The sequence below is a fragment of the Rana temporaria genome, chromosome 10 (assembly GCF_905171775.1).
Source record: "Rana temporaria chromosome 10, aRanTem1.1, whole genome shotgun sequence".
NCBI classification, from domain to species: domain Eukaryota; kingdom Metazoa; phylum Chordata; class Amphibia; order Anura; family Ranidae; genus Rana; species Rana temporaria.
In genome coordinates this window covers 15,464,989-15,537,077 of record NC_053498.1, presented here as the reverse complement: position 1 = coordinate 15,537,077, position 72,089 = coordinate 15,464,989, and the positions used below count along the sequence as shown (strand labels likewise).

Here is a 72,089-nt window from a genome sequence, read left to right as displayed (position 1 = left end):
TGCAGCCACTGTGCCATCAATTGTCACCACTGTGCCATGCCATCAAACGCAGCCACTGTGCCATCAATTGTCACCACTGTGCCATGCCAACAAACGCAGCCACTGTTCATGCCATCAAACGCAGTCACTGTGCCATGCCATCAAACGCAGCCACTGTGCCATCAATTCGCACCACTGTGCCATGCCAACAAACGCAGCCACTGTTCATGCCATCAAACGTAGCCACTGTGCCATGCCATCAAACGCAGCCACTGTGCCATGCCATCAAACGCAGCCACTGTGCCATGCCATCAAACGCAGCCACTGTGCCATCAATTGTCACCACTGTGCCATGCCATCAAACGCAGCCACTGTGCCATCAATTGTCACCACTGTTCCAATTGTCACCACTGTGCCCTTGTCACCACTTTGCCCATTGATGTCACTGTGCCCTTTAATTGTCGCCACTGTGCCAAATTGTCGCCACTGTGCCCATTCATGTCGCTGTGCCAATTGTCCCCACTGTGCCCATTGTCGCCAATGTGCTCATTGATGTCACTGTGCCCTTCGTCGCCGCTGTGCCCTGTAAAATGCCCCTCCCCCCCCCCCGCCCGGCACTTACCTTTACTGGAGTCAGCCATCCATGTCCCTCGATGTCTTCTGCCGCCCTCGATGACGCTTCAGCCAATTAGGTTACCGATAGCCAGAACCGGTGAACCTGATTGGCTGAGACGCCTGTCAGTGTTATCCAAGGAACGCACCGCCGGTACGTCCCGAGGATAAGCATTGAGAGCTGTACTCAGAACGCCTATCAGAGCCGCTGGCTCTGATAGGCAGTTCCGTACAGCCAACCAGCTGCCATTATTCAGGTGGCCGGCGCTCTAGGTCCGGCCATCTGAATAGACCAGCAGCAGCGGCGACAATAACATCGATTCATGCAATGCAAAGAATCTATGTTATTTCAGTGGCGGTGCGGAGCCAGAGGGGGCGGCGCTCCAGCGCCCTCTATGGACGAACCCCCACTGAGTGCGACAGCGCTTAAAGCCAACAATTGGCCTGGGCAGGAAGGGGGTAAAAGTGCCCAGTATTGAAGTGGTTAAACCATTTTTAATTCTCAGTTCATGACGGTATAATGTAAAATATTTCTTTGCGTGTGTCTGAGATTAAGTTTGAGTGCATTTTATGTATCAGAATCAACAGAGTCACGGATACTTGCATTGCTATGGATTGAGATTTAGTTTCATATTATTATCAGGAAACTCAATAGTCTGAATTAGATGAAAGGGACAAGTTCATGTTTTAATTTGCCATGAACTCAAAGCACAATAGGAAACAAAGGGACCAGGAAATGCTATACTAAATAAATAAGAGTAAAATATGTGCCACGTAGGAAGGCTCTGTAACTGAAGCTGGCACGATGGGCCTCAGGGGATAAAGGAGTGATTAGCATGGCCCTGGCTACCACCTTAAAGTGGAACTTCACTCTCCCAATCAACATTGGTTATTTTTAATCCTTATGTTGCTAGCATTAGTTCATAGCTAGGAAAGTATATTATACCTACTTTTTTTTTTTTTTTTACATTTCTTCCGTTACTTCCTGGTTTCTTGCCTAGGCAGACATCCCAGAAGTCTTCAGGAGGGGAGGAGGAGGGGTTTTCTCAGCTAAGCACACTCTCTCCTGCTTGCATGCTTAAAGCGGGGTTCCAACACAATTAGCATTTTTTAAATGTATGTCCTTTCATCCTGCGTTTTTTTTAATATAAATCCGGTCACTTACTATTTTACAATCCGCCGCCGCTCCGCATAGATATTCAAAAAAGATAGTTTATAAAACTATGTCCACACCGTTGTCATTTTGCTTGTGGTTCATGGTAAAAGCTTTGTCTCATAGCCTGTTGTAGACCCTTGCCATGCCATCTGCAATTCCTGATTAATCAAAGCATTGCTTAGATGTGGATTCCATTGTCTTCAATGTAGGAGCCGGACAGTCTGCTACTATAGTCTGTTGCCTACTAGGCTGAGGAGGGGGGAGATCACTGTTTGTATTGTTTATTGTGCTAATAAATAATAAAACACCCTTTGTGTCTGCTAGCAAACCCTTGTGGTATGTGTTTATATTTGTAATAGCATGTCCTTTGTATTCACTGTTGTAGGGGCCGAATAGTCTAGACACCTAGGCTGGTTTAAATGACTAGGTCATTATGTTTCTGTTTACAGTTGTATTGTTGGGGGAATATGATAAGGGGGGTGGGTCCTCCTGTGGTTTATATTTTGTGCGAGTTTGTCAAATAAATGTTCCATGTTCATACAAGCTATTGTCGGCTAGTCTTGTATAATCCACCACATTTCAAAGGTGCTCTATTGGATTGAGATCTAGTGACTTTGGAGGCCATTAGAGTACAGTGACCTCATAGTCGATGTGACAGGAGTCACTTTGGGTGGGGGGCCGTGGAATCCAGCTTCCCTCGGAGAGGCTGGGAAACCCTTGCTTCAGCTCTTATGTGTAAGTTACCCTGTGTATATTAGGGGCACAGGGTGGCCGACAAAATGATGGACAGCTACTTAATGGACACTCAGGCCGCGTACACACGGTCGGACAAAACCGATAAGAATGGACCGAGGTTCAGTTTCATCGGTCCAAATCGACCGTGTGCAACCGATGAGAATGGACCGAGGTTCAGTGTCCTTCGGTCCAAGAATTTAAAACATGCTTCAAAATCGAACCGATGGCCCGCTGCCCGATCGGTCCAAACCGATGGTTAGTACAGAAAGCATCGGTTCAAAACCCGCACATGCTCAGAATTAAGTCGACGCATGCTTGGAAGCATTGAACTTCGTTTTATTCAGCACGTTGTGTGTTTGACGTCAACGCGTTCTGACCCGATCGGTTTTTGGAACGATGGTGTGTACGCACATCAGACCATCAGGCCACTTCAGCGGTGAACCGATGGAAATGGCCCGTCGGACCATTCTCATCGGTTTGGAACGACCGTGTGTACGGGGCATGAGAGTGTGGCTTAGCTTACTTCAAATGGAACACGGTATGAGCTTTGCCTCATAGCCTATTGTTAGATGTGGATTCCATTGTCTTCAATGTAGGAGCCGGGCAGTCTGCTACTGAGGTCTCCTGCTATAGTCTGTTGCCTACTATGTTGAGGAGGGGGCAGATCACTGTTTGTATTGTTCATTGTACTAATTGGAACACCTTTTGTGTCTGCTAGCAAACCCTTCTTGTATGTGTTTATGTAGCGCCCCCCTACTTTCAGTACGTTCGCTATACTAAAATTAGTGGGGAATGGGAGGGTTAATTTACTCCCATTCACTAATTATGGAAATTTAGGCTGCTGCCATTTCCAGAATTTGTCCTGTAGGTCAGTCTGCGCTCCAGGGGTGCGTCATCACCCCTGGGCGGCAGTTGGCGCTAGAGGGATTCTGGGGGACCCACCTTCTTCCAGCAGCCAATCAGAGGAGTTTCTCCCTCGTTGGGCATGCTGGGAGGGGGGGGGGATATATCTATGGCAGCCGCTTTTGGCGGGTTTGTTCTTGCGGGGCCCGAGTTCCAGGTGCGGTACCCACCTTCAGGGTATGCGCATCCATGGGCCCCGGCACCGCGTCCTGCCAGGCTGAGTTCAGGCATCATGCAGAGCCTCACCCTAACATTGAAAGGGGCTCCAGCGACTTGCTGGGTCCCAACCTTCTGCTGAGAGGATCCTAAGCCGGGAGCTGTACGGTGGGGAATTGTCCCTGGAGCACCTAGAACTAGAGGTTGTCCTGGAGACCTAGACGAACCATCGGGGATCCGGTCACCACACCACACCGTATGACAGGTATGCTCAAGCTGTCAGTGGGTGACATTGATTGAACTAATTGGGAGGATTTTCTCCAACTGATTTCACAAATCCTAAATTGTCTAGCCTGTGGCAGAGGCCCTGAGACAGGCCTGTGGCAGAGGTCTGTTTCCTCCCAGTGATCTACAAGTGGCGCTCTAGCTGCCAGGCCTGAGATAGTTGCCTGTCCGGGGGCACTTTACCCACCCTGATTGGGTGGCGAAGAATTGAGTTTGACTATTGCTGAGAGCAGGCTTGCTCTCTCCTGAAATCCAAGGCCTGATACTAAAGTTCATCTACGCTCGTCAACCTTTCTCTATCGTGTGTTATGTTTATGTTGGCCAGTTTGGGCCCTTGGAATAAAGCATTGAAACTAAATTTGTGTCTGGGCACTTGCTCTTTATTCACACTCACAAAAGTCACCCCTAGATCAAGTCAAGAAGGTAACTTGGAAAGCCGGTCCCAAACTAACCAGCGGCTCTTTCGGGGGTAAGCGCTACATTTATATTTGTAATAACGTGTCCTTTGTAATCACTGTTGTAGGGGCCGAATAGTCTAGTCACCTAGGCTGGTTTAAATGACTAGTTCATTATGTTTTTGTTTACAGTTGTATTGTTAGGGTAATATGATCAGGAGGGGGGGGGGGTCCCCCTGTGGTTTATATTTTGTGTGAGTTTGTAAAATAAATGTTCCATGTTCATACAAGCTATTGTCGGCTAGTCTTCTACGATCGGCTATAATATCTGATCTCTGATGTTCAGACTGGAGGAGGCTGTATTCTGACTGAAGCACTCAAGCGGAGTGTGAGAAGCGCTTTCTGTTACAGTCATGTTCAAGAAACCAGTGGTGAGATGATTGGATCTTTGTGACATGGGACATTATCCTGCTGGAAGGAGCCATCAGAAGATGGGGACACTGTAGTCATAAAGGGATGGACATGGTCAGCAACAATACTCAGGTAGGCCGTGGCGTTTAAACGATGATCAATTGGTACTAAGGGGCCCAAAGTGTGCCAAGAAAATATCCCCCCCACCATTGCACCACCACCGGCCTTTAACGGTGATACAAGGCAGGATGGATCCATGCTTTCATGTTGTTTACACCAAATTCTGACCCCACCATCTGAATGTCGCAGCTGAAGTCGAGACTCATTAAACCAGGCAACGTTTTTCCAATCTTTTAATGTCCAATTTTTGTGAGTCTGTGCCAACTGTAGCCTCAGTTTACTGTTCTCAGCTGACAGGTGTGGTCTTCTGTTGCTGTAGCCCATCTGCTTCAAGGTTCGATGTGTTAGTATTCTGCATACCTTGGTTGTAACGATTAGTTGAGTTACTGCCCATTCTCCTCTGACCTCAACAAGGCATTTTCCTGCCCACAACTGTCGCTCACTAAATATTTTCTCTTTTTCACACCATTCTCTGTAATCCAGAGAGATGGTTGTGTGTGAAAATCCTAGTAGATCAGCAGTTTTTGAAATACTCAGGCCAGCCATCTGGCACCAACAACCATGGCACGTTCAAAGTCACTTAAATCCCCTTTCTTCTCCATTCTGATGCTCGGTTTGAAATTCAGCAAGTCGCCTTCACCACGTCTAGGTGCCTAAATGCATTGAGTTGCTGCTTCCATGTGATTGGCTGATTAGCAATTTGTGCTACCAAGCCATTGAACAGGTGTACCTAATAAAGTGGGGTGAGTGTAAAGCATGGAGACATGGATGAATGGGGAAGTTTGCTTTGAACAATACAAATGAATTAAATAGTGTTTTTGGTTTGTGTTGCTCAGATGCAGTGAAGTTCCGCTTTAAAATTAGGAATAAAACATTCATTATTTCGAGAATTTGTCTTGGAATGAACGGCATACAGTGCCTCCCAACAGTTCCTCATTTGAAGGGAAGGTCCCTCTTATGGAACCAAATCCCTCTGTCCTTCATTTCTCTGTAGAGGTTCCTCTTTTTCCTCCGGTGTATAAAGAAATGTACTTTTTAACTTACTCGTTTTTTGGCCCAACGTTACACTATGCATAAATCATAGGTCAGCTTAATTAACCACTTCAGCCCCGGAGGATTTGGCTGCCCAATAACCAGGCCATTTTTTGTGATTCGGCACTGCGTCGCTTTAACTGACAATTGCGCGGTCGTGCAACGTTTCTCCCAAACAAAATTTGCGTCCTTTTTTTCCCCACAAATAGAGCTTTCTTTTGTTGGTAGTTGATCACCTCTGCGGTTTTTTTCTTTTTTGCGCTATAAACAAAAAAGAGCGACCATTTTGAAAAAAAAAAAAGCAATATTTTTTTTTACATTTTGGTATAATAAATATCCCCCAAAATATATAAAAAACTACCGTATTTTTTGGCGTATAAGACGACTTTTTGCATCTAAAATCATGCCCCAAAAGTCGGGGGTCGTCTTATACGCCGGGTACCTGTCTGTCAGACGGCGGCCATCCATTATTCAAAATCCGCGCCTCCTCCTCTGACTGTTCCGTGATAGGCGGAACACTCGTTTTCCCAGCAGAGCCTCTGTTCAGTGTTCCGCCTATCGAGGCTGCCTTCTCAGCCTCGGCCTCGGACGAGAGGACATCCGTGATAGGCGGAACACTGAACAGAGGCTCTGCTGGGAAAATTTGTGTTCCGCCTATCACGGAACAGCCTGAGGAGGAGGCGCGGCTTTTAAATAATGGAATCGCCGCCGTCTGACATACTTTGCAAACAGGAGAAGGTAGGGAGATCATCGAGGCAGGGAATGGAATGGCACAGTGAGGCATGTATAGATGGCACAGTGAGGCATGTATAGATGGCACAGTGAGGCATGTATAGATGGCACAGTGAGGCATGTATAGATGGCACAGTGAGGCACGTATAGATGGCACAGTGAGGCATGTATAGATGGCACAGTGAGGCACGTATAGATGGCACAGTGAGGCATGTATAGATGGCACAGTGAGGCATGTATAGATGGCACAGTGAGGCACGTATAGATGGCACAGTGAGGCATGTATAGATGGCACAGTGAGGCATGTATAGATGGCACAGTGAGGCATGTATAGATGGCACAGTGAGGCATGTATAGATGGCACAGTGAGGCATGTATAGATGGCACAGTGAGGCAGGCATAATGGCAGAGTGAGGCATGTATAGATGGCACAGTGAGGCATGTATAGATGGCACAGTGAGGCAGGCATAATGGCAGAGTGAGGCATGTATAGATAGCACAGTGAGGCATGTATAGATGGCACAGTGAGGGGTAGTCTTATAAGGTGAGTATATCCCAAAACCAACATTTTAACTGGAAAATTAGGGGGTCGTCTTATACGCCGGCAAATACGGTAATTTCTTCCTCAGTTTAGGCCGATACGTTTTCTTCTGCATATTTTTGGGTAAAAAAATCGCAATAAGCGTTTATTGATTGGTTTGCGCATAAGTTATAGTGCCACTGCCCGAGGGCCCCATGCCACTAGGGGGCCCCATCAGGGTTGCCAGCCTCAGTAAAACCAGGGACAGTATGTAAAAATCTGTGTTTTTTTAAAAATCCCAAGAATATAGCTGCCCCGGCTCTCCAGTACCTTTTTTTGTGTGAGTGTATTCTGTGTGTATGTATACTGTGTGTGTATCTTGTGTGTATGTGTGTGTGTATACTGTGTGGTACCATAATCTATTGCCCGGGGCCCCATAATCTTCTATTGCCCAGGGGCCCCCATAATCTCCTATTGCCCGGGGCCCCATAATCTTCTATTGCCCAGGGGCCCCATAATCTTATATTGCCCGGGGGCCCCATGCGTTGTCAGTCCGCCCCTGGATACAAGAGATGGTCAGAGACTGCAGACATGATACAAGAGATGGTCAGAGACTGTAGACATGATACAAGAGATGGTCAGAAACTGCAGACATGATACAAGAGATGGTCAGAAACTGCAGACATGATACAAGAGATGGTCAGAGACTGTAGACATGATACAAGGGATCGTTTCCGGGACAAGGTCACCCCGTGCCCAGGGCGAAGATAGCAAGGGCCACACAAAATGTGCCAAAGGGCTGCATGTAGCCTCCAAGCTACATTTTTTAAGGTTGTATCTATAATAATATAAATTGTGACATTGTACTGGAACATCCCGCTTAGAGGGGAAGCACCAAACCTCAACAATTTCAGATTATGAGAACTTTTGGTTTCTTCTCCTCCCCACCTCTTGACGTCTGTGGTTCAGTTCAGCAAGATAATTGAATGGGGGAGGAGGGCAGGTGATGTTGAGATGAGTCAACAAACTCTTTCCAGTTCACAAAAACATTAGACTGTCTCTTTTTTTCCAGTTGTTTGGTTGTCTGTACATCTGAGAGGAGTCCCTGAAAAAGGTGCCTTTTTTTTATTAATGCAAGCAGTGTAATGCCGCGTACACACGATCGGACATTCCGACAACAAAACCGTGGATACATTTCCAATTTTTCGATGGAATGTCATCTCAAACTTGTCTTGCATACACACGGTCACACAAAAGTTGTCTGAAATTGCGAACGTCAAGAACGCGGTGACGTACAACACTACGACGAGCCGAGAAAAATAAAGTTCAATGATTTCGAGCATGCGTCAAATTGATTCCGAGCACGCGTAGAATTTTTGTGCGTTGAATTGTGTACACACGGTCGGAATTTCCGACAACAACTTTTGTTGTATGAAAATTTGAGAACCAGCTCTCAAATTTTTGTTGTCGGAAATTCCGACAGCAAATGTCCGATGGAGCCTACACACGGTCGGATTTTCCGACAACAAGCTCCCATCGAACATTGTGCCAAGTTTCGGGTCCAGGTAACCTACGGCCGGCCAGTACCGGGTCCCCAAAATTACTGGAGAAATGACCGTTTAACATGGGAGTCTATGGAAGGGGTTCCCGACTTTGAAAAATCGGTGCTCCCCGGCCATAGGTCCCCCAGACAACAAACTTTGCACACTTGTAGAGGAAGAGTGGGGCTACAGGGGACCTACAACCGGCCAGTACCGGGTCCCCAAAGTCCCAGGGATCAGGTGCAAAAAGGTGACTTGAGTATAAGCCGAGGGGGGCATTTTCAGCACAAGAAATGTGCTGAAAAACTCGGCTTATACTCGAATATATATGGTATGTACATTTTATTTGTTTATTGTATATGTGTATGCACTGGCCCAGCAACTTTCAAGTTTTACTGTTGCTCATTGATGTATAACATTTGTAATAAATCTTTATATATTTACTTTCATCTGTGCTGTGTACATTGGCTATTATCCCGGGTAACTCACAATCATTGTTGTTGCCACTTCGTTACATAACACTTTGAAATGAATAAATTGATTTTGTCTCATTGTTTGCTGTGAACATTGGCTAAACCTCTCACCTCATTTAACGTCCCAGGGCTACCTCTTTTGTCTTCTTGTGTACTACTAGGAATGGAGGTGTCAGAGGCAGTGGCGGCTGGCGCTCAACATTTTTGGGGGGGCGCAGACAAACAAACAAAAAAAAAATAAAAAACATCAATTGCAGCCACACTGTGCCCATCAAACGTAGCTACTGTGCCCATTAATTGCCACCACTGTGCCCATCAAACGCAGCCACTGTGCCATCAAACGCAGCCACTGTGCCCAGCAATTGTCGCCACTGTGCCATCAATTGTCGCCACTGTGCCATCAATTGTCGCCACTGTGCCATCAAACGCAGCCACTGTGCCATCAATTGCCGCAACTGTGCCATCAATTGTCGCCACTGTGCCATCAAACGCAGCCACTGTGCCATCAATTGTCGCCACTGTGCCATCAATTGTCGCAACTGTGCCATCAAACGCAGCCACTGTGCTATCAATTGTCGCCACTGTGCACATCAATTGTCACCATGGTGCCCATCAATTGTCACCACTGTGCCCATAAATTGTCACCACTGTGCCCATCAATTACCCCCCGTTTTCCCCCTCAAAAACTGCCAGATTGCTGCCCCCATCCCCCAGCACTTACCTTTCCCGGGTCAGCCATCCTCCCTCGATGTCTTCTCCCGAGTCCCGCCCTCGATGTCGCTTCAGCCAATCAGGTTACCGATTACCAAATCTGGTGAACCTGATTGGCTGAGACGAGTGTCAGTGTTAACCAGGGAACGCACACCCCCTGCATCCCCTGGTTAACTATTTGGAAGCCGATAACAGCCAACAGGCTGTAATCGGAAAGCCTATCAGAGCTGCTGGCTCTGATAGACACTTCCAAACACCAACCAACTAATGTTATTCGGATGGCCGGCGCTCACCAGGGGGACAGCCATCTGAATAGTGGGCAGCAGCGGCAACAATACATAGAGATTCATGCAATGCACGAATCTCTATGTATTGTACACTTGAGTGACGGCGCAGGAGAGAGAGGGGGCGGCACTCCCGCGCCCACTATGGACGCACCACCGCTGGTCAGAGGGGTCACACCAGACCTTTCTTTTCTTTTTTCTTTTTCTTATTACAGTGATCAGTGCTAAAAATATGCCCTGTTATTATACTAATGACACTGGCAGGGAAAGGGTTAACATCAGGGCCGATCGACAAGGAAAAAATGGGTAGATTCAGGTAGGGGCGCGTAAAATTAGGTCGACGTAGCCTAGCGTGTTTACACTACGCCGCCTTAAGTAAGAGAGGAAAGTACATGATTCTGAAAGCACTTACCTCCTTACTTAGGGCGGCGTAGTGTAAACACGGCGGGCGTAAGGGCGCCTAATTCAAATTGGTTGGAGGGGGGCGTGTTGTATGGAAATGAGGCTTGACCTCACGTTTTTTGACGTTTTTCGCTACTGCGCATGCGCAAACGACGTAAAAAATTCGAACCTCGCGGCGGGAATGGCGGCCATACTTTAACATTGTTATTCCACCTCATAGTTGGAATAACTTTAGGCCGCCGCAGTCGAATTACGTCGTTTCCGTAAGGCCTGCCGTACGCTCGGGAATTGGCGTACAAGCTCATTTACATAATCTACGCCGGCCGCAATGGAAGCGACACCTAGCGGCCATCCGAAAAATTGCAATCTAAGATAGGACGGCGCAAGCCGGCCTATCTTAGATATGTTTAAACGTATCTCTGTTTGAGCATACGCTTAAACATACGGCGGCGTAGATTCGGAGTTAGGTCGGCTTATCTACTGATAAGCCGGCCTAACTCTTTCTGGATCTACCTAAAAATATCTATACCACGAAGAATGAAGGCAGTTCTGAAGGCAAAGCGGGGTTCAACCCGACAACCCGGGACTAGCAAGGTGTGCCTAATAAAGTGTCCGGTGAGTGTAGGTCTGTGTTGGAGACGGTTGCTCTACAGATCGCAGACGGCTAGTGATTACATAACTCATAACTTTATTGGTATGGCCTAGAATTAGATGACAGTTGAAGAAAGATTCCGGAGATATTTATGAAGAAATACAAAAAATTATTTAAGCCTTTCAGACTTGTTCTTAGAACTGAGTTATTAATAAATTCACATTTCGGATATAGAAAAAAAAGGGAACTTGTGCGCTTTATCTGATTTTATTTATCTATTGTATGTGTTGTATCTGCTTCAACCTTCTTACCAGACTTCTGCTTTCTGCACTCACTCTGAAATGTCTAAATTTGCATCTTAAAGCTCAACTCTGGGTTCCATAACCCCCCCTCCCCCAAAATAGACCCCCCCCTCCTGGTGTTCTTTTTGCTTTTTATTTTTTATAATGTCCTTTTCCAGATTCGGGCCAGACATTTTTGATTACTTACCTCCCGGACTTAGGACAGCCTTCCTCCTAGTTCTTTTATCAGAGTTGAGTATGTTCCTTGATGCAGAAGGGCTCTTTCACACAGGCGGCCCGTTCAGCTCCGCCTGCCAGTTTTTTAGGCGGACCTGAACGGGCGCTCCGTGCAGGGATGGACTGGCCATTGGGACTACAGGGAGTTTCAGTGACAGTGGACCGCCGCCCCCCCCTCAGCTCCTCTGTCTCTCCCTCTCCGCAGCGCTCACCTCCTCTCCCTCCCCGCAGTGCTCACCTGGGGGGAACAAAGAAGCAGAGGGAGGACCAGGAGAGCAGGGAGGGGACAGACAGCTGACTCAACAGCTATGGCCTGGGAGTTTCTCACTTCTGCCTAATCTTGTCCCATAACGGGGGGGCACCAAACTGATTCTTTGCCCGGGTAAAATAATAATGTCTAGATTCCCCACTGGTACTGCCTATAAGAGTATCAGTACCAGCCGTTCTACTCTAATAAAGTAGAACGGCTTGTGGCTAGTGAAGGGGGAGAGGGGGCTTGGGTGGCCGGGGGGGGGGGGGTGCGGGAGTTGTCCAGCCGCCATGGGAGAGACCTATCAAAGTGGGCCAGTCTGGATGAAGTCCAGGGCCAAATTTTTGTCCCAGTCCAGCCCTGGCTCCGTGCTCCTCTATGGAGCCGCGGATGTCAGCGGTGACATGCCCGCTGACATCCGACCCGCTCCGATCCGCCAAAGTGTGACGGAGGAAAAACCTACTTTTCCATCCATCTGGCGGATCGGGTGAACACGGATAGACGGTCCGTGTTCATCCGATCCCCCCATAGGGGAGAGCGGAGAAAAGACAGGGCGGTCCCTGCACAGTGTGCAGGGACCGCCCTGTCATCCGCCGGCTCAGCGGGGATCAACGGAGCGATCCCCGCTGAGCAATCGGAGGTTCACGGGGAGGTTTATTACTGATCCGTCCCTGTGTGAAAGGGGACTTACACTGTTAATGAAGGGTGCCCATGTCCGGCCCAAGTATAGTCAGGGCCGTTTTAAGGCAGGGCAAAAGGGACAGCTGCCCTGGGCTCTGTCATTGTTGTGGGGCCTAAAGCAGCTGTCTCATACTTTCCACCTATCCCGGTTTAAATTCCCGTGTCCCTTGAAGTCTTAGTCCTCTGATGTGTCCTGATATCTAAGTGTGAAGTGATACTACTAATGCTGCCCAACTCTGCCCTATTGTTGTGTACAGATGACTCACCTGCAGACCCTGTGTTTACATTTAAATAGCCATCATTCATATGTAAATAAAGGGATCATTCATATGTAAATAGCTGAGGCCGGCGGCATTCATATGTATATCATGCCCCTCTGCAGTGAAGAGATGATGCGCTGTAACCTCTAGCAACCAATCAGTGAGCAGTATTACTGTACAGTAATCTCTAGCAACCAATCGACAAGAAGAAATCATGTGCTGTAACCTCTAGCAACTAATCAGTGAGCCGTAATGTGAGCAAAATTGCATGGAGGGGGCCCCAAGAATTTTTTTGCCCAGGATCCAATCAATCTTAGAGACGGCCCTGGGTATAGTATGTTCTCAGTCTTCTGAGTGTTGCTGGGTTTAATGCATCCCAAAAAACCGAGGACATCTTGTGATGCACAAGAGGTATTGCGAGGCCAGCTCTCGATTGAAGGTGAGCATTACATACTGAGCTGCTTTTTTTAACACTGACTTTTTTTTTGCTAAACCCAGAGTTAGGTCTTTGAATTTTTTTTTTATTTTCAATGTCAAGTTCTAAAAAAAAGAGGTGGGCACTATCCATATAACTTTTTTTATTTGCATTATCAGTTACATTTTCAGGACAAGCTTTCAGGGTATGCACCCTTCTTCTAAGGACAGCCATAATAAAAAACTAAAAACAAGCAGAAGGAATATACAGATAAAATCCATACATAAACTGGTGCGATTTGGAATTCTGTTCCCACTCTCTTGTGATCCAGGTAGCCTTTCTAGACATTACACCCAAGACTGTGACCTCCCTGTAGGGGACACTGCATTTCGCCGGCGCTACCACTAAAGTAGGCAGCCACCTAGGGCGCACTACCACCTAGGGCGCACTACCACCTAGGGCGCAGCCACGGCCTCTGTCCCGGTGAAGCTCCAGGTGTGTGTGAGCTCGCCCCTGCTCAGTGCCGTGCCGGCTGTCCCGGGAACACATCTGCTGCATGCCTCCAGCCTCCAATCCCCCAATGTGTTCCGCTAAGGGCCCCGCTGTCACATCTCCTCAAACAGGAATATCTCACAACCCCACTCTGGGACTCCTTTGCTCCAGCCTGTCCCTCTGGACATTCGCTCACTACTCTACGCTACTCCACTTATCAACTACACCCCTAGACAACACTGAAAGGTAACTTAATCCGCCGATCCCAACAACAACCAGCAGCTCTGAAGGGAGTAGCGCTACATAAAAAAACAAAACAAAAAAAAAACATAACAGTCACTTGGAATAGCCCTGAATGGGAAACATTACGGGCCAAATCCACAAAGATCCGGCGTAACTTATTTTTTTCCATTTAAGTTACACTGCCTTAAAATTTCTACCTAAGTGCCCGATCCACAAAGCACTTACCTAGAAATTTTGGGCTGTGTAACTTAAATTCCGCCGGCGCAAGGCGTTCCTATTCAAATGGGGGCGATTCCCATTTAAATTAGGCGCGCTCCCGCGCCGGCCGTACTGCGCATGCTCGTGACGTCATTTTCCCGACGTGCATAGCGCGAAATTACGTTACTCCGAGCTTTGTGGATTGCGACGGGTCAATAAAGTTGCGTCGGGAAAAAAAAAATCGCGTCGCTGGACAGAAAGGTCTGCTTTTACATGGTGTACTAACTTTACACCTTGTAAAAGCAGCCCTAATTTTGCGTATGCAAACTAAAACTTACGGAGAAAAAACGAAGCTGAAAAGCTTTGTGGATCTCCGTAAGTGCTAATTTGCATACCCGAGGCGGCATTTCGACACGAAATGCCCCCAGCGGCAGATGCGGTACTGCATCCTAAGATCCGGCAGTGTAAGTCCCTTACAGATGTCGGATCTTCTGCCTAACTATGGAAAACTGATTCTGTGGATCAGTTCCATAGTTAGAAACAGGGATACGACGGAGTAACAGCAGTTACGCCGGCGTATCCGTTTTGTGGATTTGGCCCTACAAATTTCCCCATCAGATCCTATAATCATATTATTGCTTCATCTCTCTTTGTGTTGCAATACACATGGATTTCACCCTCTAATGTCAGCATTACATTATAGTAACACTATTGTCTGTATTAGGAAGTGAGACTTTCCTAACCTTTTGGATTAAAATAAACTCTTGTGAATAGACATGAGAGACAATGATTCCTACGAAATTGAGATTGCGGGGTACTTTTTTGTGTTTTGTAAAAATTTGAGGTGCGTTCAAGCGTCATGTATGTAGGTTTTGAAAAGAGGAACCTGAAGCTAGACCATATGGTATGCAGTATATTTCCGTGAGTTAGCAAATTACTAGTGATTAAAAAAAGCATTGTATAGAGAAGTTCTGTAGAAATTCTACTTAATTATCTGAGTGGGTGACTAAAATACATATGTATGTAAATGTCGTTGTTTAACCACTTGAGACCCACGCTGTAGACGAAGGACGTCCACAGCGCGGCTCTCAAGTTTATTTGCATTCCACGCGCGCGCCGCTGGGGGCGCGCAGCGGGGAAAAACTGTGCCCGGCGCATCGCTGAGATGCTGGTGCGCGTGCCTGGCGGCCGCGATGTCCGCCAGGTACTCGCGATAGGCAGTGACAGCAGGGGCGTGGAGCTCCGGAGCTCCACGTCCTGTCAGGGAGAGAGGAGACCGATGCTGTGTCCCTTGTACATAGGGACACAGCATCGGTCACCTCCCCCAGTCAGTCCCCTCCCCCCACAGTAAGAATCACACCCAGGGAATACATTTAACCCCTTCCTCACCCCCTAGTCTTACCCCTTCCCTGCCAGTCACATTTATACAGTCATCGGTGCATTTTTATAGCACTGATCGCTGTATAAATGTGAATGGTCCCAAAATAGTGTCAAAAGTGTCCGATATGTCCGCCGCAATATCGCAGGCCTGACAAAAAAAAATCGCAGATCGCCGCCATTACTAGTAAAAGAAAAAAAAATCATAAATCTATCTCCTATTTTGTAGACGCTATAACTTTTGCGTAAACCAATCAATATACGCTTATTGCGATTTTTTTTAACAAAAATATGTAAAAGAATACGTATCGGCCTAAACTGAGGAAAAAAATATATTAAAAAAAAAAAAAAAATTGGAATATTATTATAACAAAAAATATCGGTTTTTTTTTCATTTTTTTTTGTCTTTTTTTGTTTATAGCGCAAAAAATAAAAATCGCAGAGATGATCAAATACCACCAAAAGAAAGCTCTATTTGTGGGGAAAAAAATGATAAATATATAATTTGGGTACAGTGTTGTATGACCGCGCAATTGTCAGCGCTGAAAGCTGAAAATTGGTCTGGGCAGGAAGGGGGTTTAAGTGCCCAGTAATGAAGTGGTTAAGTTAAGATAACAATCAATAATAAAGTAATTGTTAATAGTTTGCTGGGGGGCGCATGACTCGTTGGTAATAAAATAATGACGGTATAGGAATTGACAATGTGTTCCCTAAGGACTCGTTTACATCTGTGTGGGCTGGACCCGAGCTTATATGGGAGGCCTGCCCCCTGCCAATTCCAATTGAGAATTGGTCAGGACTCCTCACATGAGCTCCCTGTCACTCCAATTCCCAGCCCTGCCCCTCTTCTAAAACATTCTCCCTGGAAGCAGGGGAGGCGCCCAGAAACTGAAGCACAGGTGGTCACACCCACTGCTACACTAACCACTCCCTGCCCCCCCCCAGATAAAAACAAGAAGGCCTAGCCTGAAGCATAGGCCTGCCTAAATTTACCTGCCTGGCAGCTACCACACAAAAATCCTTACCTCTAGCACCTACCTATGGTAGAGGGTGCTATATTTGTGTAGCGCCCTGCTCCTGATGACAGGCGCTATGTCAAATTTAGAGGGTGTCTAAGCCGATAGTTTGGCTCAGACTTTGTTAATTAAGGCTAAATCAGCCACTGTTCCGGCTATGGCTGTGCTGGAGGGATTTCCCTTTGTTTGCCTGTAGGTGGCGATACCACCACAGGCCAATGTTGGAACTAAGGCAAGCCATGGTGTATTAGGTGTCTTTCCTCAGGAACAGCCAAGTGGGAATGGTCTCCCCGCTGGGCATGCTGGGGAAGGCTACTTAAGGTGCAGACGCCATTTTACGGGGGCCTTCTTCGCCTCGTGGCCCTCCTGGCACAAGGTATGTGTCGTGTGATTTTTTAGCCTCAGGGCCATGCTGGGCTGAGGCTGCATTTCTGCCTGGTAGGCCCAGTTATCCTGACTGGGGCCTATGCTTTGGAGGTGCTTCTGTGCTGTCTGTCCTGCGGGAGGGAGCCACTCAATGGAGGAAGCCAGGGGAGGACCGAGCGGAAGTCTGGTACTTTGGGAGAGGCCTGGTAACTTATTGAAGGATGCATCGTAGCCTACAATACCTTACAGTGTGCTGGGTTGGCTTAAAGGCTCTAGAACTGTAATGCTGAATCTCCGGGTACCAAATCCTATGGCAGAGGATTCCGGAATCCCTTACTGAACTTGCAACCAGTCTGTGGCAGAAACTGAGATTATTCTTGTCCGTGCATCATCCCGGCTGCTAGGCCAGGTGAGAGGGGCCTATCCGGGTGAGCAATACCCACTCGAGAGAAAGTGGTGAGCAGGGATGGACTGGCCATTGGGACTACAGGGAGTTTCCCGGTGGGCCGATGGATCAGTGGGCCGGCTTTAGTAACAGTGGACCACCGACTCCCTTCGCTCCTCTGTCTCTCCCTTCCCGCAGCGCTCACCTCCTCTCCCTCCCTGCAGCGCTCACCTGGGGGGGACAGAGAAGCAGGGGGAGGACCAGAGGAGCAGGGGGGATGACAGAGGAGCATGGGGGAGGGGACAGACAGCTGACTCAACAGCTATGGCCTGGGAGCTTCTCACTTCTGCCTAATCTTGTCCCATAAGGGGGGGCACCAAACTGATTCTTTCCCCCCTGGTACTGCCAATACCAGTACCAGTCGTTCTACTCTAATAAATTAGAATGGCTAGTGGCTAGTGAAGGGGGAGAGGGGGCTTGGGTGGCCGGGGGGGGGGGGTGTGGGAGTTGTCCAGGCCGCCATGGGAGAGACCTGTCCAAGTGGGCCAGTCTGGATGAAGTCCAGGGCCAAATTTTTGTCCCAGTCCAGCCCTGGTGGTGAGTGTGACTTTGAAGTTTAGCAATTCCCCAGTGATTTGCCTTGTGCGCCTGAACCTTCCCCTGAACCTTCATCCCTCTACTTCAACAAGTTGGTTGAAAATAAAGTGAAAGAATAGGAGCTATAACTTGTAGACATTGAACTTTTTACAGACTCTCAACCCCTAGACAACGAGGAGCAAGGTAATGTGCAAGGCCCAAATTTAAACCAGCAGCTCCTACGGGGGCAGTGCTACATCTGCATTCCTCTCCCCTCTTTTACCCCCCCTTCTCTTCCCTCCTCCCACCCTTCCTTTTCCTTTTTCCCCTCCTCCTCTTTTCCTTCTTGGTCGTTTTCTTTTTTTTTTGTTACTACCTTTTGGTTTTAGATGATTTATTTTATTATTTATATATTTTGAAATTGTATAACCCAACGTCCTTTGGTGTCTCCCGTGTCCGCCGTGGGGGGATTACCTTCGGGTGCCTCTGTTGCGCTGTCCTATTATCCACTGGTCTCTCCGTGTAAGCAATGTATGGATTTAAAGATCCCCAAACTATATGCTAACTACATGCTATTTACTAAATATTACTTTTGATTTCTGTATTCCTTGTTATTCTGTACATTCTATGTTAAAGCTGTTTGATTATGAGATCATGTTTATTTTTGTAGATGACAATAATTGACTCCTCCTGAGGAAGCGGCTTATGCTGTGAAACATGTAGAGGACCATGTCAAGATTTACTACATCCGGTACCCCTTGTATTTTTGGGGTTCATCGACCCTCTGAATCCTTTTAAGGACCATGCACGGCTGTAACCCTTGATTGTTTATACTTTTTTGTACAAAACTTCTTTGCTCCTTCCCTTTCCCCTTTTAATCATTTTTTTAAAATAAATAAATGATTATATTTTATGATACTTTTGTCCAATCCTTGGGTACAGAGATAGTCCAGTTCTTTCTATTTCTGTAGGTTTTGAAAAGAGGAACCTGAAGCTAGACCATATGGTATGCAGTATATTTTAGTGAGTTAGCAAATTACTAGTACATAAAAAAAAGTACTAGATAGAGAAATTCTGTAGAAATTCTACTTAATTTTCCGAGTGGGTGACTAAAATACATATGTATATGCCTTGCGAGGAAGAAACTTCTCTAATTGGCTGCTGGGGAAAACTTGCTTTGCCAGAATCCCTCTAGCGCCAACTGCTGGCCAGGGATGATATTGCATGTAACGTATATGTGATACGTTACGCCGCGCCGACAGATACTGCAATGTATCTGAATCCGGCCCACTGTCTTTGAAATTGCCCCAGCCCCTGTTCAAATCCAATCCGGGGACAAAACCGGGGATAGACCCGGTCCGGGGACAGTGTCCTCAATCCAGGGACTGTCCCTGGAAATGTCTGGTCACCCTAGTCCTGGAACAATAGATCCTCCAGCATTAATAGACCTTCCAGAACACCCCAGCATTAGTGATGCTCACGAATATTCGCATTTGGAATATTCGTTACGAATATGGCATATTCGAATATTCGCGAATAACTCGAATTTCGCGGCCAAAATTCGCTATTCCGAATATTCGTATTTTTTATCGACGTCTAAAAGCATTGCTGGTATGATTAGAGACCCTGGGCCGAGTAGCTAAGCTGAGGCGATCCTTTTATGTTGCCGAATATTCGCAATGGCGAATATTCGATTTCCGAATATTCGCGAATACTTTCTCCGCCCTTCTTTTGCATCAGAGCCAATCAGAGTTCTCCTACCACAGTTGTCAAAATCTCGCAATCAATTTTGCATTCGCATTAGCGAAATTTCGATAAAATATCACCAATATTCGATTTCCGAATATTCGCAAATACTTTCTCCGCCCTTCTTTTGCATCAGAGCCAATCAGAGTTGTCAAAATCTCGCAATCAATTTCGCATTCGCATTAGCGAAATTTCGATAAAATATCACCAATATTCGATTTCCGAATATTCGCGAATACTTTCTCCGCCCTTCTTTTGCATCAGAGCCAATCAGAGTTGTCAAAATCTCGCAATCAATTTCGCATTCGCATTAGCGAAATTTCGATAAAATATCACCAATATTCGATTTCCGAATATTCGCGAATACTTTCTCCGCCCTTCTTTTGCATCAGAGCCAATCAGAGTTCTCCTACCACAGTTGTCAACATTTCGCAATAAATTTCGCATTCGCATTAGCGAAATTTCGCAAAATTTTTTTTTTTTTTTATAAAATATCACGAATATTCGATTAGAATTCGTCTATATATTCGTGATATATCGCAAAATCGAATATGGCGTATTCCGCTTAACACTACCCAGCATACCTTGCTATTACATACATTCAGTGCTCGAGGTGCTGGAGGCGCAGTTCCTGCGCTTCCCCAGGTTCCCACTGAAAAAAAGCGCTGTGCCTTACAAATCGAAGTTTACTGGTTAGGTCCTGCCAGTATGTCAAAGGGGTAATTATAGTCAGTTGGCATCAACATGCAATGCATCCATATGCAAGGCTGAGTATGCTAGTTCCCTTTGCTTGCGGTACACAGTTAAGACATGGTCACCACCCCTGGGTCCATACAGGAACTGCCTAAATATTGCACATGCTCCCCCTCTACACATTGGCCCAGATTCAGGTAGAATGGAGCAATATTTGCGTAGGCAAAGAGCAAAGATTTTTCTCTGCGCCCACGCAAATATTTCCATTTGCCCAGCGATTCACGGAGCAGTAGCTCCGTAAATTGCGCGGGCGCTATGCTAATTAGCCCTGCGTAAGGGCGCCTAATGTAAATGATCCCGCCGGGGGCGGGAATCATTTAAATTAGGCGCGCTCCCGCGCCAAGCTAACAGCGCATGCTCCGTCGGGAAACTTTCCCGACGTGCATTGCGGCAAATGACGTCGCAAGGACGTCATTTGCTTCTAAGTGAACGTGAATGGCGTCCAGCGCCATTCACGGTTCACTTACGTAAACGACGTGAAATTTAAATTTCACGGGCGGGAGGCGCAGCTATACTATAGCATTGGCTGCGCCTGCTATTAGCAGGAGCAGCCTTATGCTAAAGGCGCCGTACGGAAACTCCGTACCTTGCGTACGCAGGGCCCGCGCAACTTTTGTGAATCGGTGGTAGTATGCAATTTGCATACTACACGCCGATCACAAAGGCCGCGCCCCCTAGCGGCCAACGCAAGAATGCAGCCTGGGATGTGAAGGCATAAGGAGGCTTATGTTTGTCACATCCTAGGCTGCATTCGGTATAACGAGGTTCCTGAATCAGGAGCACTCGTTACACCGGAGCAAGTAAGCACTTGCGCCGCGCAACTATGGTTGCGCGGGCGCAAGTGCTTCTTGAATCTGGGCCAGTATGTGTTATAACGTATAATGTGTTATAACGGGCTGTCCTTTATAACACATTGCACAAAAATTATTTCCTGTTGACACCATTGGATAAATTATTTTCAAGTTAACCAACAATCTTATTTCCTCTGGTGCAGCAACAAATCCACTATTTCCTCTTGTTGTTGCAAAGTCTTGCTTAATAGAACCGAGTCTAGAGACTCACAGACTCTTTGGTTTACGTAGAACTTTAAAATTGAGAATTTATAATAGGCAGAGGACTATAAAAAAAAAATTAAACAGTTCAAAAGGTTATTATGATGCCAATTTCACTATAGAAAATAATTAAATTCACAAGAAAAAGTTATTTATGGTAGCATAAAGCAGAACTTCACCCTAACGGTCATGTTGTATCACGTTATCTCCTCCCTACTCCCTCTCTTTCTAATGGACATTTTGGGCCAGATTCACGTATGAGCGCGTAACTTTGTGCGGGCGTAGCGTATCCTATTTACGCTACGCCTCCGCAACTTGGACGGGCAAGTGCAGTATTCACAAAGCACTTGGGGCCAGATTCAGGTAGAATCGCGGCGGCGTAACTTATCGTAGATACGTTACACCGCCGCAATTTTTCATCGCAAGTGCCTGACTCACCAAGCACTTGCGTGAAAAATTACGCCTCCGGCGTAAGCCCGCGTAATTTGAATGGGTGTGTGCCATTTAAATTAGGCGCGCTCCCGCGCCGGACCTACTGCGCACGCTCCTTTTCAAAATTCCCGCCGTGCTTTGCGCACAGTGACGTCATTTTTTTCGAACGGCGACGCGCGTAGCGTAATTCCGTATTCCCGGACGGCTTACGCAAACAACGTGAATTTTTAAATTTAGACGCGGGAACGACGGCCATACTTTATACAGCAATACGTTTGCTGTGTAAAGTTAAGGCACCCAAAACGACGATTAACTTTGCGACGGGAAACTAGACTAGCGGCGACGTAGCGAACAGGAAAAACCGTTGTGGATCGCCGTAACTCCTAATTTGCATACCCGACGCTGGTTTACAACGCAAACTCCCCCCAGCGGCGGCCGCGGTACTGCATCCTAAGATCCGACAGTGTAAAACAATTACACCTGTCGGATCTTATGGATATCTATGCGTAACTGATTCTATGAATCAGCCGCATAGATACTCTGAGAGATACGACGGAGTATCTGAGATACTCTGTCGTATCTCCGCTGTGAATCTGGCCCATGCTCCGCAAATTGTGGCGGCGTAGCGTAAATGGGCCGGCGTAAGCCCGCGTAATTCAAATTTGGAAGAGGTGGGCGTGTTGTATGTAAATCAATCGTGACCCCACGTAATTGACGCGCCTAACGAACGGTGCATGCGCGCGCATGCTCAGTATCACATTGAATTTACGCCCTAAGATACGCCAGGCCCAATGCCTGTGACGTGAACGTAACCTACGCACAGCCCCATTAACATACGACTTACGTAAACGTTGTAAAAAGATACGCTTGCCGACGTCCATACTTTGCATTACCTACGCCTCATATAGCAGGGGTAACTTTACGCCGGACGTAAGCCTTACGTAAACGGCGTAGTGGCCGAAGGTACATTCGTGCATCGGCGTATCTACCTAATTTACATATTAGACGCGTAAATCTACGGAAGCGCCCCTTGCGGCCAGCGTAAATATTGCACCCAAGATACGACGGCGTAGGAGACTTACGCCGCTCGTATCTTGGCCAAATCTATGCGTAACTGATTCTAAGAATCAGGCGCATAGATACGATGGCTCACATTCGGACTTACGACGGCGTACGTGGAGATACGCCGTTGTAAATCCGCTGTTAATCTGGCCCTTTATTTTGGCAAAGTCATTTATTTGTACTGCAAAGCAACACTGTCACGTTTCTTGGCTAGGCAAGAAGTTCTCCCCTTCCCCTGTGCATGTGCCGATTAGGGTGACCGCGTGTCCCGGATTGCCTGGGACAGTCCCACATTTTGCAGGTCTGTCCCGGGCACCTTCATTCCAGGACAGTACAGTGTCCCGGAATGAAACACAGCCACCCCCCCAGGCCAATCTGATGCCCCCAAAAAAGGCCGCCACATCACTGCTTTACTCACTGACAATACTTGCCCTGGCCGGGAATGCCTGGAGGAGCACAATCCCCGCCCCCTGTTTGTGATTGGAGAAATCATAAATCGCGCCTCTTGTATCCAATCACTGTGCTGTGATTCGTTACAGCACAAGCTGATTTTTGGGGCCATATTTACATAGTTAGTTAGGTTGAAAAAAGACACAAGTCCATCCAGTTCAACCACAAAAAAATAAATAAACAAAACAAAAAAACATAGTACAATCCCATACACCCAACTCCATACCCACAGTTGATCCAGAGGAAGGCAAAAAAAACCCAGCGGAGCATGATCCAATTTGCTACAGCAGGGGAAAAAATTCCTTCCTGTTCCCCCGAGAGGCAATCGGATTTACCCCGGATCAACTTTACCTACAAATCTTAGTACTCAGTTATATTCTGTACATTTAGGAAAGTATCCAGGCCTTTCTTAAAGCAATCTACTGAGCTGGCCAGAACCACCTCTGGAGGGAGTCTGTTCCACATTGTCACAGCTCTTACTGTGAAGAAACCTTTCCGTATTTGAAGATGAAATCTCTTTTCCTCTAGATGTAAAGAATGCCCCCTTGTCCTCAGTGTTGACCATAAAGTGAATAACTCAACACCAAGTTCACTATATGGACCCATTGGCGGTTGGTGCTCAAAATTTTTGGAGGGCGCAAACAAACGGGAAAAAAAACAATTGCAGCCTCACTGTGCCCATCAAAGGCAGCCACTGTGCCCATCAAATGCAGCCACTGTGCCCATCAAATGCAGCCACTGTGCCATCAATTGTCACCACTGTGCCATCTATTGTCGCCACTGTGCCATCAATTGTCGCTACTGTGCCATGCCATCAAACGCAGCCACTGTGCCATCATTTATCGCCACTGTGCCCATCAATTGTCACCACTGTGCCATGCCATCAAACGCAGCCACTGTGCCATCAATTGTCACAACTGTGCCCATTGTCACCACTGTGCCATCAAATGTCGCCACTGTGCCATCAAATGTCGCCACTGTGCAATCAATTGTCACCACTGTGCCCAGCAATTGTCGCCACTGTGCCCAGCAATTGTAGCTACTGTGCCCATGAATTTTCGCCACTGTGCCCATGAATTTTCGCCACTGTGCCCAGCAATTGTAGCCACTGTGCCCAGCAATTGTCACCACTGTGCCATCAATTGTCGCCACTGTGCCCAGCAATTGTCGCCACTGTGCCCATCAATTGTCGCCACTGTGCCCAGCAATTGTCACCACTGTGCCATCAATTGTCGCCACTGTGCCCAGCAATTGTCGCCACTGTGCCCATCAATTGTCGCCACTGTGCCCAGCAATTGTAGTCACTGTGCCCAGCAATTGTAGCCACTGTGCCCATCAATTTTCACCACTGTGCCCAGCAATTGTAGCCACTGTGCCCATCAATTGTCGCCACTGTGCCCATCAATTTTCGCCACTGTTCCCTGTAAAATGCTGCCACTGTGCCCTGTAAAATCCCCCCCCCCGCCTGGCACTTACCTTTCTGGGGTCAGCCATCCTGCTTCTACCGTCCCTCGATGTCTTCTCCCGCCCTTGATGACGCTTCAGCCAATCAGGTTACCGGTAACCAGAACCGGTGAACCTGATTGGCTGAGACGCCTTTGTTCCAAATCAGGGATAGTCCCTAGAAATCAGGGACAGTTAGGAGCTATGATATATGCTACTTAGCTTAACCTTTGCTACAGCATCTTTCATAGTAAAGTCCAAGGTAGGTCTGCGTACACAGGCAAACATCTGGAGGGATCTCTGAGCTGGCACTACAGGTGAGCGGCTGGAGGAGTCCCAGAGCTATTAGCTTAGATAGGTAGCTAGAGACACAGAGCCAACCCACTTGAAGCACAACACTCTCTTCAGTGGCTGGTTCTTCCAGAGAAATTGTGCTATAGGGCTCCTGGCTGGCTGCCCGCATGCTGTGAATAACAGTAGGGGACTGTACACCTGGCTGCAGATCACGTGCCCAGCCACCTCGGCCCCATCAGATGTGGTCCATCTGAGCTGCCAAGGGAGGGAAAGGTAAATCCCCTGGGCATGCTCAGGAGTCCAGTGGATTATGCATTCTATGCATTAAGATAAAACACCTTCTGTGTGCTGCAGCCCCCCTAATACTTACCTGAGCCCTATCTCGATCAAACGATATTGCAGGAGAGTCTCGGCCACCCAGGACTCTCCCTTCTGACTGGCTAAGACAGCCGTCCCCACCGGGAGAAGACAGTGATTATCACTAGCGGCATGTCACCCTGGGCTCAAGATGACCTTGTCCTGGTGCTACCGGCTGGAACACCAGGCAGAAATAAAGAGAAAAAAAAACTATAAAAACAAAGAAAACAAATACAGATACAGCATTTAACCACTTCAGACCCGCGCTATAGCCGAAAGACGGCTACAGCACGGACCTGAATTGCCGGCAGGACGCACACGGCACGCTTCATGATCAGCGAGTCTATGAGACTCGGCTGATCACAGATCAGAGTAAGGGGTCGAATCCGACTCCTTACCACGTGATCAGCTGTCAGCCAATGACAGCTGATCATGTGATTGAAAACAAATTGACGATCACCGGCGGCTGTCATTGGGATATCGGTCCTGATGAAGGAGAGCCACCTGCCAGTGACCACCAGCACCAACTATAAGTGCCCACAGTGCTACCCATCAGTTCCCACAGTTCTGCCCACAGTGCCACCCATCAGTGCTCACAGTGCCACCCATCAGTGGCCACAGTGCCACCCATCAGAGCCCACAGTGCCACCTAGCAGTGTCACCTACCATTGCCACCCTACCAGTGCTTATCAGTTTCACCTACCAGTGCCCATCAGTGTCACATACTAGTGCCCATCAGTGCCACCTATCAGTGCCCCCATCAGTGCCACCCATCAGTGTCACCCATCAGTGCCCACAGTGTCACCTATCAGAGCCCACAGTGCCACCTAGCAGTGTGACCTACCAGTGCTCATCAGTGTCACCTACCAGTGCCCATCAGTGTCACCTACCAGTGCCCATCAGTGCCACCCATCAGTGCCCCATCAGTGCCCACAGTGCCACCCATCAGAGCCCACAGTGCCACCTGGCAGTGTCACCTACCAGTCCTGCCCTACCAGTGCTCATTAGTGTCACCTACCAGTGCCCATCAGTGCCACCTATCAGTGCCCATCAGAGCCCCCCATCAGTGCCACCATCAGTGCCACCCATCAGTGCCACCCATCAGTTCCCCATCAGTGCCCCCATCAGTGCCACCCAACAGAGCTCACAGTGCCACCTAGCAGTGTCACCTACCAGTGCCGCCCTACCTGTGCTCATCAGTGTCACCTACAAGTGCTCATCAGTGTCACCTACCAGTGCCCATCAGTGCCACCTATCAGTGCCCATCCGTGCCACCCATCAGTGCCACCCATCAGTGCCCCCCATCAGTGCCCCCATTACTGCCCCCATCAGTGGCCATCAGTGCCACCTTATCTGTGCCCACAGTGCCACATTATCTGTGCCTATCAGTGCCCACCAGTGCAGCCTATCAGTGCCCACCAGTGCCGATTCATCAGCGCATATCAATGAAGGAGAAAAATTATCTGTTTGCAAAGTTTTATAACAAAATATGAGACATGATTCTTTTTTTTTCATAATTTTTCATGTTCTTTTGTTTGTTTAGCAAAATATTATGGCCCAGATTCACAAAAGAGATACGACGGCGTATCTCTGTTTTAGGGTCTTCCTATCTATGCGACTGATTCATAGAATCAGTTACGCATAGTTAGCCCTAAGATCCGACAGGTGTAATTGTTTTACACTGTCGGATCTTAGGATGCAATACCGCGGCCGCCCCTGGGGGGAGTTTGCGTCGTAAACCAGCGTCGGGTATGCAAATTAGTAGTTACGGCGATCCACAACGGTTTTTCGCGTTCGCTACGTCGCTGCTAGTCTAGTTTCCCGTCGCAAAGTTAGTCGTCATTTTTGCTGCCCTAACTTTACACAGCCCACGTATGTGCTGTATAAAGTATGGCCGTCTTTCCCGCGTCAAAATTTGAAAAAATTTTCTTCTTGCGTAAGACGTCCGGGAATACGAAAGTACGCTACGCACGTCGCCATTTGAAAAAATTACGTCACTTCGCGCAAAGCACGGCGGGAGTTTCAAAACGGAGCATGCGCAGTAGGTCCGGCGCGGGAGTGCGCCTAATTTAAATGGCACACGCCCGTTTGAATTACGCGGGCTTACGCCGGAGGCCGCCGGCGTAAGTTTTCATGCAAGTGCTTTGTGAATCAGGCACTTGCGATGAAAACTTGCGGCGGTGTAAAGTATCTACGATACGTTACTCCGCCGCGATTCTACATGAATCTGGGCCAAAAAACCCAGCAGTGATAAAAGAAAGCTCTATTTGTGTGAAAAAAATTATAAAAATGTCATTTGGGTCCAGCGTTGTATGACCGCGCAATTGTCATTCAAAATGCATCAGCGCTAAAAACTGTAAATTGGAGGGGGGTTTAAGTGCCCAGTAAGCAAGTGGTTAATGGTCATTTTTTTGTTTACACCCCTTTAAATGGTAGGAGGTCTGGAGACGTTTTATACTTTCTCCTGCTTAAGCAACACTTCATAATTAGTCACAACTTTCATTGAAAGCTAAAGCGGCGTTATAATTGACATATTAACACGTAATTATGTGTAGCGTGTGATACCCGATCCCAAGGGGGACTTAACTTCTCGCTAAGCAGGCTTCTGGTGTTTGTTTCCGACTCTTACTTCTGCTTTTGTCTTCGAGACTCTCGTAATAATCACACCCTGTGTGCAAAGAGAATAACCACACCAGTCACACCAGTCACACCAGTCAGAGAGCACGAAGGGAGAAGACGTTACTAAATGATTGAGTTCTGAAGAACAAGTCGTAGATTGGTGGACTGAGAAAGAACGTCGAGGACAAGCAATATGGCAAGATGTGGACCCCATGAAATGGACTACTGAATTGTTTTACAGGTAAGAAAAGACCTGATGAAGGGCAAGGAGAGGGCTTGTAGGACCTCGGGAGAGGTTTGCTAAAAAAATGAATTTATAATACTTTTAAGAAAAGGTGATTGAAGTGCCAAAACTTTTTATTTTATTATTTGGGTTAGAACCAAACCAAGCCATGCCAAGCCAAGCCAAGCCAAGCCATGCCAAGCCAAGCCAAGCCATGCCAAGCCAAAGGGACCCAAAACTTTGGTGGAGGATGCTTTTTACACCTTGGGCTAGATTCACAAAGAATCGCGGCGGCGTAACGTATCGCCTTTACGTTACACCGCCGCAAGTTTTCAGCGCAAGTGCCTGATTCACCAAGCACTTGCGTGTAAACTTACGGCGGTGTAACGTAAAGCCGTCCGGCGTAAGCCCACCTAATTCAAATGGGGCGTGTACCATTTAAATTAGGCGCGCTCCCGCGCCGAACGTTCTGCGCATGCTCCGTGTGAAAATTTCCCGCCGTGCTTTGCGCGAAATTACGGCGCCCCAACGTGTTTTTTGAACGGCGACGTGCGTAACGTACTTTCGTATTCCCGGACGTCTTACGCAAAAAATTTGAAATTCGACGCGGGAACGACGGCCATACTTTAACATGGGCTGTCTAAATATAAGCCATGAAATAAAAGCCGCAAGTTTACGACGGGAAAAGCCGACTAGCGACGACGTAAGAGAATGCGACGAACACGCGTACCTTCGTGGATCGCGGGAATCAGCTAATTTGCATACCCGACGCTGGAAAACGACGCAAACTCCACCCAGCGGCCGCCGGAAAATTACACCTACGATCCAAAGGCGTACGAAGCCGTACGCCTGTTGGATCGAAGCCTAAAGCCGTCGTAACTTGTTTTGAGGATTCAAAACAACGCTACGACGCGGCAAATTTGAAAATACGCCGGCGTATCAGTAGATACGCCGGTGTTTTACAACTGTGAATCTGCCCCTTTGTATTTTGCTTTCAACAAAGTCTTGAGGTCTATGATGGAGCACTGGCTTTTTCTGCTTCGAGGATTAGAACCAAGTTTTGTTGGTCAAAATTTTTTAATAATTTTTTTTTTTATTCATTATTTTTTACTTGCATATTTATTTTTATAATTATGACTGCTTACTTTTTCTAGGAAAGGTGCTTTTTTTAGCATCTGTTTTGGTAATTAGAAAATAATTACAATTATTTTATTGGTAAAACATAAGGGGCCAGATCCACGTAGCGTGGCGCATTGTTGCGTCCGGCGTAGCGTATCTCTGATACACTACGCCGCCGTAACTTACAGCGTATTTTCCTTATCCTGAAAGAATTTGCGCCGTAAGTTACGGCGGCGTAGTGTAACTTTGGCGGCGTAAGGACGCGCAATTCAAATGGATGTGATGGGGGTGTGTTTTATGTAAATACGTCTTGACCCGACGTAAATTACTTTTTTTTTGAACGGCGCATGCGCCGTCCGTGGGGGTATCCCAGTGCGCATGCTCGAAATTAACCCGCAACAAGCCAATGCTTACGACGTGAACGTCATTCTACACAAAGCCCTATTCGCGAACGACTTACGCAAACAACGTAAAATGTTTAAAATTCTACGCGGGAACGACGTCCATACTTAACATAGGATACGCCTCATATAGCAGGGGTAACTATACGCCGAAAAAAGCCTTACGGAAACTACGTAAAAAAATGCGCCGGCCGGACGTACGTTCGTGGATCGCCGTATCTAGCTAATTTGCATACTCGACGTGGAAATCTACGGAAACGCCACCTAGCGGCCAGCGTAAATATGCACCTTAGATCCGACGGCGTACTAAGACGTACGCCAGTCGGATCTAGCCCAGCTTCAGGCGTGTCTTGTTTTGTGGATACAAAACAAAGATACGCCGGAGCAAAATAGAAGTTACGCGGCATATCAATAGATACGCCAGCGTAACTTCTTTGAGGATCTGGCCCAATGACTTTTTAATTCATTATTTTTTACTTGCATATTTATTTTTATCATTATGACTTCTTACTTTTTATAGGAAGGGTGCTTTTTTTAGCATCTGTTTTGGTAATTAGAAAATAATTACAATTATTTTATTGTTAAAAAATAATTACTTTTTTATACATTATTTTTATTTGCATGTTTATTTTTTATAATCATGACTTCTCCTTTTTATAGGAAGGATGCTTCTTGCATCTGTTTTGTTATATATCTTGCTTTGTTCTCAATACATTATTGAAGTCTATGATGGAGCACTTACCTTTTCTGTTTCAAGGATTAGAACCATGTTTTGTTGGTCAACATTTTCTAATTATTTTATTGCTAAAAAATAATTACTTTTTTATTCATTATTTTTTACTTGCATATTTATTTTTTATAATTATGGCTTCTTACTTTTTATAGGAAGGGTGCTTTTTTTAGCATCTGTTTTGGTAATTAGAAAATAATTACAATTATTTTATTGGTAAAAAATAATGAATTTTTTATTCATTATTTTTTACTTGCATATTTATTTTTATAATTATGATTTCTTACTTTTTATAGGAAGGGTGCTTTTTTTTAGCATCTATTTTGGAGAATTAGAAAATAATTCTAGATATATATATATTTTTTTATAATCATGACTTCTCACTTTTATAGGAAGGATGCTTCTTGCATCTGTTTTGTTATATATCTTGAATTATTAGAAAATAATAATTAGAAATAATAATAATCTAATAATTATTAGAAAATAATTCTAATTATTTTATTGTTAAAAAATAATTACTTTTTTATACATTATTTTTATTTGCATATTTATTTTTTATAATCATGACTTCTCCTTTTTATAGGAAGGATGCTTCTTGCATCTGTTTTGTTATATATCTTGCTTTGTTCTCAATACATTATTGAGGTCTATGATGGAGCACTTACTGTTTCAGGGATTAGAACCATGTTTTGTTGGTCAACAATTTTAATTATTTTATTGTTAAAAAATAATGACCTTTTTATTCATTATTTTTTTACTTGCATATTTATTTTTATAATTATGATTTCTTACTTTTTATAGAAAGGGTACTTTTTTTAGCATCTATTTTGGTAATTAGAAAATAATTCTAATTATTTTATTGTTTTAAAAAAAAAAAACTTTTTTATTCATTATTTTTTAGTTGCATATTTATTTTTATATTTATGACTTCTTACTTTTTATAGGAAGGGTGCTTTTTTAGCATCTGTTTTGGTAATTAGAAAATAATTTAAATTATTTTATTGCTAAAAAATAATTACTTTTGTATACATTATTTTTATTTGCATATATATTTTTTATAATCATGACTTCTCACTTTTACAGGAAGGATGCTTCTTGCATCTGTTTTGTTATATATCTTGCTTTGTTCTCAATACATTATTGAGGTCTATGATGGAGCACTTACCTTTTTCTGTTTCAGGGATTAGAACCATGTTTTGTTGGTCAAAAATTTTAATTATTTTATTGTTAAAAAATACTGACTTTTTTATTCATTATTTTTTTACTTGCATATTTATTTTTATAATTATGATTTCTTACTTTTTTTTATAAAAAGGGTGCTTTTTTTAGCATCTGTTTTGTTAATTAGAAAACAATTACAATTATTTTATTGGTACAAAATAATGACTTTTTTAAACATTATTTTTATTTGCATATTTATTTTTTATAATCAGGACTTCTCCTTTTTATAGGAAGGATGCTTCTTGCATCTGTTTTGTTATCTATCTTGCTTTGTTCTCAATACATTATTGAGGTCTATGATGGAGCACTTACTTTTTCTGTTTCAAGGATTAGAACTATGTTTTGTTGGTCAAAAATTTTAATTATTTTATTGTTAAAAAATAATGACTTTTTTATTCATTATTTTTTTACTTGCATATTTATTTTTATAAATATGACTTCTTACTTTTTTATAGGAAGGGTGCTTTTTTAGCATCTGTTTTGGTAATTAGAAAAAAAAAAAAAATGTATTGTTAAAAAATAATGATTTTTTTTATTCATGATTTTTTACTTGCATATTTATTTTTATATTTATGACTTCTCACTTTTTATAGAAAGGGTGCTTTTTTAGCATCTGTTTTGGTAATTAGAAAATAATTACAATTATTTTATTGGTAAAAAAATAATGATTTTTTTATACATTATTTTTATTTGCATATTTATTTTTTAGAATCATGACTTCTCACTTTTATAGGAAGGATGCTTCTCGCGTCTGTTTTGTTATATATCTTGCTTTGTTCTCAATACATTATTGGCTTTTTCTGTTTCAAGTATTAAATTAGGCGCGCTCCCGCGCCGAGCGTAGAGCGCATGCTCCGTCGGGAAACTTTCCCAATGTGCATTGCGGCAAATGACGTCGCAAGGACGTCATTTGCTTCAAAGTGAACGTGAATGGCGTCCAGCGCCATTCACGAATCACTTACGCAAACGACGTGAAATTCAAATTTCACGTCGCAGGAACGGAGGCTATACTTTAGCATTGGCTGCCCCTACTATTAGAAGGGGCAGCCTTACGCTAAAGATGCCGTACGGAAACTCCGTACCTTGCGTACGCAGGGCACGCGCAACTTTGTGAATCGGTGTTAGTATGCAATTTGGTTTGAATCCTCAAACCAAGATACGACGGCCTTTGGCTTTGATCCGACAGGCGTACAGCTTCGTACGCCTTTGGATCGTAGGTGTAATACTTCGGCGCCCGCTGGGTGGAGTTTGCGTCGTTTTCCGCGTCGGGTATGCTAATTAGCTTTTTCCGGCGATTCACGAAGGTACGTGCGGCCGTCACATTCTCTTACGTCGTCGCTAGTCGGCTTTTCCCGGCGTATAGTTAAAGCTGCTATTCTGTGGCGTATAGATAGACTTGCCATGTTAAATTATGGCTGTCGTTCCCGCGTCAAATTTTTTTTTTTTTTTTTTGCGTAAGTCGTCCGTGATTGTCTACGTTCAAAAAATTACGTTGGTGCGACGTCATTTCGCGCAAAGCACGGCGGGAAATTTCAAAACGGAGCATGCGCAGTACGTTCGGCGCGGGAACGCGCCTAATTTAAATGATCCACGCCCCATTTGAATTAGGCGGGCTTGCGACGAGGGATTTACGCTACGTCGCCGCAACTTTACAGGCAAGTGCTTTGTGAATCAAGCACTTGCCCGTAAAACTTGCGACGGTGTAACGTAAATGCTATACGTTACGCCGCCGCAAATGTACATGAATCTGGCCCCATGTGTGATTGTAATTGGTCTAAAAAAAAAAAATGATTGGAAAAAATAAACGACTTTTATATTCAGTATTTGTTTTTACTTGCATTTTTTTTTTTTTTAATGCTCATGACGTTTTACTTTTATAGGAAGGATTGGTCGACTTGTGTACAACCAGTGCTGCTGGCAATAGTTGGCATCACTGATCATTGGCTCCCCATTAGTAGAATACAACAGCACAGCAGGAAGATTCCCCCATCCACATATAACGTGTGAACGGGGGAAACTATATATTTTTTTAATTTTTCCATTTTTAAGGTGAAAAAAATAACTGCCAATGACGGCCCCCCCCAACCCCCCCCCCCGTTATATTTAACAGGCAGGGCAGCCATCAGGAATTATGGGGCCCCTTACACAGCTTCAGGCATGGGCCCCCTGGAGCAGAGAACCGGGGGGGGGGGGTGCTGACGCCTGAAATTAAGAAGCGGGGGGGGGGGGGCTGCCGCGAATTGAGAGGCGCCCTTTAATAAAAAATAAATATATATATATATACACACACACACAAAATATTTTTTTTTTTATAAAAATAAATTACAAAAAAGGCGGGTTGCCATCCGGGACCTCTGGGCCCTTTAATAATAATAATAATAAAAAATAAACTTCTGGGCTCTTTAATAATAATAAAAAAAAAATTATAAAAAAAAATAAAATAAACATTTATATATATATATAAAAAAAAGGGGGGTTGCCATCCAGGGCCCTGAGGACCTCTGGGCCCTTTAATACAAAAATAAAAAATAAATATATATAAACAAAAATAAACATTTATAACAAATAAAAATAAGGGGGTTTGCCACATGGGGCCCTGGGGACCTCTGAGCCCTTTAATAAAAAAAATATATATATAAAAAGAAAAAAAAGAAAGAAAATATAAAAAAATAATAATAATATTATAATATAATATTTTTTTTTATAAAAAAAAAGGGGTTGCCACCTGGGGCCCTGGGGACCTCTGGGCCCTTTAATAATATATATATATATATAATAAATAAAAAAATATATAAGAAAAAATATTTATTTTTTTATTAAAAAAGGGGGTTGTCACCCGGGGCCCTGGGGATCTCCGGGCCCCCCGTACCCCTAAAAAAAAATTGGCCCTTTAATAAAAAATAAAATAAAAATATATTAAAAAAAAAATATATATATTTTATAAAAAAAAGGGGAGTTGCCATATGGGGCCCTGTGGGCCTCCGGACCCCCAAAAAAAAAAAAAAAAAAATGTTTTTTTTTTTTAAAGGGGGTTGCCATCCGGGCCCCTGTGGACCTCCGGGCCCCTTACAGGTGTACTGCCTGTACCCCCCTGATGGCAGCCCTGTTAACAGGTATGCAACAAACTGTTGGTTTGTTGTTAGAGTTCCAGGCTTTGGAGCCATCATTGTTATCCTGGTTTTACCACCAAGTAAGCCTCTGAGCTGTTTTGGAGGTGGTGATGCTGTTTCATATTTCACATTGTCACTAGAGCAAATTAGTGCAAAATGAACTGTAAACTCTGCCGTACTCACTGCCAGATTTGTATTACAGGAATCGGAGTATACACATCGAGATGCAACTTCCAGATCAGGACCACTTCTTGTTGCTGCTCTTCATCATCTCCTCTCTGCTGAGAAGTACGTATATCAGAATTCCCTTATATTTTATTCTATCGTATTGTATTTATAATATATTACCATCTGCAATTGTGTAAAAACTCCCATGTGTCCATTTATTTCACACTAATGTCATTTTACAATTATGAAATGGCAAAAAAAACTTCAGATGATAGTTTAATTCTATGGATTTGCCTGAGAAGTTATCGGTGTGTTTGGAAAATATTGCACTTCGCTATTTACTATTTATTTATTTCGGGTTCTTATATAGCGCTGTCAATTTACGCAGCACTTTACAAATATATTGTACAGTCACATTAAAGGAGAAGTCCAGCCTGAGTTCATTAGGTTGGGCTTCTCCTAGAGGTCACAGGCAGGGCTTTTTGACACCTAAGGCGAAAACCTTATTTGCCGCCCCCTGGCTCCACCCCCTTTGCCTTGCCCATGTATATTAATGAAGTGCCCATCAAATGCAGCCTCACCAGCGCCCATTAAATACAACCTCCACAGCACTCATCAAATGCAGCCTCACCAGTGCCCATCAAATGCAGCCTCACCAGTGCCCCTCAAATGCAGCCTCACCAGTGCCCATCAAATGCAGCCTCACCAGTGCCCCTCAAATGCAGCCTCACCAGCGCCCAATAAATACAACCTCCACAGCACTCATCAAATGCAGCCTCACCAGTGCCCATCAAATGCAGCCTCACCAGTGCCCATTAAATGCAGCCTTACCAAAGCCCATCAATGCAGCCTCACCAGTGCCCATCAATGCAGCCTCACCAGTGCCCCTCAAATGCAGCCTCACCAGTGCCCATCAAATGCAGCCTCACCAGTGCCCCTCAAATGCAGCCTCACCAGCGCCCAATAAATACAACCTCCACAGCACTCATCAAATGCAGCCTCACCAGTGCCCATCAAATGCAGCCTCACCAGTGCCCATTAAATGCAGCCTTACCAAAGCCCATCAATGCAGCCTCACCAGTGCCCATCAATGCAGCCTCACCAGTGCCCCTCAAATGCAGCCTCACCAGTGCCCCTCAAATGCAGCCTCACCAGTGCCCATCAATGCAGCCTCACAAGCACCCATCAATGCAGCCTTCCAGTGCCCATCAATGATTGTTTGCTTGCTTCCATTCATACGGGAGTCGGGACACAGACACAGTCCTCCGCCAGGCGCTGCGCCTCTGACACTATGTGCGGATTGAGCGGCGGCTGCCTGCTGATGCTGAGACTTAGTTGCTTGCTGCAGAGAGGAGACAGTAGGAATACCAGTAGCCGTGCGCCCTAGGCAGCAGTGTATGCCAGTCGGCGGCTCTCCCTGTCAGAGGGGGGGGGGGTCTGTGCTGATAATCAGCACATTGATTATCAGCACAGCCCCCTTAAATGTAAAAATTACATGCCCAGCAGTGCCCCATATAATAAACTCTGCAAGTGCCAATTCCTGCTCACCACAGTGCCAAGCACTGCCCACCACAGTGCCAATCACTGCCCAGTAGTAACACCTGTCAGTACCTCATTATCAGTGCTGCCCATCAGTGCCACCTGTCAGTGCCAATCAGTACCGCCTATCAGTGCCAATCAGTGCTGCCTGTCAGTGCCCATCAGTGTTGCCTATCAGTGCCGCCTATCAGTCCCTATCAGTGCCGCCTATTGGTGCCCATCAATTCTACATATCAGTGCCACTTTATCAGTGCTGTCTCATCAGTGGCCATCAGTGCCACCTCATACGTGCCCGTCAGTGAAGGGGAAAACAACATTTTATAACAGAAACTAAAATAAAAATAAAACAATTGGGTCTTTTTTAGTTTGTTTATCAAAAAATAAAAACTGCAGAGGTGATCAAATACCACCAAAAGAAAGCTCCATTTGTAGGAAGAAAATGATAAAAATTTAGTTTGGGTACAGTGTAGCATCACCGCACAATTGTCATTCAAAGTGCAACAGCGCTGAAAGCTGAAAATCGTCCTGGGCAGGAAGGGGTGTAAGTGCCCGGTATGGAAGTGGTTAAAGTGTTACTAAACCCAGGACTCTGCAGTCACTATATCTGGTCTCCCACAGTCCACAGAACATGGAAATGCAATTATTATAGTAAAGTTAGGCTCCATGCACACAGAAGCTAAAAAAAGCTATAAAAAAACGCCAGTAGCTTTGCAGGGAGCCTTTCAACGTTTTTTTAGCGTTTATTAGCATCTTTCAGTGTAGCGTTTTTTAGATTTTTTTTTAATCTTTTTTTTTTTTTTTCAATGGATAAAATGGATAAAAAAAAAAAGCTAAAAGATGCTGGCGAGCATTTTTGAGAGTTTTTGAGCTTATTTCTGCGTTTTGCGTTTTTTCCTTCCCGGAAAACGGCACTTTGAATGCAAATTTCGGGCGTTCAGAGAAAAGCCAATAAACTCCAAAGCTCATTAACACTAAAACATACATAGGCTAACATAGGCCCAGATTCTCATAAAATTACGTTGCTCCTGGGCAGCGTAACGTATGTGATTTATGTTACACCGCCGCATGTTTACAGCGTTAGTGCCTGATTCTCAGAACACTTACCTGTAAACTTGCGGCGGTGTATCGTAAAAGCGCTCGGCGCAAGTCCGCCCAATTCAAATGGGGCGGACACCATTCAAATTAGGCGCGCTCCCGGGCCGAGCGTACTGCGCATGCTCCGTCGGGTAAATTACCCGACGTGCATTGCGCTAAATGACGTCGCCCCGACGTCATTTGCTTAGACGTTTACGTAAATGGCGTCCAGCGCCATTCACGGACGTCTTACGCAAACGACGTTATTTTTTTAAATTTCGACGCGGGAACGACGGCCATACTTAACATTGGTTGCCCCTCATAATAGCAGGGGCAACTTTACGTGTCGCGTAAGCTACGGAAACGTCGTAAATTCTCAGCGTCGACCGCGCGTATGTTCGGGAATCTCGCGTAATTACCTAATTTGCATAGACGACGGGGAAAACTACGATGCGACACCTAGCGGCGGGAAAAAAAATTACATTTAAGATCTGACAGCGTAAGAGCCTTACGCCTGTCAGATCTAATGGGTATCTATGCGTAACTGATTCTAAGAATCAGTCGCATAGATACCCGGGGCCAGATTAGGACTTACGACGGCGCAAATGGTGTTGCGCCGTCGTAACGCCATTGAGAATCTGGGCCATAGAGTTCAGTTTATGGGCTTTTAAAAAAAACGCCAAAACGCCAATAAACTGCAGTTTATCAGCTTCAGTGTGCATGGAGCCATAAACTGCAAAATACCTTTTCTCATCGGCAGTATATAGCAGTCTTGTGATTTCTATCAGTGCCTGGTTAAAGCTTGTAGGAGAAGCAGCCGATTTGAAGGAGGAAAAATATATAAAACAATTTTAAATTGACTCCATACCATTACAGTTTAGCTTCAAAAGAATAACATATATATTTTTCTTTCTTCAGATACTACTTGTCAAGTTGACCTTTCCAAATACACGGTACTTGTACAACGTGAAATCAGTGTGCAGAGAGGACTATGTGTGTACATTCCATGCAGATTTACTGTGCAGTTGGGACCAACACCGGCAGCCTATGGAACCTGGTACAAGGGCAGTTCAAGTGGAGATGTTGTTTCTTCTCAAAACCCTTCTATGAAACCTCCAAAGAATCCGGGACGGATCTTCTTTACAGGAGACGCGACAAAGTTGGACTGCTCTATGTCTATAAATGATGTTCAGCCTAGTGATGGTGGTACATATTTATTTAGATTTGAAGATGTTGAAGGAGGAAGCTTCAACTATGAAAATTACAAAATCACATTAACTGTTACCGGTGAGTTTTATTATTTCAGTCATTAGGAAAATGAACCCACGTTCCCGTATTTTTGACTTTCCATTTGGATTTGCCTGATCCGTGCCTGAAAGTATAACTAAAGCCAAAGCTTCTTTTTTCATTTTGGATAGAGTGGAGAGGGATTAGAACCCCTGTCCGTTTTTTATCTGCCTGTGTCCCCCGTTAGAGAGATTCCCCCCTATTTGTCCTGTTTACCATTATCATTGAAAGTGAACTAAAATCCCAAATTTTGGGTGGTCATCACGACAGGAATCAAGGGGAAATCTTCCAATGGGGACACTAGTTCTGCTGACAACCTCACTTTGGAGAGATTTCCTCCAACTTCCTGTTTTGTCTATGGGGCAGGAAGTAAAGGGAAATCTCCCCCAATTGGACACAAATAGCAAAAAAAAAACACTAAAAAAACTGACAGGGGTTATAGCAGTCATACACTTAAAGGATCACTAAACAAAACATTTTTTTGGGCTAAATAGCTTGCTTTACCTTATAGCAGTTTTGATTTCATGTCCTCATTGTCCGTTTTTTCTTTGAAGCAGCTGTAATCCTTTGCTGTAATCCTCACTTCCTGGTTCTCTGGCTCCATAGTAAATTTCTCATGGGAGCTTCTCACTGTGGTCTAAGCTGTGTGTCTAAAACTTCTCAGAACCAATCAGATTCATTTTAAAAACAAAACACTGCCCTGGATTTGTTTGTTTTTGTTCTGTGTGTCTCTTTACTTCACATAAACATGAAATCAGTTTAAAACCGAAAGTGAAACTAAATGCACATTATAAGATAGAATTAAATAAATTTTTCATCATTTTTAAAAGGAATCAGTTAACTTTTATGTCTCTATACCCTGTAAACAGTCATTTCAGCAAAAAAAAAAATTTCCTTTAGTGACCCTTTAACTTCCACGGTTGGAGTGAATGCTGACCGAAAAGGATTTTTCCAATTTAGTCCAATTTATTACAGATTGCGGAGTATGTTTGAGGATAATACAAATACCCCTTTCTTATAGATTGCTGCAGAGGATACAAGTGCCAGGCTATTCGGTGAGCTTGAGGTCCATTAGCATAGTTGCCAACATTATAAAAAAATTAATAGGGACACTTTTTTTTGTCTGTGGGCGGTTTCTTATTATAATTAGGGGGCAGGCATTTGTTTGTAGGTGTGATATGGCGGAAAATATAGGGGGGAAAGGGTGTGGCTTAAGCGTAATATTGGGCATGGCTTCGAGGGTGTGGCTCAAAGGGTTGTGGTTAGAGTCTGAGATGAACGAGGGATGGAGTGAAAAACAAAGAAAGAGAGAGAGAGAGAGAGAGAGAAGGAAGGAAAGAAAGAGGAATTGAGGGACAGCAGGCCAAGATCCTATACCACAATAGAAATCTGTGTATTCCAGAAAGTTTAACAATCAGCAGATAAAGATACTAGGGTTGTCCCTGTACGATACTAGTATCGGTATCGGGACCGATACCGAGTATTTGCGGGAGTACTTGTACTCCCACAAATGCCCCCGATGCCTGGCCTAATACATGGCCCCCCCCACCACCACCGCCGCCGCTATGCCGCATCCCGCCACATCCCCGCTGCCGCCGCCGCTTGGTTAATACGGGCGGGGAACATTACAGCTTTCATTTGAATAGCTGTAGTGTTTCCCGCCGCGCCGCGTATAGACACTCCCCCTTGCTCTGGTGATCTGTCCAATCTCGAGCAAGGGGGAGCGTCTATACGCAGCGCGGCTACACTACAGCTATTCAAATGAAAGCTGTAATGTTCCCCGCCCGTATTAACCAAGCGGCGGCGCGGCACGGCAGCATCAGCATGTAGGTAAGGGGGACATGGCTGCATATATGGGGGGGACATGGCTGCATATATGGGGGGGACATGGCTGCATATGGGGGGGACATGGCTGCATATGGGGGGGACATGGCTGCATATGGGGGGGACATGGCTGCATATGGGGGGGGGGGACATGGCTGGATATGGGGGGGGACATGGCTGGATATGGGGGGGGACATGGCTGGATATTGGGGGACATGGCTGGATATTGGGGGACATGGCTGGATATGGGGGGACATGGCTGCATATGGGGGGACATGGCTGGATATGGGGGGGACATGGCTGCATAGGGGGGACATGGCTGCATATGGGGGGACATGGCTGCATATGGGGGGACATGGCTGGATATGGGGGGGACATGGCTGCATATGGGGGGACATGGCTGCATATATGGGGGGGACATGGCTGCATCTGTGGGGGGACATGGCTGCATCTGTGGGGGGACATGGCTGTATCTGTGGGGGGACATGGCTGCATTTGGGGACACATTTAAAAAAAAAGTATCAGTATTCGGTATCGGCGAGTACTTGAAAAAAAGTATCGGTACTTGTACTCGGTCCTAAAAAAGTGGTATCGGGACAACCCTAAAAGATACTCAACACATTTGGTGTTGGCGCTTCAATCATCCCGGCACCATGGTTGTTATGGTGTCAGGATGATTGAAGCACAGTATTTCTATTATTACATTTGTTAAATCCGATTTGGGGGTCTTAATTAAGACAATCAGATAAGATGGTAGATCCAGATAAGAAGGTGCTTTAATTATATAAACATTGCAATGGAGAAATACAACACAGATCTCGGCATATAAGCGAGTAAAAGTGAAAGTGATTCTGAGCTTACAGCTACGGGGTATACAATTTATACATATGAATATTCATAAGATATGGGTATGTATCAAATGTATTCTAGGCGTGATATAGGTGTGATCGTATAGTTTAGTCCAATCAAAGTCCATTTCTTCTTTATAGCAAGGGAACAGTTAAATGGGTGGTTACATCACGTGACTGGCAAAAAAAAAACTTTTTCAAGAGTCTCTGGCCAGTTCAAACTGGTCTAGTAGAAAGTCTATTGCGAACAGGCCTTATCAGCATCCTGTGTCTTATTCCCAAGGACAAAACGAAGAAGCTGTGAACATCTGTGAAAAAGCAAACAAGGGTACATTATCAATCCTTAAAGTGAACGTCTATATTTATATATCTATATCTATCTCAACATTATCAGACCCCTAAATTATACTCACATTGTAATATAAAATGAAATAGTTCAACTCACAATAATGTAGAATTAGTGGGAACACCGAGTGTGTCACTTGTCACACACAGGGGGTTATTTACTACAGCTGAAGAGTGCAAAATCTGGTGGAGCTCTGCAAAGGAACCAATAAGCTTCCAGAATTTATTGTCAAAGCTTAACCACTTAAAGTGGAGGTTCCATAGAAAAAAAATATTTCACCAAAAATAAAAAATAAAAAAAATGGATTTTTTTTTTATTACTCACCCTAAATAGCTGTTGCTATGCGGAAGTGCCAAATCTGCCTCTTCATCGTCCGCGGTGGATTCTCTTCCTCCTCCTACACTCGTGTCTTCTTGTGAATGTGGTGCGCTGCATTATGGGAACGGTGTGTGTCCCAGAAAGCAGCCGGCCCATTCACAAAGTGCCGCGCTGCTCGCGCATGCGCAGCTCGCGCATGCGCAGTAGGAAACGGGCAGTGAAGCCGTACCGCTTTACTGCCTGTTTCCCTTACTGTGGATGGCGGCGCTTGAAGCTGCCAGGATCGAGGATCGGCCTCGGCGGGGGCAGACATTGCTGGCGGCTAGGACAGGTAAGTGTCCTTATTAAAAGTCAGCAGCTACAGTGTTAGTAGCTGCTGACTTTTAATTATTTTTTTTTTAAATGGAACTTTAAACCCCGAGCCTCTTTCTGAGATTTGGTGTTTACAAGTTAAAAACACATTTTTTTTTGCTAGAAAATTACTTAGAAGCCCCAAATATTATATATATTTTTTCTAACACCCTAGAGAATAAAATAGCGGTTGTTGCAATACTTTTTTGTCACACCGTGTTTGCGCAGCGGTCTTAAAAGCACACTTTTAAAAAAAAAAAATTAAAAAAAAACTTTTTTTAATTAAAAAATAAGACAAGAGTAAATTTTATTGTGAAAGATAATGTTACACGGAGTAAATAGACACCCAACATGATACGGTTTAAAGTTGCGCCCGCTCGTGGAATGGCGACAAACTTTTACTCTTAAAAATCTCCATAGGCGACGTTAAAAAAATTGTACAGGTTGCATGTCTTGAGTTATGCCACGTACACACGATCGGGTTTCTCGGCAGTGAAAAAACCGACAAGTTTTCCCCATAGGAAAACTGCGGGGAAAAAAACGCTGCAATTCGTGACGGGAAAAAATAGAACATGTTCTATTTTTTTCCCCGCAATTTTCTCGTGACAGTTTTCCCAACGAGAAAACTGATCGTGTGTACGCGGCATTACAGAGGAGGTCTAGGGCTCACATGTGTGGTTTGAACACCGTTTTCATATGCAGGCACTGCTCACGTATGCGCTCACTTCTGCACACAAGCTCATTGGGACGGGACGCTTTAAAAAAAATTGCATTTATTTTACTTTATTTATTTTGACACGGTTTTGTAAACATCCCTTGTAATAGAAAAAAGCATGACAGGTCCTCTTAAATGAGATCTTGGATCAAAAAGACCTCATACCTCATATTTGGACTAAAATGCAATAAAAACAATAATAATAATTATGTCATTCTAAAAACAAAAACAAAAAAAGCAGGCACATATCAGGATAATGAAATGTTGGGGTAACATATTCTTTAGTTGGTGCATGCCCCCATACCAGTGGCGGCTGGTGAAGTTTTTGGATGGGGGGGCGCAAGACTCCGCCCCTCCACGTTGGTCCCTCCCACTTCTAATAAGCCACACCCCTTATAGAATCCACCGACTCCGTCCCCTGTATTCCACTTGCTTCCACTCATAGTGTCAGGAGTATACAGCTCAGCGTCACAGCACAGAGTATATAGCCCCAGCATCACAAATCATGGTATATAGCGCAGCCTTACAGATCGGTGCAAACAAACTAAAAAATTACACTGTTAGTAATGAAGGACTCTAAATAGGCAGGAGATTACCAAGACTGCGGACATACTGCATTAGATTACCAGAGACTGCGGACATACTGCATTAGATTACCAGAGACTGCGGACATACTGCAGGAGATTACCAGAGACTGCGACATACTGCAGGAGATTACCAGAGACTGCGACATACTGCATTAGATTACCAGAAACTGCAGACATACTGCAGGAGATTACCAGGGACTGTGGATATACTGCACAAGATTACCAGAGACTGCGGACATACTGCACAAGATTACCAGATACTGCGGATATACTGCACAAGATTACCAGAGACTGCGGACATACTGCACAAGATTACCAGAGACTGCGGATATACTGCACAAGATTACCAGATACTGCGGAGATAATGCACAAGATTACCAGAGACTGCGAACATACTGCACTAGATTACCAGAGACTGCAGAGATACTGCACAATATTACCAGAGACTGCGGACATACTGCATTAGATTACCAGAGACTGCGGACATACTGCATTAGATTACCAGATACTGCGGACATACTGCAGGAGATTACCAGAGACTGTAGACATACTGCATTAGAGAACCCATAATTCTGTGAATTGTGGCCCTAATGAAAGACTTTGTGTAGGGGGTGAAGGTTGGTATTTTACATGTAAAATACATTTTGTAAATAAGTGGGCATGGGGGGGGGGGACTGAAGGCTGCTATTTTGGCAGAAATGTAAATAAAATCCGGTAAATAAGCGTGGGGGGTTGGGGGGGTGGGTGGAGATGGCCGCTATTTTGGCAGAAATGAACATTTAAAATAAATAACATTTGGTTAATAAGCGCGGGGGGCGGGGGGGTTCGGGGGGATGGTAGTGATGGCTATAATTTTGGCAGAAATGTACATTTAAAATAAATGACATTTGGTTAATAAGGGGGGGGAGGGGGATGGTAGTGACGGCTATAATTTTGGAAGACATGTACATTTAAAATAAAAGACATTTAGTTAATAAGGGGGGGGGGGTAGGTGGGGGAGGGGGTGACAGACGCTATTTCAGCAGCATATAGGATTAGTGAGCAGAGGAAAAGAGAGGAATGTACTGAAGAACACAGAGGCAATAACGAGGAGGAGAAGCAGAGGGGAATGTACATGTTACATGCTCCTCTGCTCATTAATCGTATGTGCTGCCGAAATAGCATCCGTCACCCCCCCCCCCCGACTGTCTTTTACTGTAAAAGACATTTAGTTAATTAGTAATAAGGGGGGGGGGTGACGGATGCTATTTCGGCAGCACATACGATTAATGAGCAGAGGAGCATGTAACATGTACATTCCCCTCTGCTTCTCCTCCTCGTTATTGCCTGTTTGTTTCTCAGTACATTCCTCTCTGCTCCTCTGCTCACTAATCCTATATGCTGCGGAAATAGCGTCCGTCACCCCCCTCACCCCCCCGCTTATTAACTAAATGTCTTTTACTGTAAAAGACATTTAGTTAATAAGCGGGGGGGGGGGGTGAGGGGGGTGATGGACGCTATTTCCGCAGCATATAGGATTAGTGAGCAGAGGAGCAGAGAGGAATGTACTGAGAAACAAACAGGCAATAAGGAGGACGGGGGGGGGGCAGGGGGATCGTGGCACTGGCAGCTACTTTTTCGGGACTCAGTAATGTAATTAGTCCCGAGGGGGGAGTAAAGTTAAGAGGTGGAGGGGGATGCTGCTGCATACCTTAATGTCCCGGGAGTCGGGACCACACGGGCGCTGAGCTGCAGAGTGTGCCGACGTCACTTCCTGTACCTCGAGTGACGTCGGACTTGGATCAATAGCGCGTGCACCCGCTCGGCCATAATAATAAAGTCCATCGCGCCGAAAATTGTGGCGCGATGGAGAACGCCACAAAGGCATTTTTTGCCTTCCAATGTAGCGCCTCGCCTGCAATCTTGTGATTGCACAGACGTGGCGCTACCGCACTTTACTGTGCCCGGCGCCGGGCACGGTGCACATAAGGACCATATTTTTTTTTCGTTTTTTTCTTAAAGGGACATGTTTAAAAAAAAAAAAAAAACTTTTTTTTTTTTTTTTTTTTTTTAATTTTTTTTTCTTTTACTGACTGGGGGAGGGGGGGCGGCGCCCGGGCGCCCTCTATGGACGGGCCGCCACTGCATACATTGATGTTCATTTGCTATTGTCTTCCATGTAATAGTGGTCACTGGTCAATAGAAGCTTTGAGAGAAGCGTCTGAGGTCCCTGACCACTGGTGCTGAGGGATAATCATGTTGGCACTACGCAGGCAGCACCGGGAGGAAGATCCCTTCACCCTGTTCTGTTGGCATACAAAAGGACAAATCACTCTGGCAACCAGTAATCCTCGTTTCATTAGCGGTCTTCTCAGGTATTGAGCTCCATCTATTGCCCCGTACACACAGCTTTTGAACGGAATGCTCCGTGTGTAGGCTCCATCGGACTTTTGCTGTCGAAATTTCCGCCACCAAAAGATTGAGAACTGGTTCTCAATTTTTCCTCCGGAAAAAAATCCTATCGGAAAATCCGATCGTCTGTAGCAATTCCGACGCGCAAAATTCCGACGCATGCTCGGAAACAATTCGACGCATGCTCGGAAGCATTGAACTTCATTTTCTTGGCTTGTCGTAGTGTTGTACATCACCGCGTTCTTGACGGTCAAAAGTTTAGAGAACTTTTGTGTGACCATGTGTATGCAAGACAAGCTTGAGCGGAATTCCGTCGGAAAAAACATCCAAGGTTTTTCCGATGGAAAATCCGATCGTGTGTACGGGGCATAAGAGACCTAAGGAATGTGTCCCATGTGCCAGAATCTAGTGAAGCCCATTGTGGAAGATCAACTTGTGAGGCTGCAGCACATATACACATAGACAAGATTACTTCCAAATGATCAAAACCTAAAGAAAAAATTGAAGTCCATAAGATATTGATTATGGGAAATTGGATAAGGGTAACGCTTTATTTTTACCAATCGCTTCTTCTTTTTATAGAACTGACGGAAAAACCTGTGATCACCCCGGTGATGGCGTTATTGGCTGGTAAGGAGGTGACAATGACCTGTGAAAGTCCTGGAAGATGCACCGGCTCTGCTCCTCTGATAACTTGGAATAGAGGAGTATTGGGGACGAGTGTCCCCTATCAAACTATCCATCCAGATGGTAACAAGACATACTACTCCAATATCACATTCACTCCATCCAAGCAAGACCACCAATCATCCTTAACTTGTATTGTGAACTTCCAATCAAGTTCTGCATCAACCCGGAACCAGATCCTTTTAAATGTTGAATGTAAGTCCAATGTCCATGTAAGTCTTTCCATCCAATACATAATCATGCTCAATCCATGAAGGTCATTTTCAAAAAATGATAGTTTTTTTTTACAGCTGTGTTGGGTTAAAATAAAAAATGATAGTCACATGGCAAAAGTAATGATACCTACCTTTGCGTTAAAATATAAGTACAGTGGAACCTCGGATTGCGAATAACGCGGTTAACGAGCGTTTCGCAATATGAGCACTGTATTTCTTAAAATCCTAGCTCGGTTCGCAAGTGTTGTCTCGCAAAACTAGAAGGATTCAGGCCAAAGCGGTGTGCAGTACCGTTTTTGGCCTAAGGTGGGGGGCGCCGGAGCCGAACGGCGTCATTGGGCGCCATTCGGAAATGCACGGAAAGGCCCGAGGACAGTTCGGCTGACCTCGGAAAGGCTTGTGAACGGAGTCTTTCCGAGGTTTGCCGAGGTCAGCCGAACTGTCCTTGGGCCATTTCCAAGGCTCTCAGGTGCTATCCCGCCTCTGACCCCATGCAGTATTGTATGCCATTGAAGTCAATGCAGAACAAATTATTTTAATTTCCATTGACTTCAATAGGGAAACTCACTTTGATATGCGAGTACTTTGGATTACGAGCATTCTCCTGGAACGGATTATGCTCGTAATCCAAGGTTCCACTGTAGAACTCCATGGGACTTTGGGGTTGATTTACTACATCTAGAGGGTACAAAATCTAATGCAGCTCTGGGGGAAACTCAGGCGTCATTAGGAGAGTAGCTGTTTGATTGGATGCTGCTACCTCAGTGGCCATCTTTAGTATGGGCAGTGCTAATAAATAGCACTGTCCCCCTGCTGTTGGCGCACATTTACAAAGTGGCTAGGTCAGGGACAGGAACCAGCTGGTCAGGGACAGAAACCGACTGGTCAGGGACAGAAACCGACTGGTCAGGGACAGGAACCGGCTGGTCAGGGACAGGAGCCGACTGGTCAGGGACAGGAACTGGCTGGTCAGGGACAGGAACCAGCTGGTCAGGGACAGAAACCGACTGGTCAGGGACAGAAACCGACTGGTCAGGGACAGGAACCGGCTGGTCAGGGACAGGAACCAGCTGGTCAGGGACAGAAACCGACTGGTCAGGGACCGGAACTCGGCTGGTCAGGGACAGGAACACGCTGGTCAGGGACACTGGGGTTGATTTACTGAAACTGGAAAGTGCAAAGTTTGGTGCAGCTCTGTATAGAAACCAATCAGCTTCCAGATTTTATTGTTACATATTTACATAGTTACATAGTAGGTGAGGTTGAAAAAAAAACACAAGTCCATCAAGTCCAAACCTATGTGTGTGATTATATGTCAGTATTACATTGTATATCCCTGTATGTTGTGGTCATTCAGGAGCTCATCTAATAGTTTTTGAAACAATTGATGCCCCCCGCTGAGACCACCACCTGTGGAAGGGAATTCCACATCCTTGCCGCTCTTACAGTAAAGAACCCTCTACATAGTTTAAGGTTAAACCTCTTTTATTCTAATTTTAATGAGTGGCCACGTGTCTTATTCAACTCCCTTCCACAAAAAAAATTCCCCCTATTGTGGGGTCACCAGTACGGTTTTTCAAAAATTGAAATCATATCCCCTCTCAAGTGTGTATTCTTCAGAGAGAATGAGTTCAGTGCTCGCAACCTTTCCTCATAACTAATATCCTCCAGACCCTTAATTAGCTTTGTTGTCTTTCTTTGTGCTCTCTCCATTTCCAGTACATCCTTCCTGAGGACTGTTGCCCAGAACTGGACAGCATACTCCAGGTGCGACCGGACCAAAGTCTTGTAGAGCGGGAGAATTATTGTTTTATCTCTGGAGCTAATCCTTTTTTTATTAACCGATGAGTCATCAGCTGTCAATGGGCTTCCTCGCTCACAGCTGAATAAAAAAAACACTGCCGGTAAAAAAAAAAAACGGCATGCCCCCCCCAGTCCATACTAGGCCCTTATTCGTGCATGCAGCCTTGCAGGTCAGGAAACGGGGGGGGGGGGGGGGAGCAAGCGCCTCATCCCCATAACTGTGGCCTATGGTTGTGGGGGTCTGCGGGCAGGACGCTTATCAGAGTTTTTTAAAAAGTTTTTAAAAATACAGGTTTTTTCTTCGTAAACACCAAGTGAATAAAGGCTTTTGACTATTATTCACAGCTGTCATGGGTACACTATTATATACCATATTCTCTTAGCCTGGTTTTTCTATTGAAATTGTATGCATAACCTATTTTTATCTTTTTCAGATCCTCCAAATGTGAGCATCATATTTAAAGGTAAGTTATGTAGCATATGAAGCACAATCTGCAGTTGGTTTCTGCCATAAAATGTCTCTTTCTTTTGCTGTTTATATAACTGGTGTGGCGGTAAACAGGGAACATTGACATTAATAAAAATTCATATATTTTTTTTCATTTAAAAATAAAAATAACAATCTTTCTTATTATTTTTTTTTATTTTTTTATTTTTTACCGTTTTTTATTCATTCAGTGTTTACTGTTTAGTTTATTTACTATTATGATTAGCTGTGATTGGCCACATCTAATCACATGGTTCAGGTGGGCTGTGATTGGCCCTGTCTCTACCATGTGATCACTGTGACCAATCACAGAACACATCACAATAGTACACAATGAAAGGCATGAATCAAAGTTGTTTGTTGTGTACAATTGACATGTAATCTGCTATGATTAGCCACAGCGATCACATGGTACTGGCAGCAGTGACTTATCATCGGCTGTGCCTGGTGAACACAGCGGGTGACAGATTGCGCCAGAATGATGCCTCTGGGGGAGGGGCACGGTCAAATGATGTCCTCCCAGGATAACAATAAAATTCCGTTGGTGTATAGCCAACTTGGCTCTGTTTTTCTACCCTCTCCTATCTTTGCCTCCTTCTTATCTTTCTCTATCTCTGTCTCCCTTATTTTCCTTGTCCTCTGTATCTTTACACTTCTCATCTTATCATGATTCTCTCTCCCCTCTCTCTTTCACTAGTTGCTAGAAAAAAAAAACATGCACCAATGGGAGAAGTGCCAAACCAAATGATGAAAGAGACCAAATTAATTTTTTCGTTTACACTAAAAAATAACCAACGCATTTTGGGGGTCATACAAAAACTCTCTCTTCATCAGGGCTACAACAAAACACAATATAATTTAAATGTAAATGTAGCTGGTAAAATCAGAAGTCCAACAATTGTAGAAAAGCATAGGTAAGATATATATATATATATATACACACAGTGCCTTGCAAAAGTATTCACCCCCTTGGCATTTTTCGTGTTTTGTTGCCTCACAACCTGGAATTAACATGGATTGTTTGAGGATTTGCATCATTTAATTTACAGAACACGCCCACAACTTTGAAGATTTTTTTTATTGTGAAGCAAACAACAAATAGGACAAAATAACAGAAAAAGTCAATGTGCATAACTATTCACCCCCCTAAAGTCAATACTTTGTAGAGACACCTTTTGCGGCTATCACAGCTCCAAGTCGCTTTGGATAAGTCTCTATGATCTTGCCACATCTTACCACTGGGATGTTTGCTAATTTCTCCTTGCAAAACTGCTCCAGCTCCTTCAAGTTGGATGGTTTGCTATTGTGAACAGCAATCTTTAAGAAGTCTGCCCACAGATTTTCTATTGGATTGAGGTCTGGGCTTTGACTAGGCCATTCCAACACGTTTACATGTTTCCCCTTAAACCACTCAAGTGTTGCTTTAGCAGTGTGTGGGGGGGCATTGTCCTGCTGGAAGGTGAACCTCCGTCCTAGCCTCAAATCACACACAGAGTGGTACAGGTTTTGCTCAATAATATCCCTGTATTTAGCACCATTCATCTTTCCCTCAACTCTGACCAGTTTCCCAGTCCCGACTGCTGAAAAACATCCCCACAGCATGATGCTGCCACCACCATGTTTCACAGTGGAGATGGTGTTCTTTGGGTGATGTGATGTGTTGGGTTTTCCCCAGACATAGTGTTTTCTTTGATGGCAAAAAAGTTAAATTTTAGTCTCATCAGACCAGAGCGCCTTCCTCCATACATTTTGGGAGTCTCCCACATGCCTTTTCGCAAACTCAAAACGTGCCATTTAGTTTTTTGCTGAAAGTAACGGCTTTCTTCTGGCCATAAAGCCCAACTCTATGGAGCGTACGGCTTATTGTCGTCCTATGTACAGATACTCCAGTCTCTGCTGTGGAACTCTGCAGCTCCTCCAGGGTTCCCTCTGTGCTCCTCTCTGATTAATGCCCTCCTTGCCCGATCTTTGAGTTTTGGTGTGCGGCCGTCTCTTGGCAGGTTTGCGGTTGTGCCATGTTCTTTCCATTTGGTTATGATAGATTTGATGGGGGCTCCGAGGCATCATCAAAGATTTGGATATTTTTTTATAACCTAACCCTGACTTGTACTTCTCAACAACATTGTCCCTTCCTTGTTTGGAGAGTTCCTTGGTCTTCATGGCAGTGTTTGGTTAGTGGTGCCTCTTGCTTAGGTGTTGCAGCCTCTGGGGCCTTTCAAAAAGGTGTGTCTATTGTAAGGGGTTAGATCGGTAGCGGGGTGTGTGACCCCCTGGATGGGTTCACTACACACGGAACGATACAGAGAAACAGCCGAAGACGGTTGAAAACAAATGATTTGGTTTATTCTTCCATCTTGCTGGAAACAAGTGCAAGCATCCAAACAGCATAAACAAAATCAAACATAAAATAAACCCTGGCCACTTGGGGCGTCTACCTTCACCACACAGGAACCTATCTATGGAGTCTGGCACAGCCTACTGCTGAGCAGACACTGCTGGTCATACAGCAGAAAAACAAATAGTCTTTTTGATTTTTATCACACAGAAAAATCAACAGCACCTCACCTCTTCAGAAGTATTTCTGTTCACTGCTCTCCTTCACTCAAAAAGCCTCAGGATGCATCAACCAGTAGTAATCCTCTGGATTACTTATAGAGGCCTTAATTGCCTCATTCTGAACAGCTGAAGTTTTCCAACGCCCTTAAACCTTTCTGGCTACTTCTGCAGCCGACACCCGATAATAATTGGTGAATTGCCTAAACAAGGCAGAAATGTATCTCCCGTCTGTGACAACACCTGATTTACCTGACTTCCTGTCACTGTCGCTCTATGTAATGACAGATCATGTGACACTTAAATTGCACACAGGTGGACATCATTTCACTAATTATGTGACCTCTGAAGGTAATTGGTGGCACCAAAACTTGTTATGGGCTTCATAACAAAGAGGGGTGAATATATACGCACATGCCAATTATCATTTTTTTTTTCTGAAAAATAGTTTTATGTATATATTTTTCTAATTTTACTTCACCAACTTAGACTATTGTGTTCTGATCCATCACATATAATTCAGATTAAAAAAGTCATTGAACTAAAGGCTGTAATGTAACAAAATAGGTAGAAAGCCAAGGGGGGTGAATACTTTTGCAAGGCACTGTGGGCCAAATCCTCAAAAGGGATACGCAGGTGGATCTGCTGTTCCGCCTGCGTATCCCTGTGCCTATCTTTGGAACTGATCCTCAGAAGCAGTTTTCCAAAGATAGGCAGAAGATCCGACATCTGTAAGAGACTTACACTGTCAGATCTTAGGATGCAGTACCGCATCCGCCGCTGGGGGCATTTTGCGTCGAAATGCCGCTTCGCGTATGCAAATGAGGACTTACGGAGATCCACAAAGCTTTTCAGCTTTGTTTTTTCTCCGTAAGTTTACGTTTGCATGCGTAAAATTAGGGCTGCTTTTACAAGGTGTAAACTGTTTACACCTTGTAAAAACAGACCTTTTTTTCGATCGCCGCGATTTTTTTTTAAATTTGATTTTTTTTTTTTCCGCCGTATCTTTTTTTTAACCCGTCGCAATTTTTTAACCCGGCGCGATCCTCAAAACTCGGCGTATCGTAAAAACACGCGATGCACGTCGGGAAAAATTATGTCACGGGCATGCGCAGTACGTCTGGCGCGGGAGCGCGCCTAATTTAAATGGGAATCGCCCATTTGTATTAGGAACGCCTTGCGCCGGACGGAGTTAAGTTGCACTGCCGAAAATTTCCAGGTAAGTGCTTTGAGGATCGGCACCTAACTTGGGAGATTTGCGGCAGTGTACTTAACCCGGAAAAGTTAAGTTACGCCCGTTTTTTGAGGATTTGGCCCTGTATATATATCTATATCTATATATATATATCATAACTTATTTCTCTATCTCTCTGCTTCTCTCTTTTTCTATAGCACTACTGTCTCTTATCCTATTCTTCCTTATCTCCTCCTTTCTTATCTCTCTCTTTCTCTGTATCAATGTTCTCTTCCTCTTTCGTGATATGTGGTAGTTTGTTTTCTCTTCCTCTTTTGTATTTCCACTTCCTCTTCCATTAGATTGCTCTTCTTTTTTTATTTACATTTTTAAATCTTTTACTCTTTTATCAAAAGCTTTGCCTTTTATATCTCCTGCTATCTCTGCCCCTCTCCTCTCTTTCTCTATATTTTTATTATCTTTTCTCAATTTTTTTTAAGGCCGGCCATAGACTGAGCGATTTTCTTGGTTGCAGGAAAATAAAATTGCTTGATTCCCCTAATCAACGCTTTATATCTTTCTGTATATCTTTTTTTTAATCTCCCTCATTCTCTATCTCTACTTTTTCTTTCATCCTCTTCTTATGTTATATCTTTTTGCTTCACTATAGCTATTTTTCTCTCTTGGTATGTCTGCCATTTTCTTGCCAAAATGTTTATTTTGGTTTTAGATGAAGCATTAAAACCTTAAAACTAGGGATGGGCAAACAGTTTGACCCGAGCAAAAGTTCGGCCCGGACATTGCATGTGTACCCGTTTGGCGAACATCTGAATTTTATGGGGCGCTTGGCAGGATGTTCACCTGCCGAGCGCCCCAGACTGCACCGCACAGTGCATTCTAAGCCCTGATTGGACAAAACTTTGACCAATCAGGGCACAGCGAATAGCTGGTTGTTAAAGCGGAGGTCCAGCCAAAAAAAAAAAAAATAGGTGCCCATCAGTGCCACCTACCAGTGCTGCCAATCAGTGCCTCCTCATTAGTGTCACCTCTCAGTGCTGCCTACCAGTGCCCTTCAGTGCCGCCTATCAGTGCACATCAGAGCTGCCAACAGTGCACATCAGCAAAGGAGAAAAATTACCTGCAAAATGTCATAACAAACTATCAAAAATGATTTATTTATTTTTTTCTCTCCAAAATTTCATAACAAACTATCAAAAATGTTTTTTTTTTTTTTTTCCAAAATTCCATAACAAACTATCAAAAAATGTTACAACAGAAGAGGGTGGGGCAGGAGGGAAAGAGGGACAGTAGCTGAAGTTGGCCCAATAATTTTCCCTCCCCCTAAAATTTGAGGAATGTCTTGGTACAGTAAAAATAGCATACATGTAATGTAAAAGGCAAATTTATTACATAAAATGTTATACAATAAATACATGATTAAAATTGAAAAAACAGAGGCCTAGGATAACTCAAGGCAATTTCTGTAATTTACAACCATATGGAATGATCTGAGTCTCGACTAGTTTCGTGGTTTAACCACTTCTTCAGGAGAATCATTATACAAAACAATACAATGAAAAATAAGACAAGAAAATTGGTAGACAATAATTCAGCTGAAAATTAATATAAACATTAAAATTTGATAGGAACTGGCTTACCCGCCATATATAGTGGTCATGCGTGGCACCAACCCGCCGGAGCAAATTACCCTGTGCGGTGGACTGGGGGGAATATGCGAGGATCTCTAGGGGGGGGGGCATAACATGAATAAGGGTTATGGCGAGGAGGAGAATGTTTTTATTTTTTTCCAAAATTCCATAACAAACTATCAAATATGTTTTTATTTTTTTTTTCCAAAATTTCATAACAAACTATCAAAAATGTTTTTATTTTTTTTCCAAAATTCCATAACAAACTATGAAAAATGTTTTTATTTTTTTTCCAAAATTCCATAACAAACTATGAAAAATGTTTTTATTTTATTTTTTCAAAATTCCATAACAAACTATGAAAAATGTTTTTATTTTTTTTCCAAAATTCCATAACAAACTATGAAAAATGTTTTTATTTTATTTTTTCAAAATTCCATAACAAACTATGAAAAATGTTTTTATTTTATTTTTTCAAAATTCCATAACAAACTATGAAAAATGTTTTTATTTTTTTTCCAAAATTTCATAACAAACTATCAAAAATGCTTTTATTTTTTTTCCAAAAATCCAAAACAAACTATCAAAAATGTTTTTATTTTTTTTCCAAAATTCCATAACAAACTATCAAAAAATGTTTTTATTTTTTTTCCCCAAAATTCCATAACAAACTATCAAAAATGCTTTTATTTTTTTTCCAAATTTTAGGTATTTTTTCATTTGTTTCGCAAAAAAACAAAAAAAAAATCCAGTGGTGATTAAATAAAAATAACAATTATAAAAAATGTCACATGGGTACAGAATTGCATGACCGTGCAATTGTCATTCAAAGTGTGACAGCGCTGAAAGCTGACCATTGGCTTGGGCAGGAAGTTGGTGAAATTGCCCGGTTGGCAAGTGGTTAAACTAAATCAGGGATATGCAATTAGCAGAACCCCAGCTGTTGCAGAACTACAAGTCCCATGAGGCATAGCAAGACTCTGACAGCCACAAGCATAACACCCAGAGCATGAGGCATGATGGGACTTGTAGTTTTGCAACAGCTGGAGGTCCGCTAATTGCATATCCCTGATCTATATGAAAAGTGTGTGTGCTGGGCTCTGCCCTGTATATGTTTTCCATGCTATAAAATATGTCAGATTGTGAGCACACAGCCTTCAGTGATTAATAAACCCACAACTTGTATTGTTTTGGTAGATAACATCCAAAATGAGAACACCCCCATTATTGTGAAGGAAGGAGATTCGGAGTCTATTAGGTGTATGGTGGAAAGTAATCCCAAATCTACTATTATCTGGACTAAAGGAGACAAGACATTACCTGGAAGATTGATTGAACAGACATTGATTTACAATGTGCAGAATGCCAATCCAAATGACACCGGAATATATCGATGTTCAGCAACTAACAGTCATTCCTCCATTACCAGGAGTGTCATCATCACTGTACATTGTAAGTATATCACAATACGTGAAAAAAAGTGTGCCCTTATTTTTTCCCAATAAACAATCCCGATCGTGTGTACAGGGCATGAGATGTGATGGCTGCATTCGTTTTAGTCTTTCTTTCGTCTAGTTATATCTGGTGATCCAGACAGTAAAGCCCTGTACACACGATCGGTTTGTCCGATGAAAACAGAAAAAAATAGAACATGTTTTAAATTTTTCCTATGGATAAAAAAACGATAGAAAAAAACGATCGTCTGTTTTGGAAGTCCATCAAAAATCCACGCATGCTCAGAATCAAGTCGACGCATGCTCGGAAGCATTGAACTTCATTTTTCTCAGCACGTCGAAGGGTTTTACGTCACGGCGTTTTGGACACGGTCGGAATTTTGACTGATGGGGCCAGATTCACAAAGAGATACGACGGCGTATCTCCTGATACGCCGTCGTATCTCTGAGATCCGACGGTCGGATCTATGCGACTGATTCATAAGAATCAGTTACGCATAGATCTCCCTTAGATCCGACTGGTGTAAGTGACTTACACCGTCGGATCTTAGGCTGCAATCTTCCGCTGTCCGCTAGGTGGCGTTTCGTGTTTTACTCGCGACGAATATGCAAATGAGGAGATACGCCGATTCAGAAACGAACGCCTGCCCGTCGCTTTTTTTTTTACACCGTTTGCGTTCGGCTTTTTCCGGCGGATAGCTACCCCTGCTAATATGAGGGGTAGCTAATGTTAAGTATGGCCGTCGTTCCCGCGCCGAGTTTTGAATTTTTACGTTGTTTGCGTAAGTCGGACGCGAATACGGATGGCCGTAATTTACGTTAACGCCAAAAACAATGACGTCCTAGCGACGTCATTTGGAGCATGCGCACTGGGAAATTTCGCCGGCGGCACATGCGCAGTTAAATCCTGATTTAAATTGTACACTCCCCCTAGCCGCGGAATTTGAATTCCGCCAGGGGAGTTACGATCCGCCGGCGCAAGTTTGGAGGTAAGTGCTTTGTGAATACTGCACTAGCCTCGCAAAATTGCGCCGGCGGATCGTAAATCACATAGATTACGCGGATCTAACGATCCGCTAATCTATGTGAATCTAGCCCACTGTGTGTAGGCAAGACTGATGAAAGTCAGCTTCATCGGATATCCGACGAAAAGATCCATCGGATTAGATTCCATCAGATATCCGATCGTGTGTACAGGGCTTGAGTCTGTTGTTTTTCTTAAAGAACAAGCTCTGTTGCAGATGTATCAGGTGCAGCGATGAGACAAACTATTTAACACTAAGGCCCCGTACACACGGCGGACAAAACCGATGAGAATGGTCCGACGGACCGTTTTCATCGGTTCACCGCTGAAGTGGCCGTACGGCCTGATATGCGTACACACCATCAGTTCAAAATCCGATCAGGTCAGAACGCGGTGACGTAAAACTAACGACGTGCTGAATAAAACGAAGTTCAATGCTTCCAAGCATTCGTCGACTTGATTCTGAGAATGCGCAGGTTTTGAACCGATGCTTTTCTGTACTAACCATCGGTTTGGTCCGATCGGGCAGCGGTCCATCGGTTCGGTTTTGAAGCATGTTTTAAAATTTTGGACCGAAGGAAACCAGACCGATGGGCTATACACACGGTCGGTTTGGTGAAACTGAACTTCGGTTCATTCTCATTGGTTTTGTCCGACCGTGTGTACGCGGCCTCACAGGGGTGCTACAATGATCGGCTTTTATTTATTTATGTAAAATCTTTATCCTAAAAAGGAAAAAGAGAACTGCTTGTGTAACTGCAGCTTAAACTTGTTAGTGTATCTATATCTCCTAGTACATCTAGGGCCGTCTTAATAGCATCACAGGCTCCGGGGGCAAAGTAATGCACTGGTCCCCACCAGCTTGCCCCAATTTACACACCTACTTTCCAGAAATAAAGTATAAATAGTTGATAGAATTAAACATACCGTATTTATCGGGGTATTGCGCGCTCCGACGTATAGCGAGCACCCCTAATGTTGACCCGACAACCTGTAAAAAAACATTTTATTACGTATATCGCGCACCCACGATTTTCCCCGTATTTTAAGGGGAAAAAAGTGCGCGGTATACGCCGATAAATACGGTATATTCATTAGTACTTTCAATAAAATCGATTTTACAATTACATAAAGCAAAGACTAGTCAACACAAATGGCACAGTATGAGAGGGAGGGATGCAGAAGGGCACAACACTGGGATCAGAAGGGCACAACACTGGGATCAGGAGGGCACAACACTGGGATCAGGAGGGCACAACACTGGGATCAGGAGGGCACAACACTGGGATCAGGAGGGCACAACACTGGGATCAGGAGGGCACAACACTGGGATCAGGAGGGCACAACACTGGGATCAGGAGGGCACAATACTGGGATCAGGAGGGCACAACACTGGGATCAGGAGGGCACAACACTGGGATCAGGAGGGCACAACACTGGGATCAGGAAGGCACAACACTGGGATCAGGAGGGCACAGTATAGGTTACGGGACGCTTCCCGGGACACGACCATATTGAGACAGTTTAGCATTTTTTTTACAGCTGTGTTCTGTTTCATTTTAGATGCTCCTCGAAATCCTCAGATCCATTGTTTGCAACCAAAAGGTACTAATATTTATTTATTATAATGCATGTGGTCATAGCTCCCAACTGTCCCCGATTTCGAGGGATTGTCCCTGATTTGGAGAAATGTCGCTCATTCCTCCTCATTTATCCCTCATTGTGGTCTGATCTATATAGATGTGTGTAAAATGCACTTTTTATCTATCAAAAAGTGTTTCCCAGCGCTAAACCTTTCATCTGATTTCTAAATTGCTGCATTTGTAAATTCCAAAAGCCAATATAAAGGAATAGTAGTGGTAAAAATAGCTTTTTTTGGTTAATTCTCCTTTCACATATTTATTTGTAAAAAAATTGGAAAACCATTTATCATTTTCCTTCCACTTCACAATTATGTGCCACTTTGTGTTGGTCTATCACATAAAATCTCAATAAAGTACAGTTGAACCTCAGATTACGAGCATAATCCGTTCCAGGAGAATGCTCTTAATTCAAAATACTTGTATATCAAAGCGAGTTTTCCCCATTGAAGTCAATGGAAACGAAAATAATTTGTTCCGCATTGACTTCAATGGGATGCAATACTGAATGTGGCTAGAGGTGGGGGGGAGCGCCAGAAAGCGCCGAAAAGGCAGAGGACACTTTGGCTCGTTTCCTGCGCCCCCGTACCTCAGGCCAAATTAGGTACTGCAGGCCAATGTTTGGCTTTTCTCTGCTCCTGCGCCCTTGTACCTCAGGCCAAATGAGGTACTGCAGGCCTATTTAGCTTGAATTCTGCTCGTCTTGCGCAGGGGTCTTCAAACTATGGCCCTCCAGTAGTTCAGGAACTACAATTCCCATCATGCCTAGTCATGTCTGTGAATATCAGAGTTTTACAATGCCTCATGGGATGTGTAGTTCTGCAACAGCTGGAGGGCCATAGTTTGAGAATCCCTGGTCTTGCGAGTCTACACTTGCAAATCGAGTCAGAATTAAAAAAAAAAAAGTTGCTCGCTGTAACGGTCACCACCGTTTACGACCTTCCATCACATCCAAGACAGCTTATCGACACTCCAACCAACAGGACCCGATCCATTCCTTTTCCCCAGAATCAAGACGAGACACGCAGCTCTGTACTTGTTCCAAAATGAAGACTCCTTTAATGGTGCACTTAGCTTGCTTATATGCAGTACACAGGTTACAGAAATCACAGGAACAATCAAACTGTCCCCACCCACACATCACACCTTGGGGGGCTTCAATCACATTATTTGAGCTAATTACTAAACATTCTAGACATGTCGGCGCCGGCCTATAATTATCATGATCTAATCACTGCACATTCCTTCATTAACAGAACTCAAACAAAACACCATCACACAATGATCTCTTCTCAATCCACATCCCAAGACAGACGTTCTGTCTCCGACAAGTACATTCCACACATAAACAGTATTTAGCATACATAATTAGAGGTCTGGGAGCAGACCTGGATTAACACCTTTACACAAGGACAATGAAATGTCTAGGAGTAGATGCAATTAACATCTTTCAAAAGAATGTGTCCCCACATTGAATAGCCAACAACTTGTGATATCTCAAGACATCCTGCAAACATGAATTATTATTAATGTCCCATCTCATGTAATACATGAATTATGATTTATTAGCCACCCTATGCCCAAAAGGGGCACAGGGTAAACTTAGACCCAAGAGTTCTTAGGGCCGCTGGCACAGGAGTATCCCCCATCCCTCAAAAGTCTCTGGGTGTCACGGGTCATCCTGTTACACTCGCAAATCAAAATGCTCTCAAACCAAGTTACTCTTAAACCGAGGTTCCACTGTACATTTATGTTTTTGGTTGTAACATGACAAAATGCAGAACATTTCAAGGGGTATGAATTCTTTTTCAAGGCACTGTAAACACAAATCGGCACATTTGAACATTGCCGCTGACCATGTAATCTTCTTGAAAGATGTAACGGATAATATGGTCAATGGCTATCCATGAATGTTTAATGGTATGAGCTGATCAGTATCTAAGTCTAAAAAATGTCTTATTTCTTTCACCATCCAGACTGCCCCATTGATGGGAATAAAACAATTTATATCAAAGAAGGATCCTCCCTTTCTCTACAATGTGCTGCGGAAAGTTTGCCACCAGCGACATTGCAGTGGACAAAATCGAACAAAAATCAACCAAAGGTCAACACAAACCAAAACCAACCAGAAATCAGCTTTTCAAAGATAGTGCCCAGTGATAATGGATCATATATTTGCCAGGCCAGCAATAGTCTCGGGAATTCATCTGCCACTGTTACCATCAAGGTGACCTGTACGTAGAAAAAAAATATATATATATATTATTATTATTATTATTATTATTATTATTATTATACTGTATGTGGTTCCTGTCCTTTATTCTACTGATTTAAGGGAAACTATACCACTCTCTAACCATATACAGGACCGATCCTAGGCAGGGTGCACAGGGTGCATTGCACCCAGGTGCCTGCAGAGGTGGGGGGCGCCGAACATCTAACAGACTCTCTAACAGAAGCCCTCTCTGTGTCCATCACAGAGGCCCCCCTCCAGGTCCCAATAAAGTACTCTGCTGTATTTTGTTAATTGTTAAGAGATCATGTAAGGATCCCAGGTTAATGAAGACTTCGTGGGGGAGCATTTCTGTGGTTGAGTCATTGCCATAGAAACATTTGTAAAGGGGAGGAGTTAGTAAAATGACGACAGAAATATTTCTGCACCCAGGCGCCTGTGACCCCAAGATCGGCCCTGACCATATACATATATATTTTGGCCTGAAACCATAATGTTTTAACCACTTACAGACCGCCACACGCCGATATATACGTCGGCTGTTTGAAGAGGGATATCTCGGTTATGGTAGCAGCTAGCTACCATAACCCAGGTATCCTCGTCTTTAGCCGGCGGTCCGGTTTCCGATAATGGTGGTCTCTGCGGTGGCGGGAGAGGGGCCCCCTCTCCCGCCGCTCTCCCCTGCCCTCCGCCACTTACCGGAGCCGTCGGTAGCGGCGGAGGCGAACGGGTCCTGTCCCTGCCTGGGTACGGAGACGAGTGAGGGGAAGATGGCCCCCACCTGTCTCCATACCATAGCAGGGTGGAAGCGACGTCAAAACGTCACTTCCGCCCATAGCTCTAAAAGGTCCATTTTAATTTTAATTTTTTTCAAATGACAAAATGTTTTATTTATTTTTTATTGCATTTTAGTCTAAATATGAGGTCTTTTTGACCCCAGATCTCATATTTAAGAGGACCTGTCATGCTTTTTTCTATTACAAGGGATGTTTACATTCCATCTCCTGTATCATGTCCACAGTCTCTGACCATCTCCTGTCTACAGTTCCTGACCATCTTCTGTATTATGTCCACAGTCTCTGACCATCTCCTGTATCATGTCCACAGTCTCTGACCATCTCCTGTCTACAGTCTTTCACCATCATGTTCACAGTCTCCAGAAACATGTCTCCAACAACTATATCATGTTCACAGTCTCTGACCAGCCCTTGCATTAGGTCCACAATCTCTAACCATCTCATGTGTCATGTTTACAGTCTTTAACCATCATTTTTATCATGTCCACAGTCTTTAACCATCTTTTTGTATCATGTCCACAGTCTTTAACCATCTTTTTTTATCATGTCCACAGTTTCTAACCATCTCCTTTATTATGTTTACAGTCTCTGACCATCTCTTGTATCATGTCCACAATCTCTGACCATCTCCTGTCTACAGCCTCTCGCCATCACAAGTATCATTTACACAGTCTCTGACCATCTCTTGTATCATGTCCATAGACTCTGACCATCTCCTGTATCATGTCCACAGTCTCTGACCATCTCCTGTATCATGTCCACAGTCTCTGACCATCTCCTGTATCATGTCCACAATCTATGACCATCTCCTGTCTACAGCCTCTCGCCATCACAAGTATCATGTCCACAGTCTCTGACCATCTCCTGTATCATGTCCACAGTCTCTGACCATCTCCTGTATCATGTCCACAATCTATGACCATCTCCTGTCTACAGCCTCTCGCCATCACAAGTATCATTTCCACAGTCTCTGACCATCTCCTGTATCATGTCCACAGTCTCTGACCATCTCCTGTATCATGTCCACAATCTATGACCATCTCCTGTCTACAGCCTCTCACCATCTCCTGTATCATGTCCACAGTCTCTGACCATCTCCTGTATCATGTCCACAATCTATGACCATCTCCTGTCTACAGCCTCTCACCATCTCCTGTATCATGTCCACAGTCTCTGACCATCTCCTGTATCATGTCCACAATCTATGACCATCTCCTGTCTACAGCCTCTCACCATCTCAAGTATCATGTCCACAGTCTCTGACCATCTCTTGTATCATGTCTACAATCTATGACCATCTAAGAAAAAAATCATTTTTTTAATTGCGCTCCGTCCCACCGAGCATACGCATAAGTGAGCAGCATATGAAAAAGGGGTTTAAACCAAACATGTGAGGTATCACCGCGATCGTTGTAGAAAGCGCAATAATTCTAGCCCTAGACCTCCCCTGTAACTCAAAACATGCAACCTGTAGAATTTTTTAAACGTCGCCTATGGAGATTTTTAAGGGTAAAAGTTTGTCGCCATTCCACAACCAGTCGCAATTTTGAAGCGTGACGGTATCAATTTACTTGGCGTAACATTATCTTTCACAGTATAAAAAAATTGGGCTAACTTTACTGTTGTCTAATTTTTTGGATAAAAAAAAGTGTATTTGTTCCAAAAAAAGTGCACTTGTAAGACCGCTGCGCAACTGCGGTGTAACATAAAGTATTGCAACGACCACCATTTTATTCTCTAGGGCAGTAGTTCTCAACCTCCTAGTGCCGTGACCCCTTAATAAAATTTCCCAAGTTGTGGGGACCCCTAACAGTAAAATTATTTCCGTATTGTGGGTTGTCAGCACCCAAGGCAAGACAAGGATTTTCCGCCCCTAACCCATGGATATTTAGCGCTCCCTGAGTCCCTTCCACTTGTACAGTATTAAAAAACCTTATGGTAAATTTTAGTATGTACCACTCTCTCTTTTCTCTCCTTTCTTTCCCTTTTATCTCTCTCACCTATGCCAAAATCTGAGGTCTCCTCCAGCCCCTCCCACTTCACATCCCTCACCAGTTAGCTGACCTCTACTCTGTGTCCCCCAGCCATGCCGTGAACTGAATGGGCGGCTGCGAAGAGACTGAGTGGGCGGCCTGGGGCTCCAGCAACAGCCCAGCTGGGTGGGCACAGGCTCCAGGGACAGCCCGGGTGGGGGGTTGCAAAAAGACTGGGAGAGAGGTGCGAACTTCAGGAACAGCCCAGGATTCGGTGACTCCTGGCAAATCATCATTTGACCCCCGAAGGGGTCCTGACCCCTAGGTTGAGAACCACTGCTCTAGGGTGTTCGAAAAAAATGTATAGGCCCAGATTCTCAAAGGACTTACGACGGCGTAGCGCCATGTACGCCGGCGTAAGTCCGAATGAGAGCCGTCGTCTCTATGCGGCTGATTCTTAGAATCAGTTACGCATAAATTTGGCTAAGATACGAGTCTCTTACACCGTCGTATCTTAGGGTGCATATTTACGCTGGCCGCTAGGTGGCGCTTCCGTATATTTCCGCGCTGAATATGCTAATTAGCTAGATACGCTGTTTCACGAACGTACGTGCCCCCTCATAAAGCAGGGGTAAGTCATGTTAGGTATGGACGTCGGAAATGCACGAACAGCGTCGGATTTTACGTCGTTTGCGTAAGTCGTCCGTGAATGGGGCTGGACGTAAGTTACGTTCACGGCGTCTAGGCATTGAGCGGGCGTAATTTAATTTGAAAATTTGACGTGATACTGACCATGCGTGCGCATGCGCCGTTCGAAAAAAGCGTCATTTACGTGGGGTCACGCTTAGTTTACATAAAACACGCCCCTCTGTTCCTCATTTGATTAAGGCGCGCTTACGCCGGCACATTTACGATACGCCGCCGTAACTTTAGACGCAAGTGCTTTGTGAATACAGCACTTGCCTCTCTAAGTTGCGGCGGCGTAGCGTAACTACGATACGCTACGCCCGCTTATATTTACGCCTGTCTACGTGAAGCTGGGCCATAATGTTTGGGGGTTCCAAGTAATTTTCTAGTAAAAAAAAAAAATATTTTACTTGTAAACAACAAATCTCAGAAAGAGGTTCGGTCCTTAAGTGGTTAAAATACATTTTCAACTTTTTTTATTATATTTTTCACACATTCTTTTTTTTTTTTTCTAGTTGGTCCCAGGTCTGTTTTAGGGAAAAATTCCACCTGCAAGGAAGCAGTACATCATATAGAATGTTATTGTATCATTGAATCATTTCCAGAGGCCAACATTCACTGGAAGATTGATGAGAAATCCTACAACACCTCCGATAAACACATCCACATTTCCACTTCTAGAATAGAAGCAGAGACCAATAGCACGCTGAGCCTTTCGTTTAACCAGAAGGATGTCCCGTCTATAGAATGTATAAGTTTTAATCAGTATGAAAAATTTGAGCTACGTTTGCTTAGTAAGAAGTGTAAGTACTCGCCTCCAATTTTTTACTTTTAAACTTTCTTTGGAAAATGGAAAATTTATGGGCAGATCAACATAATAAAGGTGAGGCCATTTGGAAAAAAAAAAACTAAACAAAAATGAAACCACAAATAAAAAGGCGCTGATGGATGGGAAGCAGCTTGGACAACCTCGTAAATATTAAAGAACAAGTTCATTAAAAGTGTGACTACTAGCTATTTCAGTGGTGGGCACATTTTGTGATATGGGGGCCCACTAGGGACAGCAGACACACAATAGGAGATGATAAGACACTATGGACATGATACAGGAGATGGTCAGAGACTGCGCACATGATACTAGAGACAGCGGGAGACTGTAGACAGGAGATGGTCAGAGATTGTGGACATGATACAAGAGATGGCCAGAGACTGTGGACATGAAATGATGGTGAAAGACTGTAGACAGGAAATGGCCAGAGATCGTGGACATGATACAAGAGATGGTCAGAGATTGTGGACATGATACAAGAGATGGTCAGAGATCGTGGACATGATACAAGAGATGGTCAGAGATTGTGGACATGATACAAGAGATGGCCAGAGACTGTGGACATGATATGATGGTGAAAGACTGTAGACATGAGATGGTCAGAGATTGTGGACATGATACAAGAGATGGCCAGAGACTGAGGACATGATACAAGAGATGGCCAGAGACTGAGGACATGATACAAGAGATGGCCAGAGACTGAGGACATGATACAAGAGATGGCCAGAGACTGAGGACATGATACAAGAGATGGCCAGAGACTGTGGACATGAAATGATGGTGAAAGACTGTAGACAGGAAATGGCCAGAGATTGTGGACATGATACAAGAGATAGTCAGAGATTGTGGACATGATACAGGAGATGGTCAGAGACTGGGGACATGATACAGGAGATGTCCAGAGACTGTGGACATGATACAAGAGATGGCCAGAGACTGTAGACATGATACTAGTGATGGTGAGAAACTGTAGACAGGAGATGGTCAGAGATTGTGCACATGATACAGGAGATGGTCAGAGACTGTGGACATGATACAGGAGATGGTCAGAGACTGTGGACATGATACAGGAGATGGTCAGAGACTGGGGACATGATACAGGAGATGGTCAGAGACTGGGGACATGATACTAGTGATGGTGAGATGCTGTAGACAGGAGATGGTCATAGATTGTGGACATGATACAGGAGATGGTCAGAGACTGTGGACATGATACAGGAGATGGTCAGAGACTGTGGACATGATACAGGAGATGGTCAGAGACTGGGGACATGATACAGGAGATGGTCAGAGACTGGGGACATGATACTAGTGATGGTGAGATGCTGTAGACAGGAGATGGTCATAGATTGTGGACATGATACAGGAGATGGTCAGAGACTGCAAACATAATAAAGGAGATGGTCAGAAACTTTAGACAGGAGATGGTCAGAGAAAAAACTCCTATGGTCCAGCCTGTCCCCTATGATCCTTCTGGTGCGGGTGCCCGTGTGTGTGAGAACAGCGGAGGGGAGGAGCAATGTAGAGTGTACGGCGGCTATTGGAGAAGCTCTTGGCAGGGGATACCAAGGAGCGGCTGGGTGTCAGCAAATGTACCTGGTGCCCGGGAGAGCCCTGCTCCGATGGATTATCATGGAGGCCATGGAGAGGTGAGCAAAATCAACTGATCTACACTGTTCATGTAGGGGAGGGGGTATGATTAGTGCAGGAATCAGGTAGGTCAGTGTAGTAATCAGGTAGGTTAGTGTAGTGGTCAGGTACTGTATGTCAGTGTAGGAATCAAGTTGCTCAGTACTAATAGTGAAAGGCACTCAGTGAGTGCTAAAAGTTTGGGGGGGGGGTGCAAATTTCTTCCCTTGTCCCGGGCGCTGACAACCCACACTACACCACTGGCTGCATATATAATTTGAGGAAAATATGCGTATGAAATAGTTTACCATTTGCCAATAAAATAAAAATGTCCCCGGATTTTATTTAGGACTTGACCCCTGCTGGTGATCATTGCCAATGAGACAGAAAATGATGGAAAATCTAGATTTTTTTTACCTGCAATTAGAGCAAGAAATGAGGGAAAATCCTCCAGCTGGGATCCCTTTCCCTATAAGATCTCAAGCAGAATCCAATGCATCTGGAGTGAATGAGCCCTGAGACTTCAGAATGGGGGGGTTGGGGCAGTAGAAAAAAAAAATCTTAAGAAAAAGTCTTATGCAATGAACATTTTTTTTTTTTTTTTTTTTTAGCTTTGCCAGAAACGTCCTCATTGGGGATGATAGCTGCCGTGTCTGTTGTTATCGCTGTTTCAGTGATATTGGGAATTGCGTTTATCATATTACAGTACTCCAGGAGGTAAGTAGGCTTTCACCGTATCCTTCCATTAGCACTATTCATATATAACAAACACGTGGTTATTATAAACCGCCGTAGTAACATTTCAGTTCCTGGAAAGTAACCAGATCAGCGTCTTTGTGTTCGCAGGAGGAAGTTAAAGCAAGAAAGTAAAGACGAGAAGGATTTGACTTCTAACAGCCAGGACGCGATATACAGTAACGCCAGTGTATTCTGTAATGTAAGTAGAGTATATAGTACGTGACCTATCATTGTATGCAGGGGGGGGGGGGCTGGCAACCTTTAGTCTTGGAGACAAACACAACCAATTTGCCCCTTCATGTGCCGCCCCTAATCTACATGCAGGGCGCTGGACGCATGGATAGCAATGATTTTTTTTTGGAAGAACGTAATTAGAGCTCTAATTGGCTAAACCACTTCAATACCGGGCACTTTCGCCCCTTCCTGCCCAGGACAAGTTTCAGCTTTCAGCGCTGTCACACTTTGAATGATAACTGTGCGGTCATGCTACACTGTATAATTTCTTCCTACAAATAGAGCTTTATTTTGGTGGTAATTGATCACCTGCTAAACAAAAAATAAATAAATACCCACATTTTTGAAAAATAATAATTTTTTCTTTGTTTCTGTCATAAATTTTTTTTTTCCCCTTCACTGATGGGCACCAATAGGCAGCACTGATATGCAGAACTGATGGACACTGATGGGTGGCACTGATGGGCACTGATAGGTGGCACTGATGGGCATTGACAGGCGGGTGTGATGGGCACTGACAGGCGGCACTGATAGGTGGCACTGATTGGCACTGACAGGTGGCACTGATGGGCAGCACTGATGATGAGGTACTGATGTGTTACTGACAGGTGTTACTGCTGGGCACTGATTTGCACTGTAATAGGCACTAATTTGCACTGTGGTAGGCTCTGATTGGCACTGTGGTGAACACTAATTGGCACAGTAGTGGGCACTTGCTAACTTTATTATTGTGGCACTGCTGGGTACTGATTGGTAGACGATTGGCACATTTGAGGGGGCAATGCTGATAATCAATGTGCTGATTATCAGCACAGACCCCCCCCCCCCCTCTGACAGGGAGATACACAGATCGGCTCTCCCTGTCAGAGCGAACCGAGGAATGCCGTTTACCGGCACTTCCTGGTTCATGCGATAATCAGCTGTGATTGGTCACAGCTGATCACGTGGTAAGAAGACTCTGACAGAGGCTCCTTATCACGATCGGAGATGCGGGGTGTCAGCCTGAAATGCTGCACTCGCACGTGCCGGCATTTTATCCTGCTAGACGTCATTTTACACCCAGTTAGGATAACAGAACCACCGCCCGGCCATCAATATGCTATAGGCCAGGTGGGAAATGGTTAAAAAAGAGTGGGCGTGGGGTGCAGTGAGCCCACCCTGTTGTGTGACGTTAGAGAATTATAAATTCACAAATGCCTTCCTGTTTCTCCTCCCGGCCAATCAGGAAGCCGGTCCTGAGTCCCGATTGGCCGGGAGTCCTGAGACCCGATTGGCTGTGAGTCCTAACTCCTGATTGGCCCGAGAGGAGAATCGTCCGCCGGGACTCAAAGGAGACGCAGGGGGAGAAGCCACTACCTGGATGGGGTAAGAGCAGGGGCGGGCAATGGGCGATCGAGCGACGGAAGGGGGGGGGGGGCGGCGATTCATCGAGCAACAGGGGATGTATATATACATCAAATTTAAAAAATCCCATAATAATCCCTTACAGTATGTCCATATAATTCCATAAACATATATTTATATATTAGTGAAGGGTGGGTGATGAAGGACAACTGAACTTTTGAAAAAATTGTCTTTAATCACTTCCCACCATTCATTCTCTAGGTGCAACCCATCTCAAATAGCTAGATTCTGGTACATCGTCGTAACATTAGGCAGGCGTATCGTATTTATGCTACGCCGCCGTAAGTCAGAGAGGCAAGTGCTGTATTCACAAAGCACTTGCCTCCTAAGTTACGGCGGCGTAGTGTAAATGGGCTGGCGTAAGCGCGCCTAATTCAAATGAGGAACAGGGGGGCGTGTTTTATGTTAATAAACCATGACCCGACGTGATTGGCGGTTTTTACGAACGGCGCATACTCTTAAATTTACGACGGCGTAGATTCAGAGTTACGATGGCGTATCTACTGATACGCCGGCGTAACTGTATCTGAATCTAGCTAAAAGTCTTACCTTCCACCTTGAACCTCGCTATTTGCTGCCTTTAGTATAATAACCAAATAAATAACTTATCAACTTTTTTTTGTTGTTTTTGAAACAGAATGGTGAAATATCTCAGGAGATCCCAAATAAAAACATGGCGGATGACGATAGGACCGTATACATGAACTGCGAGGAGGTGCAGTACGCCAGCATCAATTTTGCAATGATGAAACCTAAACCCGGCACGGAGGTGACGGAGCCTGAGACCGAGTATGCCGTTATTAAGCCGCGTTGATGGAAGAGATTTAATCTGTAGGAATAATGTGAACGCACAAAGATGAGGTTATGGCTCGCCAATCATAGACTCCATTGGATGAAGAAAGAGGCACTGAAAGTGCCAAAGTTGGACTTCTAAATCTTGATGTTACGTTGTTAAAGTGGACCAGTACTCAAATGTTACCATAAAGCTATGAAAACCTCTCGACGTCCACATAACGCATACGTGCGTTGGCAAAGAGCGTGAGCTTTAACGTCAACACGCCACACATGTGCGGCAGAGCTTTCTTTGCTGAGAGCCTGCTCACCGAGGTGTCAAAGATGGCTCTCAGTCTCTACTAACAATTGGGAGCTGGAGGGACCAGCTTCCATTCATGTGACCTCTGTGGCAGACAATCACAGTGGTTTAATGGGGTTAACAATCTTTTTTAGATCAATAAAGAGCAGCGGCATTGCTAGGTCTGTAAAAGATCTGGGGCTAGAGGCCACAGTGGTGCTCACCAACCTTTTTGCAGGCCGGGGGGGGGGGGGGGGGGGGGGGGGGGGGTTACCCCGGTGGTAAGCAATTTTTTGTGGCCAATGGCTGGTGTTGGCGCTTCAATCTTCATGGTGGTTCAACTCACCATAATGCAGAATCAGTGGGAGCCCTGGGAGTGTCACTTGCCACATCTCTTGCCACCAAATGCTGCGTGTCACTTGCCACCATCGCCTGTCACCAGATGCCGCGTGTCACTTGCCACCATCGCCTGTCACCTGATGCAGCTTGTTACTTGCCATCGTCACCTGCCACTAGATGTGGATTGTCACTTGCCATATTTCCTGCCACCAGATGTGGATTGTCACTTGCCACTGTTACCAGGCACCAGATGTGGATTATCACTTGCCACCTGATCTGGATTGTCACTTGTCATGTCACCTGCCACCATTTGCAGATTGCCACATCACCTGCCACAATTTGCAGATTGTCACTTGCCACATCACTTGCCACGACACCTGCCACCAGATCTGGGTTGTCACTTGCCAACTGATGTGGATTTTCACTTGCCATGCCAGCCAGTGCCACCGGAGAGCCTCGGAAATACTTGGGGACAGCTCGGCTGAACTCAGAAACCCTTGAAAAGGCTCGGGAACGGAGTATTTCCAAGTTTTTCCGAGTATTTCCGAACGGCTCCTATTGGCTCCATGTATTGCCTTCCTACCACCTCCCATGGAAAGAACCTCATTTATCTTGCAACGGGAAGTGGTTCAACTTCAGGCTGACACATCGATGTCCTCAATTAACCCCACAGTAACCAAGAAAAACACAGTAGATCCTGCCTACAAAGGGAGGGTGAATCCCGCAATCGGGGGACACAGACGGCAATAAAAAATGGTCAGGGGTTCTAATCCCTCTCCACTCAAAGCTAAAGAAAACGTTTCGTCTTTAGTTATACTTGAATTCCTATAATGACATAGACACCAGGTATTATTTATTTGAAGCTGCAGAATTAAAAAATACTGAAAGGGGCTTTTTCTAATTACTATAAAAACTTAAAGCATATATGAGGTTTTAACCTTTGGGTTTACAAATACTTTAGTATTGCTTTATTATAGGTTTATGCTAATATTTGAGGACGGGTCTGCTTTAGGAAGGTCTTCCAAGCAAAATGTAGGCTTTTAATTTTGCTTTTGGATTCCTATTGGCTGCTAAAAAATAGGTTGTATATATTCTCTTGTATGTTATATAGTTACATAGATATTTATGTTGAAAAAAGGCACAAGTCCATCTAGTTCAACCAATGTATGCAATATTCTATTAACTAAGGGTC

The 72,089-nt window shown here is 44.5% G+C and overlaps 1 protein-coding gene across 1 annotated transcript; it reads left to right on the top strand.

The window, feature by feature from the left end:
• The first annotated feature begins 28,021 nt into the window (after window positions 1-28,021).
• Window positions 28,022-70,485, top strand: LOC120915796 (sialic acid-binding Ig-like lectin 10). Its single transcript, XM_040326594.1, has 12 exons — window positions 28,022-28,265; window positions 35,031-35,116; window positions 38,528-38,896; window positions 46,859-47,158; window positions 49,416-49,445; window positions 56,042-56,296; window positions 58,886-58,927; window positions 60,939-61,196; window positions 65,168-65,455; window positions 67,722-67,827; window positions 67,957-68,047; window positions 70,124-70,485. The coding sequence occupies exons 1-12, from the start codon at window positions 28,237-28,239 to the stop codon at window positions 70,298-70,300; spliced, it is 2,031 nt and encodes a 676-aa protein (XP_040182528.1). The 5' UTR covers window positions 28,022-28,236; the 3' UTR covers window positions 70,301-70,485.
• Window positions 70,486-72,089: the final 1,604 nt, after the last annotated feature.

Coding starts and splice junctions, on each gene's coding strand:
- LOC120915796 (XM_040326594.1), top strand. CDS start 28,237: ATGAAATGGACTACTGAATTGTTTTACAG. Junction 61,197..65,167: donor TGTTACCATCAAGGTGACCT/GTACGTAGAAAA, acceptor TTTTTTTTCTAG/TTGGTCCCAGGTCTGTTTTA. Junction 68,048..70,123: donor ACGCCAGTGTATTCTGTAAT/GTAAGTAGAGTA, acceptor TTTTTGAAACAG/AATGGTGAAATATCTCAGGA.